At 44.6% G+C, this 72,089-nt stretch overlaps 2 protein-coding genes across 3 annotated transcripts in view; both read left to right on the forward strand.

Moving 5' to 3' along the window:
• The first annotated feature begins 3,893 nt into the window (after nucleotides 1–3,893).
• LOC135902505 (cytochrome P450 3A14-like) lies at nucleotides 3,894–32,773 on the forward strand. 2 transcript variants are annotated; one of them, XM_065432608.2, is made up of 14 exons: nucleotides 3,894–3,953; nucleotides 6,620–6,716; nucleotides 7,446–7,498; nucleotides 7,630–7,726; nucleotides 9,380–9,505; nucleotides 14,043–14,280; nucleotides 14,974–15,104; nucleotides 21,887–21,974; nucleotides 23,624–23,693; nucleotides 24,042–24,150; nucleotides 25,138–25,229; nucleotides 26,612–26,752; nucleotides 30,796–30,958; nucleotides 32,536–32,773. In XM_065432608.2, the coding sequence occupies exons 1-14, from the start codon at nucleotides 3,895–3,897 to the stop codon at nucleotides 32,623–32,625; spliced, it is 1,554 nt and encodes a 517-aa protein (XP_065288680.2). In that variant the 5' UTR covers nucleotide 3,894; the 3' UTR covers nucleotides 32,626–32,773. The 2 variants fall into 2 exon arrangements, with proteins under 2 accessions (XP_065288680.2, XP_070391493.1); XM_070535392.1 differs by having other exon boundaries at nucleotides 15,061–15,104.
• Nucleotides 32,774–50,241: 17,468 nt separating this feature from the next.
• Nucleotides 50,242–72,089, forward strand: part of LOC135902553 (cytochrome P450 3A14-like) — a 26,640-nt gene continuing 4,792 nt past the window's right edge. The window contains exons 1-11 of the mRNA XM_065432691.2: nucleotides 50,242–50,378; nucleotides 55,651–55,747; nucleotides 56,279–56,331; nucleotides 56,474–56,570; nucleotides 57,301–57,426; nucleotides 59,380–59,617; nucleotides 60,061–60,191; nucleotides 61,368–61,455; nucleotides 66,977–67,046; nucleotides 68,204–68,312; nucleotides 70,698–70,789. Coding sequence (XP_065288763.2) covers nucleotides 50,320–50,378; nucleotides 55,651–55,747; nucleotides 56,279–56,331; nucleotides 56,474–56,570; nucleotides 57,301–57,426; nucleotides 59,380–59,617; nucleotides 60,061–60,191; nucleotides 61,368–61,455; nucleotides 66,977–67,046; nucleotides 68,204–68,312; nucleotides 70,698–70,789 — 1,160 coding nt within the window. The 5' untranslated portion in view covers nucleotides 50,242–50,319. The remainder of the gene's footprint in view (nucleotides 50,379–55,650; nucleotides 55,748–56,278; nucleotides 56,332–56,473; nucleotides 56,571–57,300; nucleotides 57,427–59,379; nucleotides 59,618–60,060; nucleotides 60,192–61,367; nucleotides 61,456–66,976; nucleotides 67,047–68,203; nucleotides 68,313–70,697; nucleotides 70,790–72,089) is intronic.

Below are 72,089 nucleotides of genomic sequence, written 5' to 3' on the forward strand. Positions count from 1 at the left end.
GGTCCGAAGGGCGTCTCTGAAGTCTTGGGCTCGGTACGGTCGACCACTTAAGTCAGCATGCAGGAAAACGGAGTCCACAACCAGCTTACCGGTAGGAAGACGGGGTAACACAACACGGTAGTCATTGCTGCTGGCTGAAGCCTGAGTAGCACCTCGGCCAGGGGCCGATAAATCCTTTGAAGCGGAGAACATGAGAAAAGCGACCGTTCGGAACGCCGTCTTCTTCTTTCTCCCTTCACCACTTCACCACGCCGCTTGGTTGACCGGACGGGATATTTAGACAAGGTTAAGCATGGGAACGCAAGTGCGACAATATAAAAGTGACTCCGTATTTTGTGCAAGCTATGCAGTGAGAGCCTAACGTTGCGTGTACTTGCAACTATAAGCGACTGCGAAAAGAAATCAGCCCGAATATTCTTAGGGTGATTTAAACTGAGGCACTACGCCATGTATACGTGTAGCGAGCTCAAACGGGGCACCGAAGATGACAGAGAAGGGCAATTTCTCTGTCGCTTAGCGTGTGCCGTTTGAGCTACACATCGCTTCAGTTCGCAACCTCCTTGGAACGGAAGGAACTTAAGCCCTATTGACCAAGAAAATCTAGCCGTCTATCAATGACTTGCGCGTTTAATGTGTATCGCTCATTTATGGGGTGCGCACGATGGGCATGCCTCTTCACATTCCAGTAATAAGTTTCACGTAATTTTCTCATGAAGAGGCAAGGTGCTGCTTTGCATGTAGTTCAATAAACAATGCACGAACTTCGAACCATTCACAATTTATGGACAACACCGCTTTCGCCGCGTCGCTCCATGACATGGGCGAAAACAGCGAAGTGCCTGGGGACTAACTGTTGCCGTTCGTCCTCCCATTGCTCTCTTTCCGAGCAGGGACTAAACACTTACTCTCCGAAATTTGCACACGGCACGCATATTCATGCAGTTAGTCCTTTGAGGGACGAAAGCGCCCTTTTTAGGACTAACGGCGCAGTTACTCCCGTTTTCCCCGGGATTTTTCTTAGAGTGTACATCGAACACTGCCATCTTTATGGACTAATGCGCTGCCCTTAGCAGGTTACAACGCAGTGAAATTGATTGCCCAGTTGTGCGCAATATTACTGACTCTGCGAGCAAAATTTCATCACTTGAGGTATCTCTCTTTGCTCAATGGATACCTTCAAACGTAGGAATCGCAGGAAATGAAGAGGCTGATCGACTCGCTTCAACTTGCGCTCATAACAACTGTGACCACCTAGAAATTTTGTTCAAGCTTGATGAAGCTCGTCTGATAATTCGTCGCAACCTACTCAAGCAGCATCCAGACCAGCGCATCGCAAATGGAACGTTCCCGCCACGTGTTAGCGGCCGAGGCTTGCCTCGTCGCGCTAGAGCACAACTACTCAAGCTGAGGATTGGCTGCGTCAACGTGCACGAACGTTTATACAGAAAAGGAGGTGTGGCCAGTTCATCGTGTACGTCTTGTGGCGGCTGCGAGACACTACAGCACCTTATACTTGAATGTCCCGCTTTCAGTGCGCAGTGCATGTTGCTAGTGAGAGATTATCATCTCATTGACCTGCGGTGTACCACACTCAACGAATGTTCGTACTCCAGTGGTTGTGCGCCTAAACGTGATCAGGCTCATCGCACCCTACTTTATTTCTAGAGTCCACTAACTTAGGTTCACGTTTATACAGTCGAAACTATTCCATTCAGCATTTTGTAGTAGCGTGACCTTCAGTGACCGGCCCTACTGTGTGTGATCTTACTGCGTTCTACTTTATTCTTTAGTCTTGCCGTGTTGCTCTTCCTTTCCTCTTTCTTCCCCTTCTTCCTATCTTCTATTTCTGTGCTGCTGCCTCCTCCCTCCTGAAGAGTAGGCAGGCGTTGTGCCCCTTCCAATGGCAGTTGCCAGTTTGCTGCTCGCTTTCCCTTTTCTTGTTAATAGCATATATGTGTTCAAAACAAATATTAATATTATTATTAATAATAATGCCGCCGAGAAATCGATCTGTTATACTTTCAGAATCAATTAGACAAAATTCTGACGTTACTAAGGCCAAATCTAGTGATAGATTAGTGCTGCAGCTTCTCAGTTATTACGTTTAACGAGTGGATGTTTCTACGAAGTACTCGTGCCAATTGAAAAACCATGCGGCACCTTGCTGCTATACCTGTTGTAAAGCGGAAGAATAAATTTACAATCAACCAAAAAGCGAAACCCATGTCATATTTAACCGCGACCAAGAACGCAGCAAAAAAGTCGACATGAACCTTGCCCATCTAAGCCACGATACTTAAATTTGTGTTCTCTTGTGAAACGGCCTTCCTAACGTTTTCTGATGCACTAGGCTTTCACTGTCTAAGTTATTTAATCATGTTGATGAGAAGCCTGCCAAATCTGAATGTGTGATTTCTAACAATCCTATGCACTGAGCATGCAAATGTTGGGAAATTGTTCTCGAGGAGTTCTTGCTGTGGCTCAGAAATTATACTTGCGCTGATCGTACCAACCAGACGTAACGAGGGAGAAGAACAATGGAAGTAAAACTGCCACAGGTGTAAACTTGAATTGACTTGTTTTGATGTTTATGATGAGCGTATAAGATTGAGCGTTGCTCTGTAAATTCTCTCGCTTTTGTGTACATGGCTTTCTGTGGCTTCAGGCAGCCTGAATATGTTAGTGAGCTGCCTTTCTGCTGCGATACTTAAAAGACACGGGTCTTTCTGATAAATTGTGATTGTTCATTGTGTGACATAGGATTGTGCGGTGACACTGTGTAAGACTAGCAACGCTTTTGCGGGCTGCATGACAGTGCCCACAAAAACAGTTCGTGTGTACGTTCGCGTGTGTGTTTTGGGTATTATTCTTTTTTTATCCTTCTCTCTCTCACCTATCGCATCCTCTTGTCCCCCCCCAGTACAGGATAGCCAACCAGCGATAATCTGTGGTTAACCTCCCTGTATTTCCTTTACCTTTCTCTCTCCCTTGAACTACATTTCGGTTTTCGGGTTGTCTTTCTCTGGTTTTGCTAACGTGGCAGTTATGCGGGGTTACCATTTCTATGTTTTCCGGTATTATTAAAGATAACGCCTCGTAAACATCAGCTACAATTCATGAATTGTGATATCTGTCTTTAAGGTATCTAAAAAATTAATTAGCCCATTGTTCTTTTAGTGGAATATGTGTTATGATTCTAGTGCAAGAAATGTCCGCCTATCTGGGTAATCCATCTCAATTACGTTATCTGCAACAGGTGATCTAAAAAAAAATCTAGGCAATTCATGGCATGCCGCCACTAAAACTTTGAAATCAAAAGTTTCGCCTGCCTTTCTGAAGAACCTCTGAAACCTTTAGTGTGCACCCTATGCGCAAACTTCGGGTTTAAAAAAATGTTAGCGCTAGCGAAACTACGGCAGAAAATATTAGTTATCAGATGGGCTCGAAGCTCATTCTAGTATTGCTTTACATCAGCCGTTAAGCCTCTGTTTTTACGGTGAGATGTAAATAAATGCAATGCACGTAATGGTACAAATGGTGAAAATTAGAAATTTTTACAGTGTCAGCAAGCGCAGAACCTGAATTCCCGCTGTCCATCATAGCGTGCCTTAATGTATGCCTACAAGATGTAGCGGCGCAAACAGACGTGTCACCGCTCTGTAAGGAGAAGAGTAGCATCCAGGCACCATAGTACCAGTCGCACAGAAACGTTAGCTTCGCTGCAGAGCACACATATCGAATATTGTTCATCGCCACGACGTGTCAGTTAAGGAGAGATGGTGCACTGAAGAGCGGGTGAAAAGAGACCTCCTCGCTCAGGCTTTCCTCTCGCCTCTGGAGGCTATAAAAAGGCGCTGACCGCGGAGCTTGAGTTATTCACTCGCGTACGTGAATATGTTCGCTACAGGCGCACTGCTGTTCCTCTTGGCTGTGCTACTGGCTGCGCTTCTCATGTGAGTTGAGGGAGAGCTGGCGGGTGTACTTGCCTAGCAGGAACGATCGGATGTCGCGCGGGCCAGAATTAAAATTTAAGCGCCGTATTCAGTATTTATTATTGTTAAGCGAATCAGCGCATGTAAGTATGGAGTACTATCGCGCTCTGTGTACGAGTGCAACACGGGATCTCGCTGCACGAGGTGCTCCGAGACGTCATTGCGGCATTAGAGAAGCGTTACAGCATAAAAGTTAAAACAGCTAACGCAAAGGCATGATTTCAGCGAGTTGGCTCATCTTGAATGTAAGCTGAAGCAGCGCACCCTTTGCATATGCCTGTCATTGCAGATGGTTCTTGGCTTTTTTTTTCGACAGATTGTAATTGGCTAGTGCTTCTTCGAATAAAGTTCAGTTGGCAGTGAGGGCTAGTGGGGATCGGTTGGCGCAGGACAAGGGTAATTGGAGATCGCACGGAGAGGCCTTCGTCCTCCACTGGACTCAAAGTCAGATGATGATTATTATGATGATGCTAGCCCTGTTGTATTTGTTTTCATGTATTTCTTATCCCAGTCTCTTCACGTGACTCCGATTTACAATAAACCTAAACAGTTTTAGAAGATGTAAACAATGAGCTTTTGTCATAAGATGAGACGTGGGTATTAATGCTCTGATGAAAAGAAATTGTGAGTGGCCATGTTAGTAAGAATTTAGTGATGCAATTCTGTAGCCTCGTAGCCACTAAAAAATAATGAATGAAGGTGATGCACCGTAGTATACGAGTTATAACCTCAGTTGGACGGTTGATTTGCTTTACGCCTAAAATTTTGGTGACGTTCACGTTAACTAAAGATGCCGTTAATGAAGTGCAATACGCCGTATTAGGCTTGAGGAAGTAAATAGAACGCGTCTATCAGGTAATCGAGCGACGTGCATACACCTGCACGCTGTCGCACGCCCATGACTATGTTATACGTGTTTCTACACTTGCTACTACAAGACACGCAGTACCCACTTGGACAAGCGCAAATACTCTCCGCCTGTCCACGCGCAGCGCGAGCCTTTTGCGTACGTTCTTGTGAACTCGAATGTGTCGCAGGCAATAACCTTGACGATAACCTCTCCGCAAACTTATTTATCAAAGTGCAATGGACAGGACAAAAAACGCTGTCGTTTCTCTGGCACAGATAAAGAGACCGCAACAATATATTCGTTTGACAAGTGGATGCTGTGACGCGAAGAAGGGTGATATGGGTCCTCGTTAGCTAAAAAGAAGTCAATGCCGGCCAGCAAGTCAAGTCTCATACTAGCGCCAGCTCTTCGAGGTCACTATCATCGTCGTAGTTTTCTCTCTGTTTCTTTTTTTTTGCACGGACGTACGCACACTAAATTATAATTAAAAGTACACACAGAACGATTCTAAAGTGATCGACTAAGGGATCATAGAAATAACGTCGACAGGAAGAGTGGAGACTTTCTTTACCTTTACTGCATTATTTGTGACTTTCGAGCATTCGTTCTTTTTCTTTTTTTGATAACCTAAATTGTCGGCAAGAGTAGCAACCAGGTAATCGGATAGATTATTGAAGCTGAACTGATATTAAAGCCTTCGCGCTATGAGAAAAATAAGTTTAGAGAGACAAATTTTGGAGAAGTTGGAACGTTAATGGATGGTGCATGTGTGTCACAATATCTATATAAGAAACAATGTTTATGTCAATAAACGTTTAATTGAATGTCAGTGCCTACGTGCTCCACGCGTCTTTCTATATCTCTCTGTTCCTTCTTTAGTATACGCTATACGCATATGAAATGAAGCCAGATGCTGAGCTAAAAGTGACGGAAGCGTTTGATCAGAAAGCAATATTTCGGTACGCAGGGGAAAGCAATGCTTGCATGCGCAACATACATATGCGGAAGCAAGGATATAAAATGTATTACTACTTCAACTTATTTTATATGTAATCTACGCTACCTTTGTTATTAAAAAAGATGTAAATTATACAAAAGTAAGAATGCTAAATTATACAAAAGTAAGAATGTAAGTAAGTAAGAAAGAAAGAAGCATTTATATTAGTACCTAAAGAGCAGCCTCAAGTAAAGTATATGGAAGCAATATTAGCCTTATTTCAGTAACGATAATTGGGAAACAAAGAAAATGACACGCACATCTAAGAAACACATTAACAAAATTAGGCAGAAATCAACGTATACATTTAAACAAAATTTGTTTGATCCTAATTTTGGAAATTTTAGGGCCTTAGCTTTATTTACAACATTAGGCCCCTAATTGTGTTAAATATATTACCGTCAATAGGTATCGCTAAAGCGTGACATTTTTGTTTTGTTTTGTGTGCGGTGCTGGTATTGAACAGATTGACAACTGCCTATGAAGTATTGCTTATTATTTTTTTTTTGTCTGGAGCAACAGTCTCGGATAATAGATTTGATTTGTACTCAGTATAGAGTTTTTCAAGAACAGCGGACACGTGCTGTAATCCATCTAGCCAATCCAAGATAACTTCACCGTCCTTTTTCTTTGTGTAATTGTCGATGAAAAGAAGGAGGTCTTTATGTGTCTAGTAACGTATCCTGACGGGCTAGTAGGTAGATGGCTTTTAGAAATGATTTTAGGCGCAAGAAATTAAGACACGGACAACGGAGTAAAAGGCACGGACTTTGTTTCTAGATGGCGATGGCGACATTTCTCTTACTTCGAGAGAATTGGCATCCCAGGACCAAATCCCAGTTTAATCTGGGGAAATATCCGGGAATACCACTCAATGGTAAGATCAACGTGTATGCCCACATTAAAGCCGTTTACTAGGAACTTGCAGCGACAATTTCGGCGAATTCTGATTCAAGTTGTTATCAGCTTATCAGAGGCTTATCATCGAGGTTCAACAGTATTTAAAAGACGCAGCAAGAAAATGAACAAGTGCGTTAGAGGGACGTCGCAGGCGTTCCCGCATTTTTTTTCAACACGCAGTGTCTACCGCACCGCCCTGTACATAGGAAAGGATTGCATTGAATTGAATTAGCAGAGCAATCACCCAATGACAGGTGCCTCAGCAAGCGTGAAAAAAAAAACCAAAACAATCGTGGCTTTAGTTTTATTCAATTGCAGTGTAAAAAACTGGTTTATTTAGCACGAAATGATAGTTTGTAGCATTACTCATGCAAAGTAGGCTGGTACTGCTACAAGTGAAACCACATACTATGAGGTGCGACCACATTTTTAAATATATTTGATAGTTAGAACTCTGATTTATTGATCTGATACTTTCGCTAATAATCTTTTCGCCGGTTCGGCACAAGCAGAGCAAACGCTATACGAGGACGACTACGAGTTGATCGCCTATGGCCGTAAAACCAATTTTTATTACGCCAGAAGTCATACAAGGTGTTGACATTGGTATGAACGCAAACTAGTTGCCAGCCTAAACTGTTTTTAGAGTATATGCGTTGTTCCTTCAGCAGCTGTCTCATGCATTATTTGACCTATATTCCAACAGGAGATATACAAGGTGATGGGAAAATGGCTTGACCAGTACGGCGATACATATGGGTAAGTTTTTCTTGAAGATGTTCTCGACCAACTAGCTGTTCTCACACTACACTCGAGGCAGCTATCGCAGGCTTACGCAAATGACGTAGCACTTCCTGGAGGCTAGGTACAAATGCCATTTCACGACGCAGGTTCTACAACGGCGACGTTCCTTTTGTTGCCACCAGGGACTTAAACTTCGTAGAGCACGTCTTCGTGCGCAACTTTCAAAACTTCATTGATCGGGGCGTGAGTATTCTACAATGACGCTTTTCTTAATGTCTGGCTGCTGCACTGCTGTCGAGGCGCCATGACGGTGCATACTCATTATATTTCATGTTGTAGTTTAACATGAGTGGAGTGGCACCAACGTAAATGGTGCGGAAGTATTTTGAAAATGAGGTCTTATTCACTGTGATGCAAAATCTAGACATATAATACTAACCCTTTCGTTATTGTGGTTCTTTTTTTGTTTCTGTATCAGCTTGTTTTTCTTCGTCTATGAAATTGTTTATCTGTATTGTACATTGTACGGTTGCGTTCAATATGAGCTGCAATACGGTGCCCGTGAGTGAAGGGGTCCCAAGAGTACTGCACGTTGGTGGGCTTCTTGATTGGAATTAGTGGTAACACAGTGTAGGCAGCTCGACTAAACGGGGACAGTGAAGAATTTGACACACACATACACCGCACTGTGTGTGTATCGAATTGTTCTCTGTCCTCATCCAGTTGCGCTACACTGTGTTATCATGAGCCACAAAACTGCTTACCAGCACCGACAAGCCAAACATTGGAGATGTAAGCACCATTCCGATTACTGGTATTTGTGAAATAATTTGTTTTTCTATGTCAGCGCCTCCGTGTAGTCCTGGGGTGACTTCGACCTCGGGCGCCGTGTTGCAGCTAATATTTCACGAGACGCTACATTGTGTTTCAGCCGCATAAAGTCTGCGAGGACTCATATTCACTGCAGTGCATTAACTTGGACGGATATTGGAAGCGAAGACTAGCGTCTGATTAATTTCTCTGTCTTTTTTCTCTTGTTTTCATTTGATTTATTGAAGACAATGCGCATAAGTAAAATTATTGCATTCATGTGGTATGCTTTAATGCATTTTTTTTGTGGGAAGGACGAACTGGCGTCACATCAAATTAAAAATTTGAAAACATGTTATTCACCTTCAGTACTGCCGATTGAAAGAGGATTGAAAACATGGCCCTTCCGATAAGCAACGTTCGCGGCATGAGTGAGTAACATAACAGTTTAAATTTCGAGCGAGGGGACTCCATTTGAACTATAGAAACCTTAAACAGATGCCGCAGCCACTGTTAACGTGTGTTCCTTAGCGGTGATGAAGAGATATGTTCTGACTATTTTGCAGAGCCCCTTGCCTTTGAAATCATATGCCATATCAATATGTGTAAGTTATGTTTTATAGTGTGAAAGGCAGGAAGGCAGAGTTAAAAAAAGTTACGAAGGGGGTATCGAGAGAATCAAAGCGCATTCGAGGACGGCATAGAAGAGATGGTCCAACGAAATTTTAAAAAATTGCTGGCCTGAGACCGGGGTCAGGTAGCGCACCATAGGGGTAATTGGAGATAGGTGCATGTGTGTTCGTCCTGCAGTGAAAGAAGAAGGGTGATAAGGATTATGACTACGACAACGACGACTTCGATGATGACGACTACAATGGCGATGATGATGGAGATGACTAGGAAGGCTACTTACAGGCTGACTGGGGTGCTTCGTGACTGCTATTTATTAAGCTGAATATATCTAAACAGCCATAGCGGACCAGCCACGAGTAGCAGTCATGGATGGTGCCTTGGTCGGGTATGCGTTCAGATAAAACGTTTCTTTCGACACTTACTAAGGTGTAACGAATGATCTCGTTTTTCCAGATCACAATGGTGACCGATCAAAATCACCCTGTGTTGAAGAAGTCCATCATAAACGCCTGCGGACTCTCGTGGAAAAGTATCCGGTCATGTGTTGGGCAGGGCTTCCGTGGCAGCAAGCTGAAACAGGTGCCCCGTCAAGTTTTTCTGTAAACGTTTTCGCTAGGTAAACTGAGGTGTTTTCACAGACTGACATATTAGATTGCGTGCCTCATTTACACTGTCAAAGCCATCTAAAACAGCAACACTTAAGAGCTATCTCATGTCAGCTAAATTTTCAGTGGAATTGCATGAAACTTTCATAGCCCTGTGGCTATGGCACTGCGCTACTGAGCGCGAGGTCACGGGTGCAATCCCGGCAGCTGCATTGTGATGAGGGAAGAATGAAAAAACACTCTTGTAGCGTACATTGTATGCCGGCTATGGAGGCCCAGGCAGTGGTAAAAATAATCTGGAGTCCTCCACTGAGGTTGACGTATGTGCCGGCATACCTCAGATGGCACTCCGCAGAAAAGAAGAAGCTAGACGGCCTGATTAGGAACATATATAAACAAGCGATTGGACTCATGATAAGCACGAGAACCGAGAGCCTCCTAGAGCTGGGTCTGCACAATACACTAGAAGAAATAATATAAGGTCTCTCCTAGACCATGGCGGGCAGACACATCCAACATAAACTAGACATTCGCTACCAGAAGCAAGCCGGAGACAAAAGGGAAATACCCAAGGAAATAAGTGCCAAACTCACAGTATCCACACTACGTGAGCATATGCATTCTGTAGACCATGAGGGCGGCAGAAGCCGGGCAAATAAGATGGCGAAGAACTACTGAAGAGACAAAGACGTGGTCTTTGTACACGCTGCGCGTTACAAACACAAACGTAGCTTTGTCGCAGCAGTACTTACCCTCAACGGACAATGCTGCACAAGCTTGACTATAAACACGACACGTATCGAAATGGCCGAGAAAGCCGCTATAGCGTTAGCCGTAGCACAAACCAACGCATACTATATAATCAGCGACTCGCAAACTGCAGTACGCTACTTCGAGAACGGCCGGATTTTACCTGAGGCTCTAAACATACTCAGAAAAGGCAGAACAACAAGGGAAGACAGATGCGTCCAAATCCTATGGATACCAGCCCACACCCCAACTCAAAGGGAGACAACAGCCCTAACGCGGCGGCACACAACGTAGCTCGAGGACTCCCCTTCCGAGCTGTGATGAACGTAGACATTTGGACAGGACCCTCCGAGGTATGGGAATAGGAAGAAAGAATGACCAGGTTCTACGACATGACTAAGTATTAAAAGATGCAAAGATGCATTTAACCACCACCCCATCCACAAGTCAACAGATCGCAAGCTGTCCAGTGGCGACCACTCCAAATAAATGATACAAGAGTCCGATACTAATGGAGGCTATTTATCCAGAAATATACACAGCAGATAGATGCAAAGTGCGTGGCACCAGAGCCAACCTAGAACACATGCTACGGGAATGCCAGGGATTAATACACCATAAATACAGCGAGACCTCCACTGACAAACTCCGCTCGCCATGGCAAGCCGCGCTGCTGAGCTCGAACCTAGAAGACAAACTCTGGGCAGTCGAGCGGGCCAAGGAAGCCGCCGGGAGACGAAAGCTCTTGGCCGCAACCTCGGCGTGTGCTCGAGCCCACTATCTCGCCGGAAGCGAATCGTTCTGATTCGAAATAAAGTTTTTCTAACTCACTTCTCCCCTAAGGCATCTCTCATAATCAGATTGTAGTTTGGCACGTAAAATCCTAGAAAATCGATTTTGATTAGCTATGTGTCGACCCATCTGAGCATCTTTGAAGCCTGCTCCCATCAGAATGCGGCCGCCACAGCCGGGATCGAAGCCGCGGTCGCAATCGAAACTGCGACCTCGAACTCAGCAGTGCGATGCCATAAGGCACTGCAGGAGGCTAGTTGTTGATAAAATAGATGATGTCACGTGGTGGTGACGTTGTATAACAAAGCAGCAATACTGTGAACGACAAAACTAACTTTTATTGAGCGAACCTATGCCCACAAAACAGGCTGCACTTATAGCACAACGAGAGCGGCGAACACAGTCGGCGATCGTCATAAATCTGATCTGCGGGTCAAGCGCGTCGGCTTTTATAGATAAGTCGTGGAATGTTCCAGATTAACCGATAGGACCCGCGTGCCTTCCACAAAGTTCTGCACTATTCGCGTCGCGCATACATGCAATCAGATTACACAAGTTGCGGTGAAAGACAGTGGAGGGAACCATCGATAACATTCCAGAAACTTCTTTTACATGCAGGCGCGTCCTGCGCTGCACGATAACATTTGTTAGGCGGCCAAACGTGGTCGCCCGATAAAGATAAGTACACGCGTCAATATTGTAAGCGAAGTGGATTGGGAACCTAGCTGCAAACAGGTTTGTTTGTACTGATCTCTTACGAGGGCCTCTCATCCGACCTCAATCCGACCTCAATCCGACCTCAATCCGACTTCAATCCGGGCCTCAATCCGACCTTTCTCTGGATTGCAGTCGGAGACAATGTGTCAAACGTTGATTCAACTCTATTCCGGATATTGTAACTCATGGTGAAAATGAGGGAGGACTTGTTGAGTAGACGATGAACCCAATTTGAGTAAACAGTTAACGTGCTACTGAGGTATTCTTCAGCGGAAACAGCGTCTATGCCCGATTATGCGAGGTCTCGTTCATGCTTTATAAAAGCCATATATGGTAATCATTGCTTCCTTTATTAACGCACGCAGCTGTATGTCACTGATGATGTGCGATTGGCCTACGCCTCACCAAAGCTGTGCGTTAAGAAGAAGCTTTAGCTCGGGCCCAACTCCGAGGTGGCCTATTCAAACATAGGTAAAACGAAAAAACGCTTTTCTGAGATAACTCCTGGACTGATATTAATGAAATTTGTTGCATTTGAGAGAGAAAGTTAAGTTCTAGTGGCTGTTGGAAGCGGCATTTCGATTTGGGCCCAAACTTGGTTACAAGGATTTTCAAGAATTCGAAATATCGGAAAAATATAGAAGCACGAAGTTTACAAATTCATAGCTGTGCATGAAAACAGATATTGCGGTTCTGTAAACGGCATCCATTATATCATTGAAAGCGGACAAATTTGATATCTCATTTTTTATCTTCCTTTAATTTCTTACGTTGTGTACAAGGGTTCTGCAAAACCTCCATTTACATATTACTAAATTTTTTTTAGACTCATGTGTAACACATCAATTTAGTCCGCTTTAGATGTACTATTATACTCAATTCACGGAATTGTGTTATCGTTTTTCATTGCTATATTACAGAGTTTTAAGCTGGTAGTTTCGCTTTCTGAAAGTTTTCTATCCTTGCCAATTTTTATTACAACATTTACGACCTAAATAAAAATTCGAGACCAACAGTTACTAGATTTTAAGTTTTTCTTTTAAATGCGACCAATCTTGCCAAATTGGGTGCAGTGGTTGCCAAGAAAATGAATTCTTCTTTTACATGTATTTAGATGAAACCCGCGGAAATAAAAATTCGGACGACATTCGAAAGCAAACATTACAAAACTATGAACTTACCTGAACGTACATGTAGGGGGGGGGGTACAGAGTATGCCACTATATTTAGTATAAAGGCTTCGATTATAGGTTAGCTGCTGCGTGTAGTCTATGCTTGCCTCAAAAGATCGAGAACGCTAACCGAGACATACCTTGTCGTGTCTCGTGCAAAGAAATACGGGGTGTTTCACTTACGTTGAACCAAGCTTTAACAAAACGTGGTACGCCTGAAGCGATTGTTATATGTCGTCCAGACTTACTCAAACTATTTTTTGAAGGGCTATAGCACTTAACAATATTTAGTAAGCAATGTTTTGAAGATGTGTTTTACGCCATTAGTTTGAATAAAAAAGTTGTAGAAAACAGTCAAAAATGCCCAATGAAGTTGTTTCCATTACATAATTTCTTACGTGTTCGCTTTACCAGGCTCTTAAAGAAACCCGGGGAAATATGACAACAAAAAATAAAGCCGTATCTTCGCGTAACTAAACGTTGTTTCCAAAGAACGAAGTACGCGTGGCTACTATGAGTGAAACGGAATCAGTACGTTTCGCTCCACTTTGAGCACCGGCCTATCGCTTATCAGTTTGGACCATGGCAGATTTCTGTTTTCACAACGATGCCCTGACTCAGGCTACCTGGTTGGTCATGGTCGGCAGCTCCTTCTTGGAGAGGACATGAGGCTTTTCGGCTTTCTTTGTTTTTCTGGACGCAAATGGTAATAATACAAACCACAGGTGCAAGCCCCCAATTTCATGGGCTTCATTCAGAGCAAGCGTAAAAGCAGGCATACGGAAAGAACTTTACTGTTTGTGAGCGCGCCCTGAAGCTTTTCTATTAAAACGTGCGCCATAAAACACATTTTTTTTCAGAATCTTAGACCAATAAACTTAACTAATGAGCTAACTGATCACTCTAAAATAAATATTCTGAGAAGCCTAAGACGACTACGAACAAATACGCCATTGGTCTTTATCGCTTGTGGTGTATCGCCGTCACTTTCAGTTATCTTTATTACGAAGCCAAAACAAGTGCGCCTTTCTAGATAAGTAGGGAATGCACCACATATATTGCAAGCGTTCTAAACTCTAGATGATGCGACACATTGAAGAAGATGCGAGCATCTTCATCAAGTCTCTTGAGCAGTACGCGGACACCGGAGAAGAGGTGCACATGCTTCACAAGTTTGAGGAACTCTCCATGGACTACACAGCCCGGGGCGCGTTCGGCATCGACGAACGCTTTCAAGGGAAGCCTGACCACCCGCTCATGGCCGTCGCCAAGGCTACCTTCAGGGGTGTCATGAAGGGACCTTTTCATATGATCGCACGTGAGTTCATACTTTGCCCAAGATGAATATTTACCCTTCTTCAATTATTCGTGTCTGACTCAGGTGCTGTGTAGTCTTACTGGGAGCGGTGTTTTGAGTTATTTTATCCTTGACAATGTAACGCCAACTGACCTCCAGATTTAGACTTCTGAAGAATTTCAGAATCACACATATTTATCGCTCGAGTAACGGTGTGCAGTAGAAAGATCTCAAAATCAAAAACCCTCCGGTTGACCTTCGACGAAAAGAACATCACAGGGTCGAGTCTAAATGGTCGCGAGGGGGCAGGGCACCCAAAATGTCTTCCAGCCCATACCATCGCCGCTCCTAACACCATAAAGTGAAACTAATTAGGTGCCTGGAGACCCATGCTCAGCGATCCCCCACCCTTTAAACCAACAAAAAATAAATCTATCAGATATCGTATCCTTTTCCCCCTCCCCCGGTGCAGGGTAGCCAACCGGAGATAATCTCTGGGTAACCTCTCCGTCTTTGTCTTTTTCTCTTCCTCTCTCTGTGGCACCATCCCTGGAATATCATGCTGCAGACACCAAGTCTCCCTCAAGGCTGATAAGTTAATTATTGCGCAGCAGGTATCTCAAAAAAACTGTTTACTAACAAATTCCACGGAACGTCTTGAACCGTTGTGAACACTCTCTGGAACATGGATTTTTTAATGTGTTTCCTCTTTAGAGAGCACGACCGCATTCGGGGGGCTCATGAAGCCGCTCTACTGGCTTTCACTTGTCATTGGAGAATTCTCATTTCAAAACTTCACAGAAGAGACAGCCAAGGTGATTCAGCTGAGAAAGAGTGATCCCTCGGTGAGTCCAAAGCTTTCGCCATTCGCGTATTAGAAATTGCTGCTGTAGATGGAAGGAATAATGTTGCCTACACGTGTATTCCATGGCTACCAGGTAACTTGAGCCAATATTCATAAGTAAAGTGGTATACCTTATCAGATGAATGAGTTCAACAGCATATAGTTTGTACTTGTCTTTACTTAGGCAACTTCTTTTTTGCAGTGCTTGTACTTAGCTTATTAGTCGTATTTACCTCTACACAATTTTTACTATTTGTTTTCGGGCACAACTCGTATTTGAATAGTTCTACAGCGTGCTCAGAAACGCCTAGCAAAGTGGCTTTCATGACGTTCCCTCTCATGCGGCTCCGTTTTACGGGGCTCTGAAAAGAGCCCAGAAAATATGAAAATTAATAACCTCTCTGCGCGCTTGTGGGATGGATGGATGGATGGATGGATGGATGGATGGATGGATGGATGGATGGATGGATGGATGGATGGATGGATGGATGGATGGATGGATGGATGGATGGATGGATGGATGGATGGATGGAAGGTAAGAGCGTGCCCTTTGAAACGGGATGATGGCAGTTCCCACCATGCTCAGCTTTTTATTTTTGTTGAACTGTGTTGTAATCATTAAAATTCGTCATTTTCTTTAAATACGTCTTCCTACACTTTTAACCTTGTCACCTCTCTGCTTTTGAACCACCAGTCCTTGAATCACTTTTCGTTAACTTACATTGCATATTTATTTACATCACCATTGTTATTCTGAGCCCTAGGGTCTCAGGAAACGTGACTGTGCCCGCATCGACATCGGGATGGATACCATCATGTTTTAGTATGAGGTGTTCCATTGTATCTACACATTTACCACACAGAGTAAATGTGTCTTCTCCTTCGTTAAATTTCTTTTTATAGCTACGCGTTCTAAGACATCCTGACCTAGCTTCAAAGAGTAGGGGACTGCCTCTTGAATTATCATAAAACGCTCCCTTCCTGATCTGCTGTTTCCAGTATTGATATAGTTCAACACTATGCTTCTTTTCCATTGAATTGATCCAATTTTTACCTTCTGCGTTTTTAACCTGTCGTTTAATGCTCTGTCTTTCTCTGTCCTCATGTCTGGCATACTTACTGGTTAGCTCCCAAGTTATTTCTTGCTGTTGTGAGTCAACGCCCTTTCTATACAGGTATTTAAATACTTCAGCTGCCCACCTGTTATCGTCGAATTTCCTCAGGCGTTTTTCGTATAGGATTTTACTCTGAGCTTCCCGTGCTTCGAACGGTGCCCAGCCCATATCCCACTATACTGCTTCGTTTGTGGTTTTCCCGCGGGCACCTAGTGCTAATCTTCCAACAGCTCTCTGATTTACTTCTAGTCTCGACTGAACTTCTGCCCTTAAGCACAGGACCGCATTCCCGAAAGTAAGCCACGTCTTCATTACTCCCTTCCTAATACCTCTCAGTACCCCATACCTGTGTACCCCCACAATGCCCTATGTTTCATTATCCCGGCATCTCTTCCCCCTTTTGCTATGAGAGACTGTTTGTGCATCTTCATAGCAGCGCTCTCTATCGTGTTTCAATTGAACGATGGCCGCATGCCCATCAAAAGACGACGAGTGTGTTTGTGTCAGAGTTTCCTAGAATAAGTGCTAGAGGAAACACTGGCGGCGTGATCGTTAAGCCAACATAGGAATGATGGTTAGCGCATGGACTTTAATGATCTTCCTGCTTTTGGCTTCAGAAGTTCTTGTGACTTCGTTTGACATAAACTTGAAAGCAATCTATACTTTTCTTAAAATGCAGAAGGTATAAGACTCTGGGAACAATAATAACCGCTGCTAATTGTAATGGTTCTGCTTGTCCATATGTCCGTTCTGTAATGGCTTCAATATAAGAATTTTTTGCCAGAGGCCTTCCTTTGGAATCCTACTGTCGGAGAGTCTGAATAATGTTAATAATGCGTGAGAATTCTTTGGCTACTTCAAGTACTTTCCGAGGGCTATCTATCTACTTTCGATGTGTGTATCTATCCCTTTTTCTACCTACTTGGGTCACTGGGTAATCAGTGATCGAATGGGTAGCTCACGAAGCTGCTGTGTGGAAGTAACATGTTTAGAAACCAACCATCAGACAAACTTGGGTCCATGAGCAGGTGGCAATGTTTACACACGTGCCGGTCTTCACCGAACCTCTTCCACGCCGACATAGGTCACTGTACATGCAGGACTGGGTAGGTGCCTCTGTTCGAATAAAGCTCTTCGATGCCTACTCGGAATACTGAGTATGTATCAATGGGTCAGGGCCAGTCACCCATGAACCGCTTGGATGCCAACCTGGGTGACTGGTTATCTGCCGTGAGGTGTGTGCCGCTCTTCATTAAGAGGTTTTGACGCCAACTTGGCTAACTAGGTGAATGTGCCACTGGTAATGTGCCGCTCTACAATGACGGAAAAGATCCAATAAATTTCTCTAATGCTCAGTGGAAACGAGCCCACGTAACAAGCGTTCCTCAAGGACAGCAACCCGATGCATTAGGAGGCTGTGCCACAAATGCACAGGGTATGTGGCACTTTGCAACGAACGCCTTGGCCGCTTTAGCGAACTGCGCCATGAATTCAATGGGTATTTGCCGCCCTTCAATGACCCTTTCTCCAACGTTGGTCACGGAATATGTGCCATTGTGTGTGCGGCAAACGAGAGAACGATTCTCAGTGTTTGCAGGCACCGGTGTGCCACGTTTCTCGTCTCGGAGGCCACCCGCGGACTTCTCGGCAATGCTACTAGATGGCGCGGCGTGTCCAGAAAGAAGCGCGAGAGAGAAGCCTAGTGGGCGGACGACGCGTTTCCCAGGGTTCGCACGCACCGGCGCCCCATGCATTTCGGAGGCCACGTGCAGGCTTTGAGGTAGCGGGGCTTCATGGCACCGAATATCGTTAAGGATGGGCGAAAGAGGAGTCCCGCTACAGTATACGCCTAATATATAACTCGTTTCGACGGCGGCAGTAGATCGTGTCGCTTTACTGCTTCCATGCCAACGCATTACCGTCTAATGTCATCGTGGGATGGGTTCTGGCGCAATTTCTTAGTTATTTATAATTCAGTACTTTGTTCAGAACGATCAATACGCATATCCAGAAGGACGAAGTTTAGGCAAATGCATGGGCTAAGCATAATTCGTATGCTGGCTGAGGCACCCTACTTGCAGTGCCACAGTTCGAGCTAGTTATTTGCATGAAACTCTATAGTTTGCGTCCGTGTTCAGCGCTGGCTTATGATTACGTCCGTAGCGGATTTAGACTTTCACAGCCATGGTGGGGACATACACTTGACACCGAGCCCAGTGGCGTTCTTTTGCCATTGGTAAGCGCACTTCGTTCTTTCGAAACACAATCGAGAGCACTGCAATCCAGATGTGCAAGCGCCGACTGGATTTTTTTTTTCATATCCTTCTTTTTTTTTCATGTTTCGCGGGCCATAATTCAGCACTCAGGGAAAAGAACTGCGTAAATGACAACGTAGTAGTAACAACAACTTCATTAGGTGTTTCTGAGTGCGCTCTAGAACATTTCAAATATGACCTGTGCTCTAAAACACATATGTAAAATTTTGCATAAATAAATATAACTAATTAGCTAACTAATTGCGGTTGAAGAAATAGTTTGAGTAGCTCAATATGACTACACAGAATATACTGTCGGCTTTTTTTGTGAAAGGTATATTAATACAAATTTAATGCTTGGTTCTAGTTACGCGAAATGGCCGTCGGATACTCCTGTTGCGTCTATTCGATGGTAATAAACGGGCTGCTGCGACCAACAAAATTTGGAAGGACAAAATATGGAAGCCATAGGAGCGTTCCGCAAGGGTGTTGTAATAACGGCAAGGCGTGTGGCTTCCCTTTTTGCTTCCGAATTTTAGCGCTGCATTTCGTCAAGATTAGTATATGATAGAGGGCGTAGTGGCAACTTTAGCGGATATTAACGATAGCTTGTGGTATGCTTGGTCGTTATTGCACTCGATAACGATCTTGTTTGTCTGTTTTAATATATAATTGCTTCAATTAATAACAGCGAAGCCCATATATTGTCGGGCGTCGACAAGCCTGTGCTTTAATCCATTTGTGACGTGACGATGGGTTGAATTGTGAAGATATTAGATACAATTACTCCACCGCGAGTAATGAGAACCCGGGGTGCGTGCTAGGTTTCAAACAAGCAGGCTTGATCTGCTTTCTTGAGTGCGAGCAGCCAGATGTAAAATTTATCGTGTATGCCGATGACAGTAATCTTCTTATTTCTGGTCCGAATTCACAGGAATTATTGGAAAAATGCAATTATCTACTCACTAAGCTACCTGATTGGCCAGTCGGTAATTACCTAAATATATGTCCTATAAAGTCCAAAGTAATCGTATTTCGCGCAAAAAATAATATTCTTATTAGTAATCGAACTTTAGTGTGTTGGAAATAGCAAATTGCAACGGCAAATGGTTGATGAACATAAAGTGTTAGGCGTCACTTTTTCTTCGCACATTATTTGCTATAAACATATTGAAAATATCTGCACAAGAATGTCTGCTATCACAACTGTTCTTTCTCGATTTCGGCGTCTTCTTCCAACCAAATCAAAACTTAACATTCATTATGCCTTATTTTCTTCCCACTTAAATTACTGTAGCTCAGTGTGGGCGACTACAGGAAAGATGATTATTATGAAAATCTTTTCTTTGCAGAAGAAAATACATCCCCACATGGGTTTTCTAGAGACAACGCCGCCAGCGTGCTTAAAGCATAAAATAAAGAAATATAATATGTCTACACTTTTAGTGTTCTAAATTCATTGTGCTTCTCAAATATTGCCGTCTAAAATTTCCTAGTGTCGAGTGCAAGTTGGATGGATGGATACAACTTTTTTGTACGTCCGGCAAGATTTAACGCCACCGGGGCTCAGGTCTCCCACGGGGGAACGTCAAGGCCTTGCCTCAACGCTGCCTCATTGGGTTGCTGGACTGCCCACGTCTGGATTCCGAGGTCTAAGCTGCGCAGAGCGGCGGCCCATCTCGACGACAGGGTCTCCGGAGCAACTGCTATCCCTCCTATAACTACATTGCACTCCCACAGCATGTGTTTGAGTGTTGCTGGTCCTTCCTGGCACAATTTGCACGTGTCGTCCTGATGCTTATCTGGGAAGATACGTTTCAGACGGAATGGATTAGGGAAGGTGTTCGTCTGGAGTTGTCTCCAGGCGACGGCCTGCCTCCTGTTCAACTTGGGACTCGGCGGTGGGTATATCCTTCTGGCGTTCAAATATGCACTGGTTATGTCGTATCTGGTGAGCCTGTCCCGTCCTGCTCGAGAAGCGTTCGCTATTGTGCGAGAGGCGTTGCCCTGTTCGGCGAGGTGGGTCATGTCTCGCGCCGTCCGGTGCACCATCTCGTTTACACTCGGGAACGCGTCGCCTTCCGTGGTGACGTGCGCGGGGAACCATCTGATCCTCGAGCTCGCGGCTTTGGATCTGCGCGCTTTGGCCAGAATGGACTGGGCTTCCTTGGAAATTCGACCTTTGGCGTAATACTTTACTGCCGTTTGCGAGTCGCTTAGTACGACTTTGCATTCCTGTTCTGTGAGGGCCAGCGCGATCGCTACTTCCTCCGCTATTTCCGAGTGTTTGGTGTATACACTGCGTGTGGTTCTGATTTTGGACTCCGTGTCTATGACTACGGCGGTGTATTTTTGGCTGTTCGGATATTCGGCTGCGTCGACAAAGCGCGCGTTTCTCTTCTTTCTTCTACCTCGGTTGTAATCCGGGTGCATGTTTCTTGGGATGGTTGCTACCGCAATGGTGTCTCTGATTTTGTTGGGGATTTGCATTTTCTGGCCGTGCTGGTTGTGGTACGTTATGCCGAGCGTGTTCATAATGTACCTTACCGTCGTGGTGGTCGACAGGCGTTCGAGCTGCGACATGCGTTGTGCTTCGGCTATTTCTTCCAAGGTGTCTCCAGGGCCAGGAGCTCGGTGCTCGTTGATTCCGGGAGGCCCAGGGCTATCTTGTACGTTTTGCTTACTAGCGTGTTGATCCTGTTCTTTTCGGCGACGTGCCACTTTGACACCGAAATTCAATTCTTGATATACAAGAAATAGCCATACGGGGTATATTCCGTGGTTTCGTAATTAATATACCCTACAGTCATTACAACATACTCTACCATACATTTAATTAAATATCAAGGTACATATACTTCTTCATCCAAGAAACTGCGAATGCATTTTCTAAACATGTGATCATTGATTCTTTATCGTTTTTCAGAGCCAACTGGGTTTCTGATTTTGTAACCCATGCACATATATATTTCTAACTTCCTGTGTATCTAATATGTTCTGTTATTCTGATTTCTCTAGTTTCTATATAAGAGCGAATTGTATTAGCTGTTTAGTAACCCTACACACATATTTGCTTTCTTCTGAAGTATCAAATATGCTTTTTCTCGAACTATCTATATCATTTTCGGCCTTGATATTGTGTATTTATGTAATTAATCTACTCTGATTGTATAAAAATATTACGATTTTGGATATAAACACCATGTATGTCTTGTAACGGACCATCCGCCTAGTCAAGCTATTTTTCCAACAGCTTTGAGCCTTTGGTATCCACCCGAACTCTTGTATTTCTGGAAATAACATCTATATCTTATCTATATCTATCACTTGCGCCAAGCGAAAGTTTCCATCGTGACCCATTGGCTTGTGGGTAACGAAGTTCTTCTAATCTTTTCTTTTCAATCCCGTGGCAGCTGCGAAAGCATGATGTCTTGCAAAATCTCCTCGACGCGGAGTACATCGAGACAGAAGAGGAACGCGGTGATTACAAAGTTGCACATGGTGACTTTCTAAATTCCTTTCTCTCTGAGAGCATTTTGTATCCTGCTGCGTAATGTGAAATGTTTAAATCGAGGAAATATATAAGGAAGTCCTCAATGGTAAGATTAGGCATAAATACAGCAGGCATAAATATGAATAACATTTGCTTATTGTGGAATAAAATGAGCCATCCTGCATACAAATGGTGCAAAACTCAACCTTCCTCAGCGGCTCAGCACGCTAACTTAATCATAATTTGTGTAATGTTCGGAAGAGCAATAAAATCAGAGAAAAGACAATGTGACCACGTACGAGAAGACACATTTCGCCATATACGAACGCAAACCTGAAAATAAATACTGTTCCTCAAAAGAGACGTAAAAGCACTGTGGTTAGCACAAAACATGGTGATAATGATAAATGAAAGGATTGGGTTCAAAAAGTAAACGAGTGATAAGGTGATAATAAAACCAATATCTCAGCTGGCAGTCTTAAAGCATTTGTCCATCATAGGAAAGAAAGAACAACCACTTGTCAAGCTAACCCGCGAAGCACTTGCAGAAACGGCACTTTCAAGAACTGAAAATGACCTTTCGCTCAAACTACTGTATAGGAATAGCTAAGCACACCTGGGGGATCGAAGCGGGGGGTTGGAGCGGCTATCAGATTGTCACGAATTTCACGGCACCTAACTTCATTAGGGTTCAAGTGATTTGAAGAATGGTCGTGGTTTCTAACAGAGAAACCGCGGTCATACGATTCGGTCATCAAAAATGTGTAGAAAACAAAGAATCTAAAACAACTATATGGAATTCGTATTGACTTTCATACTGTAATTCATTATATTCGAATTTCTAAATGCTTAAATACTCTTGTCATCAAAAACACTTGCAAAATTCTTCTCACTGCACGATACACAGAGTGCAGGACAGAATTCACCTGCAGGCTTCGCTGTCGTTCTACTAATCAACCTGTTACCTTCAGAAAATGCGTGGCCTATAACAAGGTTGAGAGGGCTGATGCTATATATGAATTCGCAGCTATGACATAATACCACTGTCTGCTTGCCTATACTTTGAGAACAAGTGCTTTTAAAGGCACCACCTAGCTACCAAGAAAACAAGAAATATAGATGGTGGTGGTGGTGGTGGTGAATTGTAGCCACAGGCGCGTTTAGCCTGGCGATCAGGAGCAGGATGTCCTCGCGATTGTCAGCGCTTACGATTGTGACTGTGATGTGCTTGCTACTCCTTATACAGTCAATATTTTCATGGTTATACTCTTCTGCTGTGATTATCATTTGCCACGAGCTGCCTTTCAACAGTCCTCTTGCTGACGTTGTTTTGAAACTCTTATGGTATTAGCGAAGCTCCACGTAAAAACGTGTGCTACGTTACTTTCTTCACATACACATCTATGAATTTACCAAGAATGTTCCTTTTTTGTACTTATTTATAAGTTTATCGGAGGCTAAAATTGGAGGATTTTGTCATGGGGCAGGAAATACAACAACATTTCATAGAACATTAACAGGAACAAACCAATGTCATTAATGACTGCAAGAAAATTGTATACAATATTGAACACTGAACTTTACAAGAAGAGAGAGCAATAACTCTCGCAATGTTGCGAAGAACGACTTAAAAGAGATTCATCTTTCTCCCTTTCAGCAAGTGCCAGAAAGAGGGCTCTGACCACCGAAGAAATTGTAACGAGTGCTGCTGTACTTTTCATTGCCGGGTAAGCACTAAAAGCGCGCCTGAACATGATGCGCAAAAAAGGAGTAATTGAATTATGGTTGCATTGCTAATCAGCAACACAAAAAGTTACCCGAAGTCATGTGTTCACAAGACACAATCAAATCTTGAATTGAGAAATAAGGTGAAACGTAGATTAGTTCATGAAAAAGCACAAGCAACGTAGTTCGTAGAAAGAAGGAGCGTCTGATGTATATGAACGCAAACACTTTGACAATAGATTCAGTTGAAAGCAACATTGTGATTCAGCGTAGTTTCTTTCCAGAATGTAAACTGCCTGCGTTGAATGATGATACGTTAGATGCAACTAACGTAGCTTGAATAAATGCAGGTTTGAAACTACAGCAACGGCCTTGAGTTACATAGCCTACACTCTCGCGAAACACCCGGATGTCCAAGAAAAGCTTCGGCGAGAAGTCGTCGATGTCGTCGGTCCCAACGTAAGTGAAGCTGGCTTCTTGAGGAGATGCAGGTCCGGCTCTGCGATCTTTTTAAAGTTCAGGATCTAAAATACTTTTTGTGCACCCGGAAAAAAAAATGTGTTTTGTTACGCCAGAAAAGACAATCGCTTTATTTTGTAACTAGATGTCACTGTTCGCTAAGTGATGAGTTTTCACGTAAATAAATGATGGCTGGGCTGGCTATTCCTATAATAAAAAAGAAAGAACAGTACACCTTTTCAAGCGATCACCATGTGTCCCTGTCTTGACATCATAAACCGTGAGAAAAGTTAACGTGAGGCCGACGCATTCGCGGGCGCACGCAAGCACACACACTTTCTGTCTCTCTCCTTCCGAGCTATTTGCGAAGTGGTGACATAAATAGTTACTACTTTTTGATGGTCCGGTTAGCTATGAAAAATATATTTGAAGTGGCATCACTAATGGATGCTATGAGATTGATCAGAGACATTCCCTGGTTATTATACCGGTTATTATTATATTAGGGAGGATGCTTAGATCCTAAGTTTTTCTCTCCGCCTTGCTTGCCACATAAAACCAGGTTGTCAGCCCAAACCTAAAATTCTTCTTAACTGCCCCCCATTATCCTATGTGAAGCTAAAGATATTTGCGAAGTGGTGACATAAATAGTTACTACTTTTTGATGGTCCGGTTAGCTATGAAAAATATATTTGAAGTGGCATCACTAATGGATGCTATGAGATTGATCAGAGACATTCCGTGGTTATTATACTGGTTATTATTATATTAGCGAGGATGCTTAGATCCTAAGTTTTTCTCTCCGCCTTGCTTGCCACATAAAACCAGGTTCTCAGCCCAAACTTAAAATTCTTCTTAACTGCCCCCCATTAACCTATCTGAAGCTAAAGATAATGATGTTTTGGTTTCAGATAAAGTTTTCAATCAAAGAGTTATGTGTCGGTTGTGAAACCTTGAATACTGTACGAAATTACTTCGTGCTTTTAGGGCTACCTGGACTATGAAACAGTCATGAAAAAGCTAAAGTACCTGGAACAAGTAGTGGATGAAACGCTGCGGCTTTATCCTCCAGGATTATCGTGAGTACCCTCAGTGTGACAAACTGCGAGAACTCCCACCGACGAACTAGGCTTGGCATCAAATTACGCACTCATTATCATCTGAGCTGTACCCAAGAGAGCAGCTTGATTAGTTGAGTCAAAGGTAACCGTCTACAGTTGGGTTTAGAAGCAAAATAATCCACACCTACTCACAAAATAGTCCGTTCTGTACAAACGGTGAATTGTGTTATGCAGTTCGCCCTTGCATTGAAAGAAATATGAAATTCTGGAGTTTCACGTGCCATGAAAAAACCACAATGTTATTGTGAGGCGTGCTTAATGGGAAGCTCCGGAATAGTTTCTTGCCACATGAGTTTCATTAACGTGCACTCAGTGCACAGTACAGCGACGATATTGCTTTCCACCTCATCAGAATGCGGCCGCCGTGGCCGGGGTTGAGCCCGCGGCCGCAACCTCAGCAGTGTAACGCCGTAGGCACTCGGCTACCATGGCAGGCGTTGATCCTTGCACGGCTGCTGTCGGCAGAATCGGTGACACAAATGTTCCTCGCACCTGCGTGAATACCAAATCTCGAGCAGTTTTTCTAGATTTCAATCTCACCCCGTACTCTAAAAGAACTGTCAAAATATTTGCTTGATCGTAAATATGTTTGCTTACGGTTGTGTATTTACATATAAATAAATCGCGTCGCCTGAATATGAGGAAGGCAATAAAACACAAGTTCCAATCCGACGTATAGATGCTTAGGATGTACCGGTTTTCTCAAATGGGAAGATTAAATTGATCTGGTCCTTTTACTCAAGCGGCGCCCCCCCCCCCCCCCGCCCCAGAAGTCAAATAATCATGACTGAATGCCAAGAATTACGTTCAGTGACTTCTTAACCTAGAAAGGGTGCGTGCTAGAATTATAACATTTGATAGCGGCGCAGTAGACTCCATGTAGTTCCCCAGTTCTGCAAGCATATTGTACCTATTGTCGTATGTAAGCATTACTTCCTGGATGAACCATTTCTGCAAATATTCAGCGACATCGTGTTTTTAACCTGCGATTTATTTCGCAGGTAAATACGCCGATAGTGCGAGTTGGCTCCGATTAATTCATTTGTATCATTATATATTCTGCATTATCGAACAATTAATAGGTGACAACAGGGGTAAAAGCCAATCACTCGTTTCTTACGAAATAAATTACATGCGTAAGGTTTTAATTGTTGTTGAAGCTTCCAGGAGCTTTTCGGAGCATCGTTTATACTGGTTACGGAGCTGCATAATGATTCAGCATTCAAGTTACTTTATGAAAATGAAAGACTTGGCGGTAAACAGAAGGTTTTTTTACAGAAGCAGGATATATGATATGACGTTCTACTGCATCTGATCTCGCATGAAATGTTGCTTTGCAGTGGTGTGAATCGACAGGCCAAAGAAGATTTCGAATACAATGGCATCAAGTACAAAGCAGGTACAAACGTCATGGCAGCGTTGTACCAGATACAAAGAGACCCACGATATTTTTCGAACCCTCTAGAGTTTAATCCAGACAGGTGAGTTAACCTAATATTTAGTCTACTAACACTCTTTCGACCGCAAGCTTGTGTACCACGTTCCATGTATTACGAGAGGAAGTACACTACTCAGGGAATAGAATTTAAAATAAGTGAAACACAATTAGTGAATATATTATTTGAAAAGGGAGCACGTGGTGCACTTTACCGTTTGTAAGCAACGAAAGTCTTGCAGAGAAATTAAAATATTTTGGTTCTTCGAAGGAAAGGAGATTTGTTTTAAGCTCATTTCAGGTAATAGTTAATAATTGAAACTAAGAATGGTCTTTTAGCTGCTAGGTTCGGAAACAGAGGGCCTGAGAGTAGGGCTGTGATTCAATATCATTACTCGCTGTTGACGGCTAAATAGGCGGCTAAGTTGACAGCGACCATATTGAGTCTAGTTCCAATTGTGACTAACCCGGCACGAAAAATGCTTCTTGAAGAGAGCGTCGGAATGAAAAAATAAAACGAAAGGGAGAAATTCAAGCACATTCCGCCGTGCGTAGTAGGATGACCAGAGGAGCTGTAAACATCGTGATAAGAACACTTTTGGTAAAGAGTTTATTGCATCACACATTGTCACTTACTAGCGGCGGCCACATTGAGTATGTGGTCACTCTGGTACACACTGATTGACTTATTCGCAACTGCGGACAGATTCTTTGATAATGTCAAATCGATGTACGTACGCTGCTGTGTGGGCGGTTGTGCCGGATCGGTGTGGCATCCCAAGCGAAACGTCTCCAACACTAAACGCAGAAACCACTCCCTTTTCGGCGCCGACACACCCACTTTGAAATCAGCGACAACTGCCATAGGCTGGTAGTGTCATCGCAGCTAACCCTTGCAAAGTGAGTAGCTATGAAACTATCGACATCGCATTTAGACGTCGAAGAGACTGCATCAGGGAATGCAGCTCTTCGCCGCATTCTCCGATTCACGACACACGTCGTCCCGTCTGCCCTGCCGCTTACTTTCGGCTGCTCGGGCACGATGTTCGGTGGTCTTTGCCGCGCACCGCCGCCAATGGTACTCTCGTCCAAGTTCGCGTCGTTGCGCATCGTAAGGTAGTTGGTCTTCGGGAGTCCTAACCACGCGTGGCCTCCCCATGGCAAACTCATACTCAACAATACCCAATTAAGTTCTATACAGAGTCGCCACAGAGCCTAGACGATACCAAGCATTGTTTTCTCCTAGGCAGCCCGCGGCAGTTTTCAACATGCTGTTCGATAGGTTGTTTGCGTGATTCCAAAGAGTGTAAGCACTGTTGGCTTCCCTTTGCCGTGTGCTTGTCGCCTCTGTTTTACGGGGCTACTAGGCATTGTATATATGAGTGCATACGCCAGTATGACGCATTGATGATGACATTATTTGTGTGCGTGCACAAAACCATTATGGTACTCTAGCCATATGCGTCATTGATGATGATACTTTTTTGTGTGCGGACACGAACATTCGATGGTACCATACAGCTTCGCTGTAAAAAAACTTCAGCCACATCTTGCAATCCTGTAACACGCGAAGACGAAAGCCTGCTGCACATTTGGTAATGCAATAAGTTATATGATGGGAGTGCTCAGTCTTCTCGCAAGACATGACGCACCGCACTGTGAAGTGAACTTGTGACAAGCAGTTGTATGCGAGCGGTGGCCTCCTCTCTAAATAGCCATGTCGCATTGTCATGTTGCTGCTTTTCAGTTCAGCTTCTTGGGCTCGTTTTCGATCTTTAGCTGCGGCTTAGCGCGCTCGTATAGTGGGCTCAGACTCGTACCAAGGACGTTTCTCTTCGACTTTATGTTACATCTTCTCAGAAAGGGAAACCAGCACTCGCGGTCGAGCGCATTACTCCCGCCCCTTCACGCGCCTCACCTCGTTTCTCGCTTGGCGGACATCCTCGGCCGTAGCGTACTTCCGACAGGGATATGCAATGCTTTATTGATTGGTCAGATGCTTTTTTTTAGCCTGTTCTTTATTGAAACGTATGCTGTTCTTTGTATTGTATGGGTGATTTCAATAAATGTATGCTCTGTTTGTATGCTCAGTTGAGCGTTTGTAGCCTTTTCCTTAAAGTAGGTATGAGCGCTTGCATGTTTCCGTGCTTTCGGGGGTAGGAGTCATTGCTGGTGTTGATACTTTTTGTACCACTTGACCAGACTGCGGTTTTTTTGGGTACGAGCCATTGCATTGACCAAGGTAATTTTTGCTCTACACTCCGGTACTACATTCAGGTATGCAAACATGGCTGGCACCGGAATGAAAGTTCTACATCCGCCTGATACACAGCCGGCACATGGAATGTTATGTCAGAGCAATGAAAGAAACAAAAAGGACTGATAATTAAGATAAGAAGACAGTGGGACTTGGTCGAGTGCTTGCATCAACTGATTATTTTAGACACAGAACGATGCAAGAAGGAAACCAAATGCGTACGCATGCAGTGCTTGCGTCATAAACCCAACGTCATGTCAGGAAACTGGAATTCACTACCAAAGAGATACACTTACTTGTCACTATTACAGTCCGCGCTTTTTTTTTCATCGTGTGGTAAGCTTCCAACATTTCTCGTACCAACGTACCATCACTTCTGTCTGGCATATTTATTAACCTCGTAAAGCCCTGGTTAACATTTGAAAATGCTAACATGGGGCCCTATAACGTAAAACTATTCCAATATGTTTCTATTCCAATTTCCTGACGTCAAATTTGCGTAACCACCGACGCAAGCACCGGGCGGTCACCCATAGGGTTGTCTGAACAGACCAATCAAACGCTCTCCTCGTTCATAGGAGGTCCCTTTTGTTTGCGTGAAAAACGAATAACATTGCCTACACTGAGCGGCTTGTTGTATCTAATTGGCTGACAAGAGGCGAGGAGAACGCTCAAGTGGAGAGGGATTCACTAGGGCAGAGCCAGTGCACTGAAAACCGATAACCGGATGAAGAGGGTGGTGCAGGCTTCTGCGATTGGTCGGCTTTCCCTTAGTTAGCTTGTGGTGGCTGGTCGAAAATCGCGGCGGCATGCAACGGAAGCTTAAGAATGACACTAAAATTGACCCTCAGCAAAGAAGAGTTGGTAGAATGAGGTAGTAAACGCGTCGAAAGTGCTTAAAAACGTTACACGGTCACGCAAGAAGTTTTTTTATACGCAAATACACCCATGCTTTCCGGCAGGTGCAAGTAGCCAGCGTCTCAGCGATCGGCGGCAGCTATCTTTTATTCCTTTCGGAACGGGGCAGCCTGCGGCTATTCCGAAAAAAATTCAGTTTTGTTCGGCATATTAATGCATCTTTATCGCGTACACGTCACTTTGACGCGGTGAGTTCGTGCGGTTTTGTGACGTCGCGTGACAGGCAGGTGAAGTGGGTGCAGCCTGAAAACTTTTTACCAATAGCCGAGGGCTAATGGCGAAAAGGGGTCGAATCAGAAATAACTGTTTTTCTTTTTTCTGTCAAATCATGCATAATCAGTATGCACACATCATATCAGATGGGGAGGTATTGCGGTTTTTGTAACGTCGCGTGACAGACAGGTGAAATGGGGGATGGTCCAAAAAAGTTTTTGACCAATCACGGAGGGCTGATAGCAGAATTGGAATAGAAAAGTTTGGAATAGTTTTACGTTATAGCGCCCATGCTTTATGTCGACTATAACCAACACGTACCACAGCAAGTCTTATTCTACACAGCCACAATGATAGATCCAAGAGTGTTCAGATAACCATACTTTGCGTATACCAAGACCTTTGTTTCTCTCACTCTATTTGGTTGCTAGGTTTTTGAAGCCAGTCTATGTTTGCATGCATCTTTATCAAACGGAAACGAGTAGCGGGCACCACTCATGATGCGAACGTACCCTAAAGATATTGATAAAATAAATAAAACAGCACGAGAACAAACCGTCAAACAAACAAACAAGCAAACAAACAAACGAACGAATAAACAAGCAAACTAACTAACAAAGGGACATTAATAAAGAGTATCTAACGCTTGTAAATGCCGGGTTGCGGCTTCATAGCGCACATGTGCTTTTTATACCGCGCAGGTTTTCCCCTGAAAACGAGGCCTTGTTTACGAAAGCCGCATTCATGCCCTTTGGCGTCGGGCCTCGCAACTGCGTTGGAATGAGGCTGGCCTTGCTAAAAGTGAGGTACACTGTGGCGAAGATGGTGCTGAAGTACCGCATGGAACTAGGCCCTTCTCAGAAGGTGACGATCATTTCACACTTTACTAGAAGGAATGAGTCTGCCAACCTGACTGCTTTACCTTACTTTTATTATCTCAGTCAAGGGTCCTTATGGAACTTTGCGTTTGTACTTTTTGATTCATTTATCGCGTAAATAGCCGAGTTCAACGGAAATTGAATACATAGTGTCTATACTTGTACATTCTACTGACAGGGTGTGCACTGCATGGCGGGACTGAGGACGGGTGGTTCAAAGGAGTGACAGTACGCACAAAAAAAGCATGGCTCATCTTATGAATGCGCCAGTTCAAGCTGTTTATCTATAGTGCGTTTGCTGTGTGTGCTATTTGCCCCTTGGCTTCGCAAAGAGCAGCTTAACACAAACGGCAGAATCCTGTCGTTACTTATTTATTGATTTATTTACTTATTTGTTTATTTATCTATTTATCTATTTCTTTATTTCAATATACCGCTACCACACAAAGCACTCAATAAAGCACAAGAAGTCACGTACAGGCGGCCTCAGACGGGCACCTACCCATGCCCGGCCTTCCTGCCCGAAATCTTTCGGGACGCGCGCCCTCACAATGCGTGTCGCTACTGTAAGGATATAGCTGGCCTTGCTCACATGCTCTGGGGTTGCCCCCTGGCGCCGGGGGCCAGGACCACCAAGGAAGAGTGGGACCGAGCTCTACGCAGCTCGGACCTTGAAGCACAGCTCTGGGCTGCTCATCGGGCCCGCGACGCGGCGGAGGGGCTTGGCTTCTCTCTCCCGAAGTCGGAGCGGCCCCCTACGCACTAATCGCGCCCACCGATCGACCTCAAGAAAGATATTTGTCCATCCATCCATGCAATATACCTTACAGTCCTAATGGGGAGCATTGAGCAAGGGGGGCAACACTGCAAGACACATGTACACGTGAGTACAGCAAACATGAGTAGAAATCATCGTCACAAAACAGGGTTACAGATGAAGAATATTCGGTAGCGATCAAAACACCGGATAAATTTTACTACGTACATTGCTTGTGCACATAATCAAACATCGTGTAAGAAAAGGTGTAGTATAAAGCTTAAAAAAAACCAAAACAACAATATTTACGATGATTGTTAAATCGTAGAGATTTAACTATCATCGTTATAACTGCTAATATGATGTCACAATTGTAATAACGCCAGAAAGACTGAAGCCTCTTGAGTCCTATAGGGAAAAGGCAGCATGACACAAATACTATTTAGCAATGTTGACTCATTGAAGGACTCGAGGTTGCCGAACCATTCTCTTGGAGTGTTCTTGGAGCTCCTTATCATTCGCCTTTAAGAAGACTATGCGTAAGGAGCTGAACATTGCCAAAGATGCATAAGAACTGTTAAAGAAAGCTGCTGCTGAGTATGACGTCACGAATTTCGATTCCCTGTGGCAGGCCACCGCATTCCGATAGGAGCGGAGTGCGAAAACGAACGCACATGATTTAGGAGCGCACTCGAAAGCGCGAGCTTGTTAGAATGAATTCGGAGCCCTAACTGAGGTGTTGAGTTTTTGTTTTGTTTGTACTGCTTCATTAAATTGTTTTTTATGCCTATTCTGCTTTGTTCTAGGGAACCATGAAGCTGGGCCAGTATGCGATGACATCAACGCCCGCAATAGGGCCCTGGATTGTCCTACACAGTTTGGCGAATGAACGCTGAGACAGCTCATTCTTAAGTGGGTGTTTTAAATAGTGATGTAAGCATTCCTTCCCATGTGGAATTGTTCCTTTCTGTCCCTTGTCAAAACGAAGTATGTGGCTTTCTGATGCGCATAAGCATGTTCTCTAATAAACATTCCTGAGTGTTCTATATTTTTATTCAGTGCATGATTTGCCATATGGCAGGTTATAATTAAATAATAGTGCGCAAACTTTTATTAATGCTGTGCGTTGCGCTAAAATTTTGCGTGCTAATGGCCTGCGCCTAACGTAAATGTGCAGTCACAAAAAATTTGCCCTTACACATTGGAAAGGTTGAGCACTGAAGACCATTGGAAAAATTCAGACAAACCCGAGCAGGTTTAACAAAAAAAAATGTACAGTACTTTTATTACGATAAACATGAACAAAGGTAAAGGGCGCTCAGCGATCAGGGTTATCATTGAAACTAGTTAGGAAGCCAGGAAGTATAATCGGGATGAATCAGTGAACAGACAGAGAATTGAGTAAAGGGTATCGGAAAGGGAAGAGGCTTGTGGAAGCGATTATGTCATTCTGCTCATTTGGTTGCACCGTACCTGTAGGCGAGTGCCTCATCCTCTCCTCTAGCCATAAGGTGTGTCAGTGGTGTAATTGCATAATGTCGTCGATGCGGACAACGTCTGTTTCCATGGCATTAGTGGGAAAACATGGCTGCAAACTCGTCAACGATACCAGGAAGTCAATCATTCGATGGCAGATATGCTTTAACTTGTTGTTTGTGTGGAACTTGACTGCTTCGTGTTCTGCATTTCCTTCTAAATTTACTGCTGGTAGTTCTACTCAGAGTGTCGCAGTGTGTATGAAGGAAGTGGCCGAAAAGAAAAAAAAATATCGGTGCTTGGGCTCCGAGGTATCTGCATTACACAGTTGTGTTGTATTCCTAAAAGGTTAGCTAACGAAAGCGATCGTGTGAATGCACGGACGAAAATATTTTAAAGTAAATCTTGGTGATGTTCTCGCACGAAATGACTTGCAGGGTGTTTCACAGAAAACTTGAGGCTCACACATGGTGAATGTTTGGTGGGATATCAAATGTTGAAATCCCAGAAATGCCATCGTATTACATGTATCTCCTGTGTAACTAAACAAAAGGTTCGTAGGGAAATTGAGATTGGAAGCAATCAACACTGGGTAAAAAGTTTTTTAAAAAGTAACGGAGCCTTTGCCTGGAGCCAGCGTTTGGACAAGGGGACTCGCTCGTCTTCGTAAGGGCCTCTCAGTTGACAACATGATGAGTCCGTGGTATTTATTATTACCTTCTTTACAGCGATAGGTGCTATGTGCTTGCTCCCTAAGTCATTGTGATGTCCCCCGACGTTCGTCGCAGAAATAACAATGCGGTTTGAAACAAGTTTGTAAAGAAATAAATGAGCAGTGCCCCGGTTAGATTTGAAATCCGTTCCCACGGTGTGGTAGTGGGAGGTTTTTAGCGGTTGAAACGTCTGTCGATGCTGCAGTAGAGAAATATGGTCAAGTGTTCGACGAAAACTCGTCTGGCGAGGAAACATATTGGTGCCAAAAAAACGTGCACTCGCCAAGAATAAAAGCAAAATAAACAACAGACGTCTCGGGCCCCCTCAAGGCCTCCTACGGGTCCCTTGATCACAGTGAAGGTGCAGGCAAGGTCGCACGGCTATTTATGGGTGTGGCATCGCAGCGTTCGGATATATCTCGGGAAGATTACCCCGCGTCCTGTTTATCATGTGTTAGTTGATCGGATGTAAAATGATTCTAAAAGCAAACGGCAGATGATGGCTGCCGAGTCTAAGTCAGGGATGTGTATGGTTAGTTCGTGATTTTCCGCCAGGGCGTTCGCGGCTGTGTGGCCCTTGGCGACATCATTCATGTGTTGTTTGAAGCGCCGTTTAACATTTCCGCTCTCGCCGATGTACGACACGTCACACTCCTTGCATGGTATCTTGTATATCACTCCCGGGTGGTCCGTGTGTTTCAAAGGGTCTTTTGCTTGAACCAGCTGTTGGCCAAGTTTTCGGGAAGGCACGTGGGCGATTTGTGAGCACACCGTAGCCCTTACAAATTCTTGCACGGGTTTCACTTGTTCCCACTGTGTAGGGTATACCACCGCGCGCTTCACTGTTTCTTTCGCCGTTTCACGGCGGGGCTTAGCTTATTTGCGCTCCTGCGTTCTGGGCAGTTGTAGAGGGTAACCATTGTTCAACAGGTCCCTTTTCACAACCTGTAGCTCTTGCTTACGGTTTGTGGGACTGGAGCAGACGCGGAATGCCCAGGAAACGTGTACTGCTGCGACGGATCACTTTTGTCCAATTGGGTGCGCCGAGTCGAAGCTCAGGTACTTTCCCGTGTGCGTCGGCTTTCTGTACACGCTAGTCCTCAAGCCGCTCGAAGTCCTTTCTACGAGGAGATCCAGGAAAGGAATTCGCCCATTGTTTTCTTCTTCAGCCGTGAAGTGTATACTCGGCTTGAAGGGATTTAGGTGCTCGAGGAAATGTGTTGCGTGCCGGCGAGGGATAAGGCAGAAGCAATCGTCCATGTATCTTAGAAATAGCTTTGGTTGCGTCCCGAATGAAGATAAGGCGGCATTTTCCAGATCCCCTAGAGCAATATTGGCGCAAACGACGGACACGGAGGCTCCCATAGCTGTGCCAAATGCTTGTTTGTAGTACTCCTTGTTAAAGACGAAGTACGTATTTTCAAGGTAAAATTCTATAAGGTGGGTTGTGCGATTCGAATGGCGTGCGTTCGGGCAAAGAAGACTCAGCCTCGAGAATCTTCCTGCAGCCCTCGAACGCATAGTCAATAGCCACGCATGTAAACATTGACTTTATGTCAAAGGAGATCATGACTTCATCATCGTCAATGCAGGCGCTTCTTATTTGCTCAATGAGATCTTGGGAACGCGACCTTGCGGCAATCGGTGAAGCTGTCGCCGTTTCGGCCGGAGATTGCTGCGTACGCATTTGCGAATCTTTGCTTTAACGGATGCAAGGCGAAAGAGTTCCCGTCTATCTACGTATGATTTATAGACCTTTTCATTGGGCCATGAGGAAAGGGCGCGCGGCGAGCCTTTACTCCTCTATGCCTTGTGCGAAGTGGCATAGCGCTGCTTGAATGAGTTGCCGGTGTTTGCTGCGGAACGGTTTGCACATGTTTTTTATGCGATAGCGCTAAGCGACCCATGTCGCAGAAACTGTGGTGTCGGTGTCATTGCCTGTGAGCGAAAATTGGCGTGTATATTTATATATGTGTTTACGCCACTCCTTGGGATATGACATGAGGCAGGTGAGGGTTCTATTGCCACATCCACTACCTTATCACTAAAGTTACTCATACCATGTCTTTGATTCCTGGCAAAGTGATTCCTCGGAATTTTGAGAATGTCAGCTCACAAGCAAATTTTATGAAACGTAACACCGACAGTGCATGCCTTTTATGTTAAATCTTCTCAGAGTTAAAGATTAAAAGTTCGAAACAATAACAGAAACCTGAAAATTATAGAATTCTTTAGTGCGGCTGCACACTACCCCATGGATCGGCCCACGCAAGAGGCCACGTTTCTACCAGAAAACTAGCCTTCGTGCATAGTGGTCGCTACAAGCGTTTTCCAGTAAACAATATGCTTACATGAGCTGCAGTTGCCAGTAAGCCTGAGAAGCAGTCAGGGACCTCTGAATGCTATCGTGTTCCAATCCTAATGACAAAGCTTAAGTGTCCTCCAAGTTTTCAACTCATTTTAGTGAAATTCACACGACGTCAATTGACACGAGCTACGAGGAACAACTACTGTGGAGTATTTAGGTACAGCGGTTACTACAGTTTGAGGAAATTACTCGTGGTCGCTCAAACATGTCATGAACAGGCATCATCAGTCGCGGTGGGTGTGTTTTGTCAACTATTTTCCGCTTTACCGGTTTTCACTCGGCGAAAAAAACCGACGTCTATGTATTGTCAGCGTGAAGTGGTAAATCTTCTCACTATCCCATCGCGTGGTATAGTGAGAACTGAAATACTACTGAAATACAACTGAAATACAACTGAAATATACGAGCGCTCGTGTACGACCAACAAAATGCAGCCCCGAAACAACAACAGCCAATCGTTGTAAAACATTTGCCTTTGCCACTCGTATCGCTCTGACGCATTCCAAGTTTAGTAGACATGGAATCATTACGCTAGGTCTACGTTAGCCGCCTGTATGGTCGCTATGTTGAACAAGGCAGATGGCCTTGCTCAACACAGCGATCGCTGCGTTTGGTAAACCATCATGATAGTATAATATTTTTGTGATTCGAAATTCCATTTTTTCCTCTGTAATGGAGTAATATCTAAAGGTGATCTCATAAAAAGAATCCTACGGCTGTTTGTGAGAACACAATTTCGTTAGAACGGGTGAGTGCGTTGTAGACAATGGGACGAATAAGCCTGGAAAAAAAAAGCTAGTATGGTAAACAACATTGGTTTTCGCCCACTTCTGTAAGGAAAAAAATAAATCACAGGATAACGATTCAGTAAGAGCTCGCATGGTCAAGCCGCGTGCTTGGGCCATGCTCTATATGGAATAGATATGTAACCCGGCATCTACCAGGGCCACGATTGCTCTCGCAGTCTGCAGGCAGTCGTTCGACAACTGCGACTCACACCGTACAGCATGCTTTCATTACTAACCAAAACAATTTTATTCGTGGGCTGGAACCTCATCCAGCAAACGAGGTGGTCACGCAATACATCTACAGATAACAAAGCTCTTAAAGTGAACAGCGCAACTTATTCCGCAGCAGAACGGTACCCACGCTTTTAGAATCGTCATATGTTTCGTAACTAATCGTTTGCTGCTAAACCACACCTTAGAACTACAATGAGAATGCTGGAGTAAGATCACAGTCATGAAACGAATTTTCAGAAATGTACAACTGATCTCCGAGGCCGATTGCAGGCTCAAACACGTGCGCACACATCAATCGGTCTAGGTGATCCGTCCGCCTCAACGCCAGGGGAAACTATATCCATGGCGACGTCATAACTTCAGTACGTATCACAGAACCGTTTCCCCCTTAGAATACGCCATCGACATGTCATGCATAAATCGACCGCGCGAGCGCGAGAACGACTATGAAACACTGCCGCCGAGTGTATAGCACGGCACGCAGCACGGAGCGCTCACCCAAGCCAGCACGCTATCTGCGTATACATGGTGCAGCTGCCTACGGAAGATGGCGGCGCCCACGAGGAAGCGATCTCTAACCGGCACCGAACCAAAGAAGTTAAACGAAGCCAGCGGTAAGAAGCGACGACGACGACGACGACGACAACGACGACAACGACAACGACAACGACGACAACGACGACAACGACAACGACGACAACGACAACGACAACGACAACAACGACGACTACGACAACGACAACAACGACAACAACGACGACAACGACGACAACGACAACAACGACGACAACGACAACAACGACGACAACGACGACGACGACAACGACGACAACGACAACAACTACTACTACAACTACTACTACTACTACAACTACTACTACTACTACAACTACTACTACTACTACTACTACAACTACTACAACTACAACTACTACAACTACAACTACAACAACTACAACTACTACAACTACAACTACTACAACTACAACTACTACAACTACAACTACTACAACTACAACTACTACAACTACAACTACTACAACTACAACTACTACAACTACAACTACTACAACTACTACAACTACAACAACAACAGCTTTAAAAAATGATTACTTGCACGCATCCGCGCACATTTAGTCGAAGCCATACATGACAAAGTAGTGGAAGACTTATTGCGTATAATATTGCTGTGCCAGCTATCACGTCGCTAGTTGGCGTTATGAGTGAAACTGCAGTATTTTTTTTACTTGTAAGGTGGCGAATGAATGCTTGGAAACCATCACTCATTCAAAACCTGTTAGCCTTGTCCAAAGCAGAGTAGTTAAGTATTGTACCATGGGACAAAGGCAACCGCTGCGGGCTGTGGTGTTGCTCGTCGCGTGTTCATGATCGTACGCGCCGCGCTCGAAACCTCTCGCTCAAAAACTCTGGACAATCGCGCAGAAGCTTGCAAATAACGCTTTCCGTCTTCTGCAGCACCCAAGAAAGTAAACCAGGTGACAGCTGGTGCAGTACTTCAATTTGTCGTCGCTCGCTTCTTGAAGAGGTTGCGCGTTCGGCTTTCGGCAGCGGCAAATTGTCCTTTCTTCTAGTTTTTTTTTTTGCTCTCATGAACGATACATTTTGATAAAGAGGCCATGTAAATTTCTTTTCGCTATCCCGGGTTAATTTATCTGCAGGCATCATTGTCAGTAGCAAACAAAAAAACTGCTTCCCTTTCTGGGATAATAAAGTAATGCTTAACAATGCTTATAATAATAATAATAGTGCTTAATATAATGCTACACCTAGCCATGGGAGTGAGGGCCAGCGCCACTCACGAGGTGGGCGGCTGAGATGGAAAGTCTTCGATACAGAATATCTCGCATGTCAGCCACCTGCGTCACGTAGTACTGGAAGCTAGGAGCAAGAAACTGGCCAATAAACACTCGTACGCTATGTCAAGGCATCAAGGATGCCGCAGTCGAGTGCTTCGCTATGCAATCAGTGAGCAGAAGGAAAGTCTCGTACATTAATTGTGCAGTCACTTCATCGGCTGCGCCACTATTCTTGCGCTGCCAGCAGCATGACCCTTCCAGTGTCGTTAACTTTTTTTTTTCGGACTGCATAATTTCTAGGCAGGCTTGGCGGCGAGAATTGGGCCGTTGGCGCCACGACGAAAAGCGTGTTAGACGTACCTGCCCTGCGGGGCGAACTACTGGCGACTCTCATTACGACATCCATTTCCTCGTTTTTGCGCGCAACGTTCTCTGGCGTGTCCGAATGTCGCTCTGGTAATGGCAGCAAGAAACAAAAATAAACAAACATAAATGAGCAAGCTCAGCCATCATCATCTAAGCAGCCAACACACGTACTTGACAGGTGTAGCACGAGACAAGATTAATTGTCATCACGAGGTTGACTCTAACCGTGTTTACCTTCAGACAGAGACGAATCCCATGTTACTAATGGTTTTTGGCGGGGATTTATCCACAAGGTTGCGAAAACACCTGCACGCCAAGCATCACGTGAGCGAGAGGCAATTTTCTTTTCTTCTTGACGTTCTGTGAATGTCCGTTTGTGTGCAAAGTTACTCGCATATACTGCACGCCGAGGTTTCGCACCCGTAGTGCAAACTCTCCGAACGTCATCAGCGCATCTGGCGGCGCCACCCGCAGTAGTTGACTTGCGTCATAAATGCACCTTACGCCACCGTCCGCAGCAGCGTGTCGCCGCACTGCATTGGTTTATACTTTTCGGATCAAGTTTCATAACATTGATAAGGACACAGGGCTGCGCGGAGATGAGCAAGTGGCACAACTTCTTACGCATACTGAGACAACTCCCAGACGAGTTTCTGAGTGATTTAAGAAAAAAAAACTCTTAACACTCCATCTGTTCTCAAGGCACCCTCGACTGTGTTTTCTTTCCATATAGCACTCAATCTGTAACATCTGCAAAAAGATTTAATAGACACAAAGCAAAACTCCAAATGCAATTGTCTGATGAAAGACGACAAATAGACTGCGATTTTTTTTTGTAAATAAATGCGAAATTTACACTCCACACGAAAATGTGGGAGAGAGAGAGAGAGAGAGAAAGCAAGGGTAGGGAAGGCAGGGAGGTCAACCAGAACAGCATCCGGTTTGCTACCCTACACTGGGGGTGGGGGAAAGGGGAATAGAAAGATGAAGAAAGGGAGAGAGTTAGCACTGAGTACATGTGGGAGGGACACCTTACACAATGACACTATAAGCGGTCTCTTAAGCCCGTGCACTTTAAGTACCGCACTAGTGCACGAATCGCTTTTCGAGCCAGTGACGGTTGTGGCCACGGTCCGAGTATCTTTGACTCGGTGAATGGTCTCGAGTCTAGTCTGTGTAAAGTTGCCCGCAGAGGGAGGCGGTGGACATCGTAGCGAGGGCAGGTACACAATACGTGCTCGATGGACTCCTCGCACCCACAGGAGTCGCACATCGGGCTCTCGGCCATTCGCATACGGTAGGAGTATGCGTTCGTGAACGCCACTCCCAACCACAAGCGACACAACAAGGTTGCTTCGCCGCGGGAAAGGCTAGGTGGCAGTTGTAGCCGTAGCGTGGGGTCCAGTTGACGTAATCTGCAATTGAAGCCACTTGATGTCCAGAGATCTTGGGACTTCTTGCGCGCAAGTAGGCGAAGTTCTCTGGCAGCGTCCGACCTCGCCAAAGGTGTTGGACGCGTCTTTGTATCTTCGTGGGCACACTGGGCAGCCTTGTCAGCTAGGTTGTTGCCGACGATGCCACAGTGAGCAGGAATCCACTGAAATACAATGTGGTGTCCTCTTTCCAGAGCATGGTGGTGCAGTTCCCTGATTTCAGATGTCATTTGCTCGTAAGTTCTGTGACGTAACGCGGACTTGATGCTATGAAGGGCTGCCTTGGAATCACAAAATACGACCCACTTCTCTGTTGGCTCTTCGGTGATGTACATCATAGCGGCATGGAGAGCTGCAAGTTCTGCCGATGTAGATGTAGTCGTGTGCGACAGTTTGAATTTAACTGTAACGTTCTTGGCTGGAACGACGAATGCGGCAGTTGAGCTGGTAGGTGAGGTTGAACCATCGGTATATATGTGTATGCGGTCATGATACGTCTGGTGCAGTAATAGGAGTGTAAGTTGCTTCAGAGCCGGCGATGGATGATTGGACTTTTTTGTAATTCCAGGAATATCAAAATTCACTTGAGGCTGTCGCAGGCACCACAGGGGGGAGGAAGGCTTCGCCGCCGGTGTAAAACTTGCTGGTATGTACTCTTGATGAGCGTTAATCATTCGTGAAAAGGTCGCTTGAGGTCTCTCGGCTGGTAGGGAGGCCAAATGGTGGTCGGGGATCCTTGACAGATGGCGAATGTGCGCTCTGAGAGAGTCGACAGCTACATGTGTCTGGATTGTATGGTCTCCTGCGATGGCAATTGTTGCTGCTGTTGACGTGCACCGAGGCAGCCCCAAACACGTGCGTAGGGCTTGACCTTGTATGCTCTCCAAGGTGCGAAAGTTCGTCTTGCATGCATTGGACAACACTGGTAGGCTGTAACGTAGGAGTCCGAGAAACAGAACCCTGTACAGCTGCAACATAGAATGGACTGGTGTACCCCAGTTTTTCCCGCATAGAAATTTGAAGACTTGAGCAATGGCGACTAGCTTCTTCTTCAGATAGACGCAGTGAGGGCTCCACGAGAGGTTGCGGTCAATGATGACGCCCAGAAACCGATGTGTCTTAACATAGAATACAGCTTGACCATTGATGGTAACAGGATACGATGACATTTGTTTCCGCGTAAAACCAAGTAATGCGCACTTCTCAGTAGACACACTGAGGCCTTGTTCTCGGAGATAAGAAGCCGTCATGGTTGCCGCCCGCTGAAGCCTGGCTCTTAGCTGAGGGCGAGTCACCGCAGAGGCCCAGATGCAAATGTCGTCGGCGTATATTGAGACATGTACTGTCTGCGGTAGGTAATCCGCTAGTCCTACCAGGACGAGGTTGAACAAAATAGGGCTCAACACTCCACCTTGCGGCACACCACGGCAGATGTAATGGTCTGAAGTTGGGCCGTCTTCGGTCTGTAAGAAAAAACGCCTTTCAGTCAAATAGTCTTGAAGCCATTGATACATCCGGCCACCAACTCCAACAGCCTCAAGTGAGTTTAGTATGGCCTCATGGGTGACGTTATCATAGGCTCCTTTTATATCCAGAAAAAGTGCCGCAGACAGGCGCTTGAGGCTTTTTTGATTTTGGACCCATGTTACGATGTCAATGACGTTGTCTATGGACGTGCGACCCCGACGGAAGCCTGTCATGGCGTTCGGATAGATGTTGAATCGTTCTAGGTACCATTCCAATCGGGCAAGAATCATTCTTTCCATCACTTTGCCGACGCAGCTCGAAAGCGCAATCGGACGATATGATGAGATCTCAAGCGGTGACTTTCCAGGTTTCAGAATGGGGATCAAGCGGCTCGATTTCCATTGTTTAGGAACGGCGCCGTTCTGCCAAGACTCATTGTAGTAGTTGAGAAGCTCATCACGTGCCTCATGTCCAAGGTGGCATAGGGCAGCATACGTGATGCCATCAGGTCCTGGTGACGAAGAACGCCTGCAAGTCACCAACGCAGCATCGAGCTCTTCGAGTGAAAATAGCACGTTGATTTCTGGTACACGTGCCTCAGGGATGTCATTCAATGCTGCGTCAGTAATGATGGCCACGGACCCAGCAATCCGTGCGCAGAACTCTTCAGCCAATTGAAGTTCCGAGCGAAGTTGGTAGAGGGCCAGAGCAGCGAAGGGCTTCCTTTGATGCGGAGATGAGCGAAGACCCCTAACCGTTCTCCATATGTGCGAGAGCGATTTTCGGGGATCAAGCGACTGACAGAATGTTTTCCATCGCTTATCTTCCAATTTATCCATGCGACGCTGGATTTTCTTTTGTATGCGCCGTGAAGCCCTCAGATCCAAGACGGACTTCGTGCGCCGATACCTCCTCTCCGCCTGTCGGCGTGTCGCACGCAGCCTATCCAGTTCCACGTCCAAGTCTGTTCGCCTTGTTGACCTTGTAAGCGAGCACATGGACGTTTTCAATGCCTCTGCGATTGTTTCTTCGAAAGTGTGTGAGAGGCCTTCCCGACAAGTGTCATCCATATCCTTCTTAAATTTTGTCCAATCAACTGTACGCAACACAGTAGAGGAGCGTTGGTCAATTCCTCTAATCGTTATGTATGTTGGAATATGGTCGCTTCCATGTGTTTCTACGTCTGTAAACCATTGGACGCTCGAGGCAAAGCGCCGTGACACCAAAGTCAAGTCCAAGCAGCTACTGTAGGTCGTGCCTCGCAGAAATGTAGGGCTGCCGTCATTTACACAGCACAAATCATGGTCGGCAGCAAAGGAGGCAAGGCTCCTGCCTTTGGAGTCCATTTTAGTGCTTCCCCATAGCTGGTGATGCGCGTTGAAGTCACCTGTGATAACCCAGGGACCATTGTTCATTAGTAATATTTTCTTGAGTCGTTCGCCGTCAAAGTGACCCGCTGGGGATATGTAGGCACCAATTAGTGTAAATGACACATTCTTCTTTTGGACATTTAGGCAGACATATTGGTTGTCGTCATGAGGCTCTATTGCGTTAGCGACATATGTGAAGTCCGTGCGGATGTAGATGATCACTTTCGTGCTCGCACCGCGTGTGGACGAGACGAAAGATTCATAACCGGACAGTCTGAGTGGAGTTGATGTATTTGGTTCGCAAATGACCAGTATGGGGAAGCGATTTGTGAAAATGAATTGGCGAAAGTCTGATATACGGGTCCTTAGACCCCTGGCATTCCATTGAAAGATCGACGCACTTTTAAGTTCAGTGCGGAAGGGGACTATTGGTCGAGCCATGGTGCTTAAACGATGCTAGCAAGCACTGGATTTAGTGCATCCAGTATTTGCAGAGCGCTTCGAGCTGCTGGTGTTTGCAGCTTGTTCAGTATAATGCGCATTGTATTAATTAGCGATTGCAGCATATCAGCCACCTGCCTGTCTTGGTCGCACACATCGCCGACAGTAGACGTCGGGGGTTGTCCAGCGAAAGTTTGCTGTGATTCTGTTGGTGAATGTTGTCGTTTTGGTAGAGCCGGCCAAGATTCGGCAGATGTGGCCTTCTCAGTGGACTTGCTCTTCGCGGTCCTTTCCACATTGTCTGGCCTAGGCGGTGGAGGAGGAGGTGGTGTTGTAGGAAGTGGCATGCGCCTTCCTTGAGAAGCCTGTCTTGAGGAGCGCCGGTGACGTGAACGTCGCTTCCTGATTTTTTCGGCGGCTTCGCGATGAGATGAATGATCTCTCGCCATCTCTTTCAAGATGGCCATTTCCTTCTTAATATGTGGGCACTTCTTCGATGAAGCTTCATGCGATCCTCCGCAGTTTGAACACTTCACCACAGTCGCGCCACATTTATCTGCAGTGTGGGGCTCTCCGCAGCGGGGGCATGCTGCCTGATTTTCGCAGACGCTGCTCACGTGTCCCAGTTTCATGCATTTGCGGCACTGGAGAGGTTTCGCAATGAAAGGCCGCACTGCATGTCTGAAGTGTCCAACCTTGACATGCGAGGGTATATGTTTGCCCTTGAATGCTATTTTCACGCAGCGTGAACTGCCTAGCCGCTTAACATCAACGATGACCTCATCATTGGCTGGCTTGATAAGAATCGGCAAGTCGTTATTAAGGATTGCGACGTCTACGTCGTAGATAACGCCGGTGACTACGTCAGATCCCAGAGGGATGTAAGAGCGCACCTGAATGCCATCGAGGTCCGTTACGCTGCGTAGAGTGGTCAAAGCAGCCGCATGCTGGACATCGACCGCCAGAAGATTTTTTCGGGTGTTCACTCGAATGTCCGATATTTCATTTGGCACCAAGGCTTCCAGTGACATCGACACAGATTGCCTGTTAAGTAGCTTCATGTTGACGTTGGGAAGCAGGGGCACAAAGATGATGGTATTGGCGTCCGGCCTCTGTGTCTGTCTCACTGTTTCCGTGCTTGACGATGAGGACGTCCTGGTGTTCCGTCGCTTCGCTCTGCGGCTCTGTACAAGCTGGAAGTCGTCATCGGAAGTGTCCTCACTGCTGAGAGAGTAGACATGGGTGTCCTCGCTGTCGGTGTCGCTCTGCTGACCGATCCGCTTCCTGGAGGCGGCCGCCGCTGACGCCGCCGTCGCCGGCAGACGTGCGGGGTCGTCCACTTCCATTGCGACTGAGCAGGGAGCGAGGACCAGCGGATGAACTTAGGTTTTCACAGAAATAACCCGGAGCTAGAAAGAACAGCGCTGTATCAAAAGACACTTACATATAGTCCGCGATGTGAATATTGGCCACATGGGTCATATATTACTTGGCATGCCGCATTACGTTTGCACGATAAAGCTTAGACGTGGTGACCTTGTAAACAAAGAAAGAAAGAAAGAAAGAAAGAAAGAAAGAAAGAAAGAAAGAAAGAAAGAAAGAAAGAAAGAGACAAACAAAAAGCTGATTTTCTATGGCTTTACACTCTCGTTCATGCGATAAGAACTGTTGGCGATGAGTTACGAGAATCAATCGGTGTGCCCAAGACCAACTTGTTTCAAATAAAAATTGTTTAACAGCATAACAAGCTCATATGGAACGTTACAAAATACCGTTTCCGTGTGTTCATTATGCGCAAAGCATAGAGTCAGATACATAATTACGACCTCGGAAAGCAATGTTGTACGTTTGAAGGCCGAGCTGTTTGCGTTTATTTAGTAGAAACGTTGCGCGCGAACGTTCTTCACACACGGTGTTAACCGTTATTTTGTTATTCCTTAAAACAGTTCAAAAGCATCTCCACTAAAGATATAGTATGCCGGAGAGAACTGTGGTTGAATTCACAAAGCTTTTCGATAGTAAGTGATTTTTGCCATTGGCTGCTCGCCCCCTTCACTATCAATACGTCCATCATCAGGATTGGCGGCAATTTGCTCTTACGAACAATTCTAACACAACACCTTTTGTGAATACGGACCAGTGGTGACATGCGCTCAACTGATGTATGTAGAAGCTACAGTGGTCTTCATTGTGAGTGGTGGAGCCACTGGAATACATAACGAAGTTGATAAACATTCGCATTACGCCTGCAAGGCTCAGTGGACTCTTCCGCTGCCCCGATCCAGTCGACGAGCCATTTGACAGCCGCAAGCGCATACCGACAATCAAACTCAGCGGCCTGCGAACACAAAATGGCCACCTTTGCCGCATCCTGAAGTTGTGCTAATCATATCGTGCGCGTCCATGTGATTGTTGCGTTAGCACAGGACCAAATACAGCCCTGCAGATATGGCGGACCTGATCCTGTGAGTTTGCCTATATCAATACAGCGAGCTCGTCATTTCATCACTCGGCCGCCAAGCCTGAGTACTCCCAAATGCGCAAACCTGTCCGCGCAGAGCTTCCCCCGCATTACTTTGTTGGCTGAATCTTTCTCAGCGCAGCAGTGTGAGTTTTTTGTGAGAAAGCGTAAGTGAGGTAACTGAACACACACGAATGCAGGTGAGTACGCACTCCGACTTTGTCTTCTTTCTTATATTTGCCCCCCCTTCCGACTCAGGCAGTCAGCCGGGTGCGAACAAGGTTAACCTTCCCTTGCTTACCTTCTCACTCGCTCAATCTCGACCGCAGGAGACCAGACAAAAAATCCCCAAACCAAAATGTTCTGGAACCTAAGCGAGGCGAGCGTTTCTTAGATATATTATTCACAAAAGGACATGAAATAGTTCAGTCAGAACTGGTAGTAGAATATCAGCAACTATGAGGCTTATTTATGTGAGCTAAATTTAGACAATGTGAAGGAACATTCTAAAAATCATCTATCTACAATTACGAAAGAGCTGACATGACAGAAATTAATTCAGAACAACGTAGTTACTATGTTGTGTTTGAAACAGTCGCAGAAACTTGCGGCGTTACATAGCTCTGGTCGCGCTCTAACGAAGAATTTTTCGAGCTTCGTGGCCGCTTTCTTCCATCTTGGATATTAACACCGAAAAAGAAGGTCAACCATACCTTAATGTGTCGTTAAAAAGGTTGTTAAAACGAAAGCAGATAGCTTATGGAGTGGTAAGACAAAAGCAATTTATTAATGGTGATGAAAGTACTAACAAACGAGGTAAAATCGGCACTGAGACAGACGAGGAAAGCGTTTTGTTATTAATTTCAGAAAAAAAAAATCAGCTAGAATACAAAAGAACCGTGGAAGTATATAAAAAATAATAAAAAAGAAAACATATCTATTCCACCTCTTCTGGGATCTCGAACTGAAGTCAGTGACGGTGCAGATAAAGCTGAGTATATTTGCATATTTTGCAATCTATGTTTTGCCTCAATATTTTAACCTTCTGGCTGATTCTCAGTTTCACGTACGCAATGAAGGAAGCTGTCTATTGAGGCACATACTCCGGCACGCATTCACAGTTGTACATACTCCTTCAAATAAAAGACGGGAGCGGGGATCAGTGGGAGAGGGTGCTCTCTAGCAACGACCCGAAAGTCCAGCATGGACAAGTAAGGCACGCTCACCGAGTAGCCACGCCCTCGGTGGTGCCCTGGAATAGGGGCGTCGACCTTGCGCAGAAGACGGCCTACTACATCTACCACCGCTAATTTCTAACCAATTAGAGCAAATAAAGTTTTTCTTCCTCCTCCTCCTCCAAGTTGTTTATTCTGAAACATGCCCAGTGGCACACATCCCCAGTAGCACAGTAACCAGCAGCGGTGGAGCCAAGCCTTCGGCGATTGCAGCTTCATCCTCAGAGAATACCTTTATTTTTTTAACTTGAATGACATAGCGATGATACTGGAGAGGTTGAACGTTCCTAAGACTTGCGGCCCTGATGGTTTACTGAACGCTCTTCTTCGGGAATGCTCACGTTCAATATCTCCGTTGTTGAAAATAATACTTGAAAAATTGCTGGCAAACAGTTATCCTCCATCCTCCTTCCTCATTAATGGAAAGTTGCTTCAGTAGTTCCAATATATCAATCCGGCCCTCCAAACACGGTGTCAAACTACCACCCTATTTCACTTACTTCCGTTTCCTGCAAACTTGTCGAACATATTTTGGATTCATATATTATAAAATATCTTGATGCTCACGGATTCTTAAAGCTTTACCAGCACGGATTGCAAAAAAAGGTTGTCGTGAGTCCCTAAAATGATAGAATTCGCCCATGACACTGCCGCAGCCATAGTTAACAGCACTACTGTCGACTGCATATTTTTCTCGATTTTCGTAAGGCTTTCGATACTGCTCCACGTGGTTTGTTTATACAGAACAGCACCCTTATAGCATTGATTATCGCATATTTGTCTGGGTTGGGGATCATCTGGATGAGAGACGCCAATTTGTAATTGTGCATGGAACTCAATCCAGCGTCATCGATGTGACGTCAGGCGTCCCTCAAGGGTTCGGTCCTAGGTCCTGTTCATTTTTTACTATACAATAATGGTATCGATGAAAATATAGTGCCCCACATGAGAATCTTTGCAGATGATTGTATCCTGCATAAAAATATAGCATTTAATACTAACCGTGATGCGCTTCAAGATGACCTTGACACTATTACGACTGGTGCGCAAAATGGGAAATGGAGTTTACTTGGATAAAACCGCGTGCATGGCGTTGTCAAGGAAGCATACAAAGCTGGTATCGACATACGCAATTAATAATACTTGTCTGAAAATAGCGCCAGAATATTATAAGTATTTCGGTGTCTATTTCACGTCATCGCTCTGCTGGCCTAGCCATGCAGATTATACAATTGGGAAGGCCTGCAATTCCTTAGGACTCCTCGGTCGAAATACACGTTCCTTTCCGCAAGCTACCCGCAAGCGCCTTTACAAAATTGATGTACGGTCAGTACTGGAGTGTGCTAGTACGGTATGGGGTGAGCCAACCACAACTGATACAGAAAAGAACTTGATAAAGTTCAGACTTTGGCGGCTCGATACGTACTTGGGAAATCATTTACACATCCTAACTTGAGTGCAACAATAGCTAAGAAAATTCTAGCTTGGTCTTCATCAGACCACCGCAGAACCAAGCTAAAGCTCAAGCTTTTCCATAATATACACTATTCCTACATTGGCATTCCACGAGAAACATATGCCTTCAAACAATATTACGTATTTGCCGCCTTAACTGTGGACAAAGGAAACGTGAATAGAAATGCAGGACCGCAGCATACCGAATCACTTTCTTTTTCTTCCTGAAAACCATTCGCGAATAGAACCGTTTGCCGGCTGCTATTACGTCTATCTTATCAAATGAATTGTTCCATTCCGCTTTGACCCTGGTTACGTCATTTCATCGTTAGATTCGAAGCTGTTATCTGTGAGTAGCTGTCATGCTTCATGTGTTCCATAGTGTACCCAATTTGCGCGGACTTTTGCGAAATGTTCTTTCATGAAATACCCGTTGCAAGTTATGTAGTACCTGCATGTCTGTGTTTACGAGTGTACTGTGTTTACGTTTTCGTTTGCTTTAAAACACACTTTTGGGTTTTAAAACACACTTGTGCATTGCATCGATGTAAGCTGTCCTTTTGGGCTATTTTGTTGACGACAATGTTGTTTTTCCTTCTAAGGTCATTTTTTTTGTTCTGTTGCCGTATCCAGCACTTATGCGTCATGCTATATGTATCACCGCCACCACCACTGCCACGCCAAAGCACGACGCACTCGTGAAGGCCATGTGCACTTAGGGTCTGTTGTACGTTCACGTTGCCCCATTTCCATGCTGCAGCGTAACAGACGGTGCAGCATTATTCAGGCATTGAACTATACGCGTCTGCGGAATTCACCTCACAGAGGCACGTCACTTTGGTAGAGGAGGCATATTGGCTAACGGGGGGAAGAGTCTTCTTCGCTCGGTTTTCCCTCTCGCCACCAGAAGCAATAAAAACCGCGGTAGCCGCAGCGCTCCTGCTTTTCGCCCACGTGGATTCGACCATGACAGCCACGGCCATTCTGTTGATCCTCTTGGCCTTGCTGCTGGCGGCGCTTCTCATGTGAGTCAAGGGCACCCTGATGGGGGCGGGGCACCGTCGGCAGCGGCGCATGCAGGTCGCATAGGCGAGAACTAAGCTAGGCGCTTGTAGTATTGTCATCCAAAACAATAACACGTGCATGTACAGCCAGATTACGAGAGTAGTTTAGCTGCATGGTACGGTGAAAAAAAAGAATATACTCGTTCACGCCGTTTTCGGTACAGCTGTATTAGCTGTATGGCTGTATTAGCGTTTCAATGGAGCACATCCAATTGAGTGCTGTAGCCGTTTCGATTGCCGTATTCATCCCAGCCGCTGGAAATGAATTACCGGTCTACTTCGCGCTCTCTCGCACTCTCTCTTGTCGTTCCCGAGAAAAAGACACAGCTGCGTAGTTCTGTAGAGTGTTGTGGTTGTCACACAAACAGTGGGCGGAAGAATAAGAGAATGAGGGATGAACGCATTGGCGGATGGAGACGTTCGGTTTTACTGTCTGATTGTGGCGAGGCTAAGCATAAAGTAGGGCTTGAAATAGCTTGAAAGCGATGTTTTATTGTGGTATCTACGCTTTTTCACTCTGAAAGCTAACAATAACCGTATCGTAATTCAAAGCCACACAAAGAAAACTCACAGTGATTACAATGACACAGCTTCTGCGCATAAGTCTTAATCTGTTGCCGTATGTCTAGGTACCGCTTTTATCATGTAACGTCACGGTGGTTCTGCAGAATGGCGCAGCACTCGAGGCACATGATGAAACAGATAAAGTATGTGTGCGACCACAAGGCGCGAGACGCGAAAACACGGTGCGTCTTCATTATCTGAAGTTGCGCCGCCTGCCACTTTATCCTACGGACAGACAATAGAGAGATATAGCTGTGCGGGTTTACCGGCCAGCTGTCCCAGCTGGCGAGCGATGACGGCCGCGTAGAGCCCCACCAAAGGAAGGTTTTAGGTCCCTCGCTCGGTCCAGCGGAGTAAACAGCGGGGCGCTTTGCTGCGGCACCCGTCGAATAAGGTTGGGGTCAATGTGAAAAGATCGGTACGCTCGCTTAAGCATCTCGATTGCGGTCACCCGCTTCAAATCGTCGTCAAACGGCATGGTTGCCGAAACCTCTCGCATGATACAGAGGTTCTCTTCAGTGGCAAAACACCTTTGAGCCATTTCCGCCTGGGGGGAGCCGGCGCCGCGTTTGAAGACGACGCCGATGACGTGACACTGTTTGTGCGGGTGGTCGCCATGCTTGTTTCGCAAAAACGCTGCTCCGCTGCGCGCGCTATGTCGGGGAGAGGATATACCAGCGAGCGAGTGGCCCGCTCTGTAAAAACGCTGGCCGCTCCACCGTATACGGCACCTTCGGAGTGGCGTCTCAGCTCGCCCCCTGGCCCGCGAACTCGCTGAGCTATAACTCTGTTATAACACACGCGTACAGGGCGAACTGTAAGGCACACTCCCGTAGTGCTGTCTAGTAAAATTATTCGAGCTTATTCTAGTGCAGCGATTGCGGTGCAACCATAAGAATCATGGGTAATACATGAACTTGTCTGATCTTCGTTCTCATGGCTTCCGACGTTCTTGGGGTGGTACTTACAAGGCTTGGTCCTTCTAAACTTGCAACAGTAATATTTTATGTATGCCATAAAAGCAAAATTAGTAAGAATGTTTGCGTTGGTAACATAATTTTTTGTCGAACATGGTAAATTTGCGCACTCGCAATGTTTCTGCAAACAACAACAACTACGACAAACCGTAGACGCCGTCACTCCCGCGCAGGCCTAGCGGACGCATTTGCAGATAATGCCGACACTAACGCCAGATTTTCGCCGAAAAAAATTTATAGAAAACTTTATGGAAAACTCCTTAAGAGGAAGCTTTAGCTCGGATGGTCCTATCAAAATGCATGTAAAAGGTGAATTCGTTTTTCTCGGCAAGACACTGCACTAAATTAGACGAAGTCTACTGCATTGAAAAGAAAAACTTAAAATCTAGAGAGTGTTGCTTTCAAATTTTCGATTTAGATTGTCAATGCTTTATTAAATATTGGCAAAAATAGTCAAAGTTTCAGAAAACTATCACGTACACAACTCTGTAACTCAGCAATTAAAAACAATAACCCAATTCTGTGAACTTAATTTAATGGTACATCTAAAGCGGACAAAGTTGATATGTTACACATGAATGTCAAAGAATTTAGTAATATGGAAATGCAGCTTTTGCGGAACCCTTGTACACAGCGGAATAAATTTTCGTAAGATATAAACTGACATATCAAATGCGTCCGCTTTGAATGATCTAATGGATGCCGTTTACAGAACTCGATATCTGTTTTTGATGCAGAGCTATTAATTTATAAACTTCGTGCATCTATTTTTTCAAACTTTCAAAATTTTGATTTTTTTTTCATAAAATTTATGCCCTAAATAGAAATTCCGCTGCCAACTGTCACTATAATTTAACTTCCTCTCTCAAATACAACTATTTCATTAAAATCGGTTCAGGGGTTATTTCAGAAAAGCGGTTTTGCGTTTTACATGTATTTGAATAGGTCGCGTCGGAGTTGGGCCCGAGCTAAAGCTTCCTCTTAAGTTCCTCATGCTGCGCCGTTTTCTCTTATATTGCTCGTTTCGCATGACTACTCTTACATCCAAGCAGGAGTCCGTCACCAAAGACACCATGCTGTAAATGCCTCACCTAACGCCCATGCTTGTATTATTTCGCGCTAGCAGTGGCGCAATCATCGGTCACAATTCCCAAAGACTAAGCATCGAAAAGTCTGAAACAGCCTCAACGCTACAACGAAGCTTAGATTCGCTGATCTAATCAATACTTGTGCAGAGTAACATTGCTTCGCACAGCCGTGGTGTATATATACTCGACATACCTGTGGCTCGCGCACACGCCCTCCCTCTCATGAAGGCTCACGTGCAGCTTGCACCAGAACCGGATGTTTGTGCGCCTTGTGAAAGAAATGGAGTTAGTATGGCCTCAATGTAGCTCGTGTCACAACCAAGAATATATTCGCGAAAGAAGAGAGAAAAAAAAAAGCTAGCCTACAGGAACTACGTATGAGGTAACGTGGAAAAAGTTTTCCGAGGGTGTACTCGTAGATGTGCTGGAGAGCAACACCAAAGCGGTGAAGCACCTAAACGTGGTGATTATGAAAGTGTAGAAATAGGATGACAATTTGAACAGCGCCTTTCGAAATGATCTTCATAAAAAAAAACACAAAACAAGAAAAGACGTGAAGCATTCTGCTGTTTGCTTGCTGGCCAGCGCCGTTTGAGATCACGCAATGCCCTATCTCGTCGTTCAACGTGATTATGCAAGAAACTATGCGCTGTGTCTCATACGCGTGCGTGTAGGTGGCGCCAGGGGAAAGTTGACGGACGGCATGAGTCACTCAACGCGAGCTTAGGACATGCCTATTTGTTGGGTTCTACATGCATTTGTACTGAGTGAGCGTAAGCGTACACACGGATAGTGACGTCATGTTACACAATCGTGCGTACCTATGGCCATGCCGTGTGGTGTCTTAAAACGACGACGGCATTTCCACACCGATGATAAAACGTTAAAGCCAGCTCTACCTGGGTCGACCACGAAGGCGGTAAAGCGTTGCACAGTTTTCTACGTAGCGTTAGCCACTATGTGGAAAGCACTGGGCAATGCTGGCCGATCCCGGAGGTGGTGCAGTCTGACACATATCAAAGAGCTGGCTGTCACAAGGACCGAACACCAGAAACTGGTGCGTGAAGTACGCGCCAAACGTCTGAAAGAGCTGGTCATCTTTGGCACAAAAGGCGTATGCATTCCATCGTGACTTCCAAAAAAAAAAACAAGAAAAGCGCGGTCCTGGCCTAGCGGTTTGATTATCGGGCTGTTTCGCTTGAAGGCATAGGTGCGGTTCCAGCTTCTGTCGTCAATTTCTCGTTATTATGGGAGGTCCGAGGTATGGCGAGAGCGGAAATAGCAACCTGCCTTAGCTACTCACCGACCTCCCGCAAGGTGCCTGGAACGAGGCAAACACTGCTTCACATTAAAAAAATGTCGCAGTTTGACTGTCTTAAGTAAAATAAGAGTTAAATACCGTAAGCCAAGACACCGGTGCGGGTGTCGTCTATCCTCTCCTTTATGTTGGTACACTTTGGTGGCAGAGCACGCCTCGACCGTAACCACAAGGCTCGACACATATAAGGAATATCTTTCTCCGGACAGCTGTCGCCTGTCCACCTGTGCTTCAAGTTGTGCGGAGATCTAGTTTTGGTCTGATTGTCCTTTGTATAATTAAAAATTAAGAAGCTTTTATGTGATAAATTGGTGCTGCAATAACAAACTTATCCGTAAACTGGAAGTCGTCGCTACCATCACTTGTTGCCGTGTGTGCATGTGTAGGTTTGTGAATGAGAACTACGTAGGAATGCGTGATTTTATGTTACCTTCGTCATCCGGAGTAGCACACTGGGCGCTTGGTCAGGCTAGCATCTCCAGTGTTCGTGAAAGAATTTTCCTGTTTTTCTCTCTAAGGGAAGCGGATAGGTGATATAAAAGGTCGCCTGTGCTGCTTCCACCAATTTGAGCCAATACACTAGAAACAGTAAAGCTCCCCCTTACACAAAATAGTGAATAGTGGTTGACGCGTCGGTTACAGCAAAGTGTGAACTTGAAAGCATTCTTAACGGGCGCAGAGTTGGGTATGTCTGTGGTAAATTGCGATGTATAACAATGTATGATATCGTAGTCGTGCTTCTTATGCTCTGTGTTGTTCTTAACTATTCGTTCAGAGCTTCCCAAAATGTGAGTACACACACGACTTCTGCACGAAAGAACCAAGACAGTGAGGTGCTTTATTTGTCTTCGGACACCATATAAACATACATTGACCCCTCCGTCGTGATAGCTTATCTTGATTGTGACTTTATATTGTTTTTTTTTTGTAGTGCAGAAATACGTAAAGAAGCCGGGGCATTTACCGCCTCAGTCTCTCCACGGCTGTTCACTAATTACAGAACCGAACAGTTGGTCAGCGCAAAACTATGGACAATCCACGAGAAGCACACTGGTTTTCTCCGTTGACATTCGCTTATAATTGTCATTGGGTTCAAAAAGAAAATATCTGGACGTGGGTACTTGGGAACAGAGCTGGAAAACTGTACAAGACCAGACTGATACTGCGTTCTTTTTTCTGGTCGTCGTCTGTTTCTCGCGTTGTCTCGAAGAATTCGCGTAAACATGTATGAACGAGCTCAGTTTAGAACTGTTCTACAATTTATGTTCCATTTGTATTCTTCTCAGATGGCGTCGGTGGCACTTCTCGTATTTCAAGAGGATCGGAATTCCCGGGCCTAAGCCCAACATAATTTGGGGAAATCTCAAGGAATACCACTCAATGGTAACTTGTCTATTCCTGAAATTTCAGTAGTGCGACGAACTTATAAGTTTGATCCATCCTATCAGATGGCGAGTTCGAATTAAGAAGTTGAGCGAGAGTTCAGTACATGTACATTTATATATCAAAGAAAGAGAAAGTGTTTCAAAACAAATAAAACAGGGATCACTTCAGTTTCACACTCAGTGGCTACAGCACGACATTGTGTGCAGGGAAATGTTCTATTGCAGGGAGTGACCAATACAGTCGACCGCAACGAAACCCTCTTTCCCTCCTCCATCACATATTCACACACGCACGCACTCACCCGCGCACATGTGCACACACGCGCACACACACACATGACAACGGACGACGACGAAGATAGGACTGAATGAAGCCCTAAGAGCACTTTCGGAACTAACAGTAAATATGGAACGACGAAATAAATCCGCATTAAGGATATGCCGTCACTCACTTGTTTGCAGAACTTATCCGTTTTTTTTTCTTCCCAGTAGCTGTTCCTAATTCATTATTGCATTCATATTCCAACAGGAGATCTACAAAGTGATGGGCAAATGGCTTGACCAATACGGGGATATTTTTGGGTAAGTTTCTGAGGAAGCTATTCTCGAACAGTGGGTTTCGCACTATACGGGAGGCAGCTTTGCAATGCTTAGGCAAATGGCAGGATGTCAAAGCAGTTCGTGCATGCAATTTTAAGGAAGCCAATGCAATTTCACTGTGCAGGTTCTACAATGGTGATGCCCCTTTTGTCGTGACCAGAGACATAAACTTCATAGAGTACATCTTTGTGCGCAACTTTCAGAACTTCGTTGATCGAGGCGTGAGTATTTGTTAAGGTGGTTTTACGCTTTCCAGATGCAGTTGCCCTTTAGTCCACGTGGCCTGTCACTAAATATTCATATTTTGTGCTGCAGCTAATGAGTGGTACCATGATGAATAGTTTGGAAGAGTTTTAAATGTGATGCCTTGTTCTATATATTAAATCCTGTGACAGAATACCTTTGGCTCCGTGCCTGATTGTTGACACTGTATCGCTCCTGTATTTGCCCCGTAAAAACTTTACTTTTGTAGCACATGTGAGGCTGTTGGCGTCACTTGCAGCTACAGATTCATAAACGCATAATTTACAGACATTACTGCAGATTCATCGCAATAGCATGTAAACTACTTCGAACTTAAATCGCACCTTAGGCAGTGCCGATGATATGGGCAAACCGCCTAAAGTTCTCGCTTTAAAACAAGAATGTAAAGGACTGCACCTATAGTAACCATCATCATTCTTCCAATTCCAATACATAGCCTGTTGCCTTTAAATTTCAACGCAGCACTAAGATTGGGAATGTGTTTCTTATAGTGGTGTTGGTTGGAAGGCTATTACTCGATTGACTTGAGTGCTTTCTACGTGTTATCTCCCAATCCGAAAATATCTAAGCAGCTGAACGGAAGAGCAGACCATGGTTTTCGTGCATACTAGACTGAAGGGTTTTGATAGCAGGATTGCTAGGACGCTTAGAGTACCGCCACGAGTTTTCTCTTTCCTCTTTTTTCAGCTTACTATGATGACTGACCAAATGCACCCCCAGTTGAAGAAGTCCCTCATGCACGTCGGTGGGCTTCCATGGAAAAGTATTAGGACAGCTGTGGCCTACGGTCTAAGTGCCAGCAAGCTGAAACAGGTGAAAATCCAACTCGTGCTGAATGCTTCTCTTTTATTGTTTGTTTCAAAACAGCATTCGCAGTAGCCTTAGCTACGTCTGGACTATCTACGACGTCATGACAAAGCAAACAAACATGTTCTGAAATTCTCTTGTGGATACTGCTATTAGATAGACTTGAGATGGTAGACAGATCAATTAAAAGAGAGACAAGGAAGTTATCCATGGGTTTTCGGGGCCCCAGATATAACAGAAAGAACGACGATTACAGCCACATTCAGTTTTCTACCGAGCAATAAAAATGAATGAAGAGAGTGGAAGTCATTATGAAGCAATAAATGGGGAGGACAGCAGGTTTTAAGCGACTTGTTTCATGAAAGAAAAAAACACGATTCTGTGTTGCGTGCATTATGAACTTCTATGCAGAAATTCCTCGAAAATTTGACTGTGTAGCACCGTGGGACGCTAGACAAAAAAAAAAGTCAGTAGAAAGGCTAATGTGCAGGTTGAGAGCAAGCACTATTGTTGATCATGTCTCTGCTTTCGAGCTCCCACGATGCATGACAGCAAGTCTTTCATAGTGATTTAGGAGCTATACTGACTTGCGGTAGTGCATCCATCAACAAAGAAAGAACACGTATATTCCCACTGGATGACGCGCATAGTTCAACAGGAAAACGAATAGTTATAGAATTCAGGAAATTTATTCGCTAGCTCGTTAATGAACCGAATATTGCCAGCCATGTGGATCGGCAACTGAAAGTACGTTCAATAGGCTTTGGGTTATGCGCACCTATTCGAGAAATTTTGATGGTCCCCGAGTGGGCCTAGCCAGGTGGCGTAGAGTTTACTTACGTCTATAGTGGACAAAATAAAGTTGTTTCACTCACTCACTCACTCACTCACTCACTCACTCACTCACTCACTCACTCACTCACTCACTCACTCACTCACTCACTCACTCACTCACTCACTCACTCACTCACTCACTCACTCACTCACTCACTCACTCACTCACTCACTCACTCACTCACTCACTCACTCACTCACTCACTCACTCACACCCGCCGTGGTTGCTCAGTGGCTATGGTGTTGGGCTGCTGAGCACGAGGTCGCGGGATCGAATCCCGGCCACGGCGGCCGCATTTCGATGGAGGCGAAATGCGAAAACACCCGTGTGCTTAGATTTAGGTGCACGTTAAAGAACCCCAGGTGGTCAAAATTTCCGGAGTCCTCCACTACGGCGTGCCTCATAATCAGAAAGTGGTTTTGGCACGTAAAACCCCAAATATTATTATTATTACTATTATCACTCACTCACTCACTCACTCACTCAGGACATCCATGGCGTAGTCTCAATATGAGAGGAATAGATTGGTGGCAATTCACAGCAGGTTAATTACGGCTTAAATGGCGAATGTTGTATTTACGTTGAAAAAAAAAGAGAATAATAGAATGTTTGGATGATGAAGTTTCAGCAGAAGGCTAACATACTCGTAAAGTGGTCCTTAACAAACAAAAAGGTCGCTCTGGATCATAAGAAGTGCCTTATGTGGATCATTGCGGCCCTTATCGAAACAGGAGGCTGTATTTCGCTGATGACGTACGGTTTGAGTGCGCTCGATGAGAGTAGTATGTTGCGAATGCACATTCAGTGAAAGTCTTGTGGGGTGATATTAATTTGTAAAGCATAAAACGCAAGATGATAGTTTAAGCCAATCAACAACATTTGAAGAAGTCAAAGCGTGTTGGAGGTTAGGGAAGCACGTTATATACGGCTAGCCAAGTAGAGATATGTAAGTTGCCGCTTGCCGTTCGCCTCCTTTTATCGAGGCAAGACAAAGTACAGTACCCGAGACGGTGCCTTATGTTAAATTGTGCAACGCGAATCCATTTGAAGCATTATGAAACACGTGTATGCCATCCTCGATATCAGTAAATGCATCGCCTATTCCCACCTTCAAAATCCTTTAGATGGTGCCACACCTCCAAGAAGACGCGGATATCTTCATTAAGTCTCTCCAAAAACACGCGGACACTAGAGAAGAGGTGCACATGCTTCGCAAGTTTGAGGAACTGTCCATGGACTACGTAGCCCGAGGATCGTTCGGCATCGACGAACGCTTTCAAGGGAAGCCTGACCATCCACTCATTGCCGTCGCCAAGGCTACCCTAAGGGGTACAATGAAGGGTCCTTTTCACATGATTGCGCGTGAGTAACTTATAATTTTACATAAGTATTAACTGTTATTAAATTTAGTATTTCCTACCCTCGTCAAATTGCATTTTAGCGACCAAAGCCATAAATGTCGACTAGTAAAGAAACAATGTGCTGTAGGAAGTCCAAAACTAAAAGCCATCCGGGGGGTTTCCTAAAAAATGCATCATTCCATGGGCACTGTAACTGTAATGAGTGTCACCGTTCCCCTGAATGAATAGGAAGAAGCCATCATCTCTCCCGACAGGCATAGTCGACTATCGACGCGTATCGTCCTCTGGCAAGATGTAAGCAAACAAATTTCGTTGATTGCGCATCGACGTAGACACGATGCATGATATCTATATCGCACAGTAGATATTTCCCACTGAGTGACTTGAATCCGCGAGACCATTCTCTTGACAGGCAGTTTCTTTCCCCCTTTTTCTCCCCTTTAGAATGCACGACGGCGTTCGGTCTACTCATGGAGCCGTTCTACTGGGTTGCGCTTCTTCTTGGTGAATATACGTTCGAGAACTTTAACGAACAAACAGCCAAGGTCATTCAGCTGAGAAAAAGTGACCCCTCGGTGAGTGCAGTTTTTTGCATCCGTCAAATAAAAATGCGTACTGAATGTCGAAGTAATAATGCTGCATGTACGTACTGTTACACACTATTGCACACGATTGATGGATACACGATTGGAAACGTCGAGCGATTTGACGTTCGTGTACGACATGGCCAGTTTACCGTGTTCGTTCGTTTTTGAAATCGTAAATAATTCTTTGCCTGCATATTTATCATCTAATATCAAAAATAAACCACCAACATCAATGAAAAGTTCGGACAGGATGATCTATGACTGGTGATTTATCGGATTCTTGGCGCCAATTACTGCATAAAACGACGGCACGTGAGAAGTCTGCAACGTTACCGTTGAGGAAAGGCTTATTACTCACACACTATATATATATATATATATATATATATATATATACCCACGTAGCTGGACAGAACCAACATCATCTGTGCCGTCGCTTGGAGATACTTAGGTTATCTTTCTCCGTACATAATTACATAATTAGTCCTAATTAATTAACCAAGTTCTCAAATATAATTTGATGAAAAGTGTGAATGATACATTTGCAGAGCAGCATGAAAAACTCCTGGTGCAGCTTTTTTTTCGCAATAAGTGCTACATAAAAGTGTTTTTGCGGGCATCAAAAAAGCCCGCGAATACACGAGAAGTTATGCAGCACGTATGGAGCAACAGAAAGCTGTATAGAGGTTTTCATGTTGCTCTGCAATGTTCTAATTGACAACTTTCGTGTAAATATAATGTTTCAGACGTTGATCGTTTACTTAGGACTAATTACCAAATTAGGCAGGATGAACAAAGTAATTTGAGTATCTTCAAGTGACGGCAAACATTACCTTGGTTCTGTTCAGTTACTTAGAAGTCGCATATATATATGTATATATATATATATGTATATATATAAATATATATATATATATATATGTATATATATATGTATACGTATATATATATATGTATGTGTATATGTATATATATATGTATATGTATATATGTATATGTATATATATATATATATATATATATATATATATATATATATATATATATATATCCATGCGACGTCTTCTGACGTATCTGAATCGCGGCTGCTAAGCGACCGCAGTAAACGTGTTCTGTTGCCTTGTGGGGGAGTGCCCTATTTTTCATTTTTGTATCCTGCTGCAGGCTCGAAAAGCTGACATCTTGCAAAATCTCCTCGACGCGGAGTACACTGAGGCTGAAGAGGAGCGTGGCAATAACAAAGTTTCAACTGGTAACTTTCCAGATTCGTTTCGTTCTGACAGTTGCTCCACTTTTGTGTGTGTGTGTGTGTGTGTGTGTGTGTGTGTGTGTGTGTGTGCGTGCGTGCGCGTGCGTGCGCGTGCGTGTGCGTGCGTGTGCGTGCGTGCGTGCGTGCGTGCGTGCGTGCGTGCGTGTGTGTGTGTGTGTGTGTGTGTGTGTGTGTGTGTGTGTGTGTGTGTGTGTGTGTGTGTGTGTGTGTGTGTGTGTGTGTGTGTGTGTGTGTGTGTGTGTGTGTGTGTGTGTGTGTGTGTGTGTGTGTGTGTGTGTGTGTGTGTGTGTGCAGCTGCAGGGAACGTGCCACACAAACACTAGACAAGCATGCGAGGACATGTGCCCCGTTCATGCCGGGCTGTGCGTGGCACTCTATTCACGTTCACCGTAGGAGGGAGAGGACTGCCATCCATTGCCGGTCCTCTTCCCCATCTGTGACATGCGCGCAACATGCGCGGAACATGTTTGCGCATGACTGCCCAGCGTGTCTGAGGCACTTGCCCAGCACAGTATAGAAAGCACGCGAGGGAATGTGCCAAGGATGCGGCTATCACAGTAAAATAACTTATAGCAATACAAATAGAGGAAAACGTTTGCTTCAAGTCAGAAGTCACCCGCCGTGGTTGCTTAGTGGCTGTAGTGACGGGCTGCTAAACACGATGTAGCGGAATCGAATTCCGGCCACGGCGGCCGCATTTCGATGGGGGCGTAATGGTAAAACACCCGTGTACTTAGACTTAGGTGCACGTTAAAGAACCCCAACCCAATAAAGAAAGGCGTCAGGTAGGGAGATACGATCTCTCCAGTGCTATTCACAGCGTGTTTACAGGAGGTATTCTGAGACCTGGATTGGGAAGAATTAAGGATGAGAGTTAATGAAAAATACCTTAGTAACTTGCGATTCGCTGATGATATTGGCTTGCTTAGTAACTCAGGGGACCGATTGCAATGCTTGGTCACTGACCTGGATAGGCGTAGCAGAAGGGTGTGTCTAAAAAATTAATCTGCAGAAAACTAAAGTAATGTTTAACAGCCTCAGAAGAGAACAGCAGTTTACGATAGGTAGCGAGGCACTGGAAGTGGTAAGGGAATACATCTAGTTAGGGCAGGTAGTGACCGCGGATCCGGATCATGAGACTGAAATAATCAGAAGAATAAGAATTGGCTGGGGTGCGTTTGGCAGGAATTCTCAGATCACGAACAGCAGGTTGCCATTATCCCTCAAAAGAAGTGTACAACTGCTGTGTCTTACCAGTACTCACGTACGGGGCAGAAACCTGGAGGCTTACGAAAAAGGTTCTACTTCAATTGAGGACGGCGCAACGAGGTATGGAAAGAAGAATGATGGGTGTAACATTAACGGATAAGAAAAGAGCAGATTGGGTGAGGGAACAAAGGCCAGTTAATGACCTCTTAGTTGAAATCGAGAAAAAGAAATGGGCATGGGCAGGACATTTAATGAAGAGGGAAGATAACCGATGGTGATTAAGGGTTACGGACTGGATTCCAAGGGAAGGGAAGCGTAGCAAGGGGCGGCAGAAAGTTAGGTGGACAGATGAGATTAATAAATTTGCACGGACGACATGGTCAGAATTAACACATGACCGGGGTAGTTGAAGTATGGGAGAGGCCTTTGCCTTGCAGTGGGCGTAACCAAGCTGATGATGATGATAAAGAACCCCAGGTGGTCCAAATTTCCGAAGTCTTCCACTACGGCATGCCTCACAATCAGATCGTGGTTTCGGCAAATAAAACCCTATATTTTAATTAATTTAAGTTAGAAGTCGCAAACAAAGAGGCGGTTTGTAAGTGGTGGATAATACAATCTCCCACAACTGCTCAGCGTGAATGCTAGCCGAACATGAAAAGTCGGCGTGACATTTGTGCTTCTCGGAATGACATTACTGGAACACGTAATTGCAGACGACTATGGTTGAAAGAAATGCACTTGTTCACTCGCCAAAGCAAAATTTAGTGCGACTGCTAATATTTCGCACTGAAGACTACCCAGCATGTACGAGAACCATTACATTACGTATAACTTCAGTAATAGTTCGTTTCAGAAAAGGAGCAATAATATGCGTGCCATTAACGAGAAGCGCAAATTTACAGTAACAAGAAATAAAACATACTCCTTTATTCCACCGAAAACTTTTTTTTTGGTACAGAAAAGAATTTAGAAAACAAGCCGACAGATTTCCAAAATCACAACCCATACACTAGCAACGCATTTTTTGAGATATTGAAGGACGCGACGCCAGACCCTTATATAGTCTCAAAGCATGTTCCCGCCAAGAAGGCCTTTTCGGTGCATGTGCAACGTTTTCGCCGCCCTCGTGCTGCACACTCCTCAACGTCCTCTGTGCGCCGTGTCACAGCTACTGCGCAATCGCAGTTAAATGCGCAACCGCCGGATGCTCTATAATTTCCAATCATACACACAGAAATACACTTTCACACAATTCATTGTAAGCGTGTGTAGTCGCCTGCTCATGTGTAAAAAGTTTCAGGGAGAAATATCGATTCGCTTCCATACAGCAACCATCATAAAATTTGACTGCTGTTAGGAACGTATGAGAAAATCCAGTGACACTTTGAAATTTTTTCTTGGTGCTCTCATTAGTCCTGCTATTTTAGAAAATGAAGTTTTCAAAATTTATTTTTCTGTATTTATTGCCTAGTTTATCTTATTTCCTGTTGTATTGCCTATTATTGCTTAAAATTTATTTAATCTATTTCAAAAATTCAATAAAATTCTGATTTCAGAACCACATTATTATTGTGAGGCATGCACGCCGTAGCGGGGGACTTTTGATTAATTTTCACCACGTGGGGTTCTTTAACGTGAAGGGTACACGGCGGCTCTTGCATTTACCCACCATCGAAATGCGGCCGCCACGACCGGGATTCGATCCCGTGCCCTCGGGCTTAGCAGCCCTAGACCAAAGTCACGTCACTACGGCGGGTAAGAGCATATTTCGAGAGTTGTACAATTTATTCCTAGAGAAGTTAACATGTTCCGGGGACAATCATACGTGCAGCTAATCGAATCAGCTAATCGAGAAAAATTATTCTCTCACAAAGAAAGTACATCTATATACGACAAGTAATCTTCAACCCCGCGTCATTCTTAACCGGGCACATATACCGACTGCGGCGTGGAAAGGAAACCAACAGAAGCACGCTTTATCTAACGCAAACATCATGAGATATCCTCCCCAGTTGACAGACTCCCTTACTATAGCAGTATTAAAACAGCCTCAAACCAGCCTAACCCTCTAACTACAAGACTGGCAAAAACAAGAAATCACTCAGCCAGCTTCCCCACCCTCCACAACACGTAAAGCCGCTGTCACAAGACGCCAAGCTAAAACACATTCACATTGTCTACTGACACAAAGCACCCTCCGCAGTACATAACCGGAAAGCATGGCTCGCCCATATGCTCATTAGGCTGGGGATATCACTATACATCCCGTACACTCTGGGATTGCCCGGACACTTAACGCACACTTTAATCTGCACATAGGACCTTAGAGACCCCACACTCTTTGAGTAGCTTACTAACCTCAGACCAGGGGTGTGGTCGCATTAAAAGAGCTTACCACGACTATTCTCTTGGGCTCACCGTACCAGAAGTGAGCCAAGCCCAATCAATAGTCGACTCCAGCAACGTCGCGCCTAGTAGATGAGGCCGAAATTTAATATGCTTGTGTGTATATATATATATATATATATATATATATATATATATATATATATATATATAATCTCCACCACTTTGAAATAGCTTCACTGCAAAATCAACTCTTCTTGTGTTGGCTCAGCTGCCACTTCGTCCATCCTCAAGCGAGCTTTCAGCTACAGCGTAAAATAGTGCTCCACATGAATGGTTGCAGGAATATCTACGCCGTTCTGGATTTATCGGGGAAGACTACGAGCCAGCCACTAAACAACCGTAGCTGCATAGCCCTTTTCTGGGTGCAGGGTCAAGTGGTTCGAAATTCTTTGTGTGTTTGTGGGATCGTTGAATATAACATTTTTATCACCCAGCACATTTCAGCGCACTTGGACTAGCATGCCATCTGATCAGCCATGCTAACATTTCGAATGAAAGAGAAAGATGTCAAATAGACGCATGCCCGATCTGCTACCTGGCACGCAAGGAAGGGGATATAAGGACGAAGAGAGCGAGAGCGCGGGGGAGAGAAACATTAGTTGTGCGTACGTTTTAAGGTGTGCACCATGTCTATATAAACAGCCTCACAGACCTGTCGTATTGAGGTGCTGCAGTAATGCTGTCGCTCCTTTGTGCACCAGCTACGTGCCCGGCCATGATACTCTCGAACTGTCATCTACATACACTTTATCCTTTCTTAACGCTAGAAGTGTCATCAATAGTTTCCCCCTCTGATGCGTTATTGTTGTCGGCTCCGGTTTCGAGGGACATTTACAAAGGCGTTCCGATTCCTCTTAGAAATAGGTAACATGCTTATGTGTCACTTTTGCAGAAGCAAATAAACTGTTCGACACCTTTTTTGCCTGCATAACTGGTGTGAATGACTATCGCGGACCTCTGCGGAGAGCATGACAGTGGCTGGGCGCGATGTCATTTGCGGCAAACGCATCGAGCTTTTCACTAACATTTGAGCAGTGATTTGAAGTACGTTCGCGTTCCTAAGCTATTCAACCGGGCCACATTAATATACTCGCAAATGCATACAGTCTCACTCAGACATAAAAAGAACCCTGTATGAAGCAAATTATTCTGTATTGACCGATACTGGTGTAAAATGACTCCCTCATAACAAACTGGACATTGGACATACCAGACACGGGACGTTTGCTGCTAGCTTCCTTGTGCCACGTTAATCGCGCGAAGGCAGCGGTCAGGACAGCTACGTTAATTTTTTTGGTCATGCTGTTTATTTGGCACTTACTACAGTGGTTGTGCTACTGCGGCGCGGTGCCGACATTGAGGGAGTGGACTGCAGCGACGCTACACAATGTCGCAGATCGAGGTCACTATTCTTAATGATTCCGAGAAACAGTTTAATGAATGTGCAAGAATTACCTTGTTTGGCTTGGAGAATTACGCTGTTTTGTTTGGTCAATAAACCAAATTACTTTGGTTTATTGACAAGTGGCCTGCTCCTGAGCTTACGTACAGCGCCACTTCTGTGGTTAAAAGAACGTTACACGTCAGCTGCTATGGCCACGAGCGACGTTGGCTAACGCTCCCAGAACTAAGATGGTACACAAACAACAAAGAAAGTGGACCGAGGAATGGCCGCCGCGGTAGCTTAATTAATAATGCACCGCAAGCACAATGCCAAGGATGCGGGTACGGCTTCCACCTACGACTCGTTGATGCTTCGCCTATTTGAATTTCCCTTTTCTCTAATTTTTGCATTTCGTTTAAACACAACACATCATTTCCATCTTACGTATTTACGGTTTCGAAGTTATATATGTTAAACATTTTTCTTGCTCTCTTCCAGGAAGTATTAGGAGCAGAGCTCTAACCGCTGAAGAAATCATAACCACAGCTACCATACTTTTCATCGCCGGGTAAGAACCAAAATCACGTTAATTGCGGCACAATTAACGGTTCCTGAAACTATATCTTTTTTGCCAAGTGGAAAATATAGCTGAAATACGCTTTCTTAGGGCACAGCTGAACCTTAAATTTATGTATACCACGAAATGCCACGACGGATGCTTGAGCCGGATTCGAATGGGCATCTGTTCATCGCCGGTAACTATTGACTGGTCGAACAAGGAATGTCTGAGGTGAAATTATTTCGACAAGAGTATTTTGTCTTCGTCTGGACAACGTAGGGATGAAAAAACAAACAGAAAAGCATCTTTACTTACAAGGGGGCGCTGTCAATCCGGTGGGCTTAGTTTGCACCAAAAAATTGACGAACGATAAGAGAGCATTTGGAGAGTTATAAAGTGAGTGACCACCGGAAAATAAAGAAATAAAACATAAAAGAGGGGTGGGTAAACAGTGAAAGAGATGAATAACCTAAAGGCAGGGACGTTAACCAGAACTGGACCTGGTTGGCTATCCCTGCACTTGGTAAGGGGAAAGGGAAAGAATAGGTTGATGTCACGTGTGTTGATGTCACTTTGGTTAAATCAAAATCATTTCTATGCAAATTTGTCTGAAGTGTACATAAAGTTCGCGAAGGTACATGCGGTACATGAAGATTGTTGCCCTTTCAATTCCACCTTCTACTTCTTGGAACAACTGGCACAATAATCCCTATTTCGGCCCCCTTGCTGTTACAGCTAACCGCCTTCTAGCTTTTTTTAACAAATCGACTTCGCTTAGATTACTTTACGAGCCCCCTAATTGTGGTAGTGGGTTAGGGTGAGCTATGCAAACGCTATCAAATGAAGCAATTTTCAAAGAAAGCAATCACCTGACACGGCTAAAGAACCCCAGGCGGTCAAAATTAATCCAGAGTTCCTCACTACGGCATGCCTCATAATCAAGTCGTGGTTTTGGCACGTGAAATCCCAGACTTATATTTTTTGATGAACTTTTAGTAATGACTTGATGAAGCCAAGTTCTCTTGTCAAAACAGTGGTGCACGAGACATCCCTTGTTCAACCAGTGTTGATCCCACCCTAGCCATATTCCGGTGTATCTCTTTTTGTTTGGATTTGAATGCTGGTACAATATGTGTCACTAACTTACGTCACTTGAAAAAACGCAGGTTTGAAACTACAGCAACAGCCCTAAGCTACATAGTGTATGCCCTCGCTAAGCATCCGGAAGTACAAGAAAAGCTTCGGCGAGAAGTCTTCGATGCGGTTGGTACCAATGTAAGTAACGCTGGTACTAGGAAGGGAACCAGACAGCTATTGTGATCTTTTTAATCCTCAGATGATATTCCATCATATAGATATAGATGGAAAATATTGTGTTTTTGTTGGATCAAAACAGATAATGGTGATATCTGAGCCTGGACCCGTATAGAGGGTGAAAAACTAACGTTACGTTCTAAACACAAACGCCTACGCATACACAGGAAAAACACACATGTACACACTTTCAATATTCATGAAGAGTTATTGCTCCATGCCAGCAAGTTGAGGAAAGATAATGCTCTTTACGTCACATGAGTAATGGAGACTTCTGATGCTTCACCTGGTCAATGGTTCGTGCCAAATTTTGCACGCAGGATATTTCGATGCTAGATTTAGCTCTCACCTTAGCATGGTAAAATTTAATGAATGCGCAGGACCATGCGTTAAAGCGTAGGGGCTTTCAGCTGTGTCTTGAGGGAGAACTTTTGGACATAGTAAACCAGCATATCTTTCTTGGTGTCGTACTGCAGAGGCAACTATCTTGAATTTCTGACGTTATAAAGCACCTGAAGAACAAGTCAGCTCAGTCATAACCGTTCTTTGTCCCGTTGCAGGCAAGGCATGGGGTAGATCACTTTCATAATTGCGAAATGCACAGAACCAACTTATAAAGCAGTGCATGACCTCTCCTGCTCATCTGAGGAATGGCTTGAATGTTTCATAGCTAGAAGCTTTTCAGAATGCTTAGGTGATGAAATGAAGCGTTTCACGAAGTCTCGTCTGGTCAGGAAGTAATGGGACAATAGGAAGTAAAACAGAACGCCGACCAGAATAGTGTTGTCTAAAAAATTCTTAAACGCTTCGGCTTCCACACTGAAGCCATGTTCACTGAGCTGAGAGGCATAAAACCTCCAGCTTAAATCCTCGTCAATAATCACTTGAGGTGTCTTGCATATGTCCATGGGAGGTTGTCATCGTTTGGATTAGGCGTGTGTGTGGTTGTTAGAATAGTAAGATATTCCAGACACTGCCGTTTTGTACAGTTCTTTTCTTGGACAATGACTGAAGCTTGGCTTGAGTTGAAATCATGTTGCTGGGTTTCTGTGGGTTCTGCGAGCGTACTGGAAGTGACGGTTTTCTTTCTCAAATCGCTCATATGCTCCTTCAGGCGACGCTCAAAATTGCCACTTTCACCAATGTAGACATGATTACAGTTCGGGCATGGTATCTTATATACAACGCCAGAAAACCTTTATTTTCTTCCTCTTGAGCGTTTACAAACTCGTGACGTAACTTGCGGTTGGTAACATACGCGACACGTGGCAAAACTTCACTGTTGCCGGGAACATACGTACTCGTCAAGCTTTGGCACTTAAAACACGCTCTTAAAACGCTTTCTGCGCAAAATTTAGGGGTAGGTAAAGAAATCGTCCCTTTAAAAATGCAGTTGATCTTTCTGTTTCCTACACGAGCAAAGAAATTGAGGTGTCCATTCAATGCAACACTTCATTTGAGCATTGAGTATCTCTAAATAGCCCATGTTACGAGTCGCAACAAATGATTGAGCACCTTAACAGAGAGAGTATAAGAGTGGGCTTGGGGAGGAAGCTTAATAGGCAGAAGATAATGGTTAATAGCCGGGCAACGAAACAATAGTTCAGGATCAGCAGTCAGCCTCTAGAGTCTGTCACGGAGTACGTTTACCTAGGTCAATTACTCACAGCCGACCCTTATTATGAGAAGGAAATTTAGAGAAACATAAAAATGGGTTGGAGCGCATTCGGCAGACATATTAGATCCTGACTGGAAGCTTGCCATTATCATTAAAAAGAAGGATGTCCAATCAATGTATTCTACCGGCGCTGACATGGGGCAGAAACTTGGAGACGGACAAAGCAGCTGAAAAACAAGTTGAAGACAGCGCAAGGAACGATGGAACGAAGAATGTTAGGCAAAACGTTAAGAGACAGGAAGGGAGCGCTGTGGGCCAGAGAGCAAACAGGGATAGCCGATATTATCATTGACATTAAGAGAAAGAAATAGAGCTGGGCAGGTCACGTAATGCGTAGGTTAGATAAGCGGGGGACCATTAGGGTTACAAAATGGGTGCCGAGAGAAGGGAAGCGCAGTCGAGGACGGCAGAAGACTAGGTGAGGTGATGAAATTAAGAAATTCGCAGGCACTAGCCGGATTCGTTTGGCGCAAGACAGGGGTAATTGGAGATCACAGCGAGAGGCCTTAGTCCTGCAGTGTACATAAAATAAGTTGCTGCTACTGCTGATGATGATCAGACTATTTAACATTTAGGTAAAACACTGCATCATCTTTAACGAAAAATTTGGGCGTCTCCTGTGAATAGTGGAATGCTTAACCAAACGACTTATAGTTTTATTTTCTTAGGGTTCCTTGGACTATGAAACAGTCATGAAGAAGCTGAAATACTTGGAAAAAGTAGTGGATGAATCACTACGTCTTTATCCTCCAGGGCTAACGTGAGTGCACTTTCTGTTACACACTACCAGAACAACCAACGACGTGCTGGGCTTGATACAAAACGGCGCACTTATTGTTGCTTAGCAGGGTCGTAAGAGAGCTTTATCTAATTAAATTGAAGATGGCTGCCTAGAGCTTGTTTTAAAAGCACTTCGCCGTAAAATCTCGCATGAAAGGTCGTGGTTTTGCGTGCTGCTATAGAATCGTGGGCAGCTTCTCCCAGCGGAATGAGTGTTACGAATGAGTGTTGAATTACCAATGTAGAACAGTAGCCTTGGTTTCAAATATCCTGCCAAAGGAAACCAATCGTGGAAAAAAATTTCTCTGCGCGATTCTAATTTTCACTCTATTTGCTAGGCCACTTGTGATTAAACCCTTTGAGAGCAACAGCCAGTATGTGATTGCAATACAGTCGTCATTTCGATGGAAAGACCTCAGGGATACTGCACTAGGCTCATTGAATAAAAAGGTCGAGTGCATCGGACTATTTACAAAGAAGATGCCTCAGAAGAAGCTTGCTATTATTAGTCTTTTATTTTCTTATTCTTCAAGTTTCGTGCAAATTATTTATTTATTTATTTATTATGCCCTCAGGCCTATATAACATGAAAGAGGAGTAATTAAAAAACAATAGCAAAACAATGATGTAGAGAGAATTCTGGTGATATAAAGAGCGTTGTAGTCACACGATGTTTGCTCAATGAAAGCTGTGTCCCACGCTCTGAAATCTTCATTTCTGAAGATTATTCTTTGGAACATATACCTTTTTATATTATCCCCAGTAAGTGAAGTACCCGCGTCCCACCGTTTCAACCAAGCCTAGATCATTTTCTGACACCTGCCTAAAAAAACAGCCTCCAATGTCTTAAGTACACCTTGTTCCAGGTCAAAGCAATCTCCCTTACTGTGAGGTACGTAAATAATCGGAGTGTGTCACAACACGACTAACGTAAGGGTATCGTTGCAATGCTTCGGGGAACCGTAAAAGAAAGACATTGTTTTGACATCGAACAAAACATAGAACCAGGCGTAACTAACTTGGCAATAGATGGCTTCACTCGTGTTATCTAGGCCTGGCAGAAAAGGTGGGACGCATGCATTTGACTTACTGGGAGCATTAGAAAGGGATAAAGGTGTCGATGAATAAGTTCCAGAAATAAAGATGTTGGACATTCAGTCGGTCTTTATTGAACAACCCAGTCACACTGTTAGACAATATTTCACGAGAAACCTAGTTATCGGTAATAGTTACAATAATTAAACGAAAATGGTTTAATTGATATCTTATTTACTGCTTAC

The sequence above is a fragment of the Dermacentor albipictus genome, chromosome 3, assembly GCF_038994185.2.
Source record: "Dermacentor albipictus isolate Rhodes 1998 colony chromosome 3, USDA_Dalb.pri_finalv2, whole genome shotgun sequence".
In the NCBI taxonomy this organism is placed as follows: Eukaryota; Metazoa; Arthropoda; class Arachnida; order Ixodida; family Ixodidae; genus Dermacentor; species Dermacentor albipictus.

Bases quoted from the DNA above. Each gene is read 5' to 3' on its own strand.
- LOC135902505 (XM_065432608.2), top strand. From the start codon at position 3,895: ATGTTCGCTACAGGCGCACTGCTGTTCCTCTTGGCTGTGCTACTGGCT. The intron at 6,717-7,445 runs GTAAGATCAACG...ATATTCCAACAG, and splicing joins TCCGGGAATACCACTCAATG to GAGATATACAAGGTGATGGG. The intron at 15,105-21,886 runs GTGAGTCCAAAG...ATCCCGTGGCAG, and splicing joins TGAGAAAGAGTGATCCCTCG to CTGCGAAAGCATGATGTCTT.